The sequence below is a fragment of the Pseudoliparis swirei genome, chromosome 23 (assembly GCF_029220125.1).
Source record: "Pseudoliparis swirei isolate HS2019 ecotype Mariana Trench chromosome 23, NWPU_hadal_v1, whole genome shotgun sequence".
In the NCBI taxonomy this organism is placed as follows: Eukaryota; Metazoa; Chordata; class Actinopteri; order Perciformes; family Liparidae; genus Pseudoliparis; species Pseudoliparis swirei.
Window position 1 is genome coordinate 16,153,892 of NC_079410.1, and position 60,948 is coordinate 16,214,839.

General features: G+C 44.9%; 4 protein-coding genes across 4 annotated transcripts; all 4 read right to left on the reverse strand.

The window, feature by feature from the left end:
* Positions 1–8,563: 8,563 nt before the first annotated feature.
* Positions 8,564–12,574, reverse strand: dhx58 (DEXH (Asp-Glu-X-His) box polypeptide 58). The gene is made up of 12 exons (XM_056406693.1): positions 12,519–12,574; positions 12,218–12,394; positions 11,823–12,027; positions 11,543–11,733; positions 11,322–11,435; positions 10,998–11,130; positions 10,705–10,890; positions 10,346–10,596; positions 9,913–10,224; positions 9,637–9,824; positions 9,436–9,529; positions 8,564–9,319 (listed from the first exon to the last, which is right to left on the reverse strand). Exons 2-12 carry the CDS (start codon positions 12,392–12,394, stop codon positions 9,134–9,136), a joined length of 2,037 nt encoding a protein of 678 aa, XP_056262668.1. The 5' UTR covers positions 12,519–12,574; the 3' UTR covers positions 8,564–9,133.
* Positions 12,575–14,352: 1,778 nt separating this feature from the next.
* On the reverse strand, positions 14,353–23,278 carry kat2a (K(lysine) acetyltransferase 2A). Its single transcript, XM_056407798.1, has 18 exons — positions 23,054–23,278; positions 22,628–22,751; positions 22,354–22,499; positions 22,161–22,250; positions 21,779–21,960; positions 21,474–21,665; positions 20,569–20,675; positions 20,005–20,109; positions 19,603–19,739; positions 19,286–19,494; positions 19,085–19,211; positions 18,250–18,360; positions 18,020–18,163; positions 17,807–17,921; positions 17,690–17,726; positions 17,378–17,441; positions 17,189–17,273; positions 14,353–16,255 (listed from the first exon to the last, which is right to left on the reverse strand). Exons 1-18 carry the CDS (start codon positions 23,276–23,278, stop codon positions 16,062–16,064), a joined length of 2,394 nt encoding a protein of 797 aa, XP_056263773.1. The 3' UTR covers positions 14,353–16,061.
* Positions 23,279–27,067: 3,789 nt separating this feature from the next.
* rab5c (RAB5C, member RAS oncogene family) lies at positions 27,068–36,888 on the reverse strand. The gene is made up of 6 exons (XM_056406351.1): positions 36,796–36,888; positions 31,181–31,492; positions 29,473–29,624; positions 29,147–29,269; positions 28,952–29,045; positions 27,068–28,355 (listed from the first exon to the last, which is right to left on the reverse strand). Exons 2-6 carry the CDS (start codon positions 31,344–31,346, stop codon positions 28,228–28,230), a joined length of 663 nt encoding a protein of 220 aa, XP_056262326.1. The 5' UTR covers positions 31,347–31,492; positions 36,796–36,888; the 3' UTR covers positions 27,068–28,227.
* Positions 36,889–38,900: 2,012 nt separating this feature from the next.
* kcnh4a (potassium voltage-gated channel, subfamily H (eag-related), member 4a) lies at positions 38,901–60,641 on the reverse strand. Its single transcript, XM_056406350.1, has 16 exons — positions 60,566–60,641; positions 53,408–53,641; positions 52,661–52,797; positions 52,430–52,552; positions 49,215–49,467; positions 48,408–48,565; positions 46,863–47,070; positions 46,341–46,535; positions 46,040–46,239; positions 43,018–43,267; positions 42,720–42,934; positions 42,515–42,553; positions 41,053–41,417; positions 40,890–40,969; positions 40,149–40,225; positions 38,901–39,923 (listed from the first exon to the last, which is right to left on the reverse strand). Exons 1-16 carry the CDS (start codon positions 60,639–60,641, stop codon positions 38,931–38,933), a joined length of 3,603 nt encoding a protein of 1,200 aa, XP_056262325.1. The 3' UTR covers positions 38,901–38,930.
* Positions 60,642–60,948: the final 307 nt, after the last annotated feature.

Genomic DNA, 60,948 nt, shown 5'->3' on the forward strand with positions numbered 1-60,948 from the left:
TCAACATACTTTGCTTGTGACATTTTCACACAGTTATCAAACTGGTTGAAATCAATACCCAGAAAATGTCTGAGTCTTCCCAAATCTTTCATTTGGAACCTGGATGCAAGCATCGCTTTCACAGACTTTAGCGCATTTTCATCACTTGCAGCAATGATCAAATCGTCAACCCAGATCACCATTAACACCTTGTCGTGTTCCGTTTCTTGTGTAAACACAATTGTCTGCTTGATTTTGTACAAAATGATTCTTTGTGAGATAATCATGCAACACTTTGTTCCAATTTCTGCCCGATTGTTTTAGCCCATATAATGAGCGTTCTAGCTTGCAGACCAACTTTTCATTGGTGCTAGATTTCACCTCGTAACCCTCTGGTTGTTCCATGTAGATCTCACAGTCTATCGGTGCATTTAAGTAGGCCGTTTTGACATCCATCTGGTGCAAAATCAAGTCGTCCTGTGCTGCTTTCTGCATCAACACTCTGACACTAGTCAGGTTAGCAGTAGGAGAAAATGTCTCCTTGTAGTCAACTCCCAATTTTTGACTGTAACCCTTTGCCACATACCTGGCCTTGTATCTCTCAGACCCATCACTGTTTTTCTTTAGAGCATAAACCCATCTACCCCCCACTGCTTTCTTACTCGGAGGCAAGTTGGTTAGAGTAAATGTGTTATTTGCTTTAAGAGACTGCATTTCTTCATCCATGGCATTAACCCACTCTTTTGATTTGTCTGAGCTCATGGCTCCTTCAAAAGTTACAGGTATGTCGCAAGTGACTTTATAACAGTAATCAATGTTACTTTGGACCTGGTCCATTTTTCCAGCAGACTGAGAAACATTATCACGTAGGTAAAATGGCTTCCTTCTCACTCTAGAAGGGTAAGTTCTCGGCTCATGCTTAACTTCAACTGCTCTCGGTTGGCTACTCTCCTCAGTCACAATGACTGGAACCTCTTCAGTCTCAAGGACTGGGATTGCATTCTGCCTGAATCTATCTGCTCTGTATTCTACCATCAGATCATCATCATCAGCATCAACATTAGTCTGAGTCTGTTGCTCAACCCCAGGCTGAGAAACAAACTTGACTAATCTATTTCTCTGCACCTTCCCGCTGTCAGGAAAATAGATCAGGTATGCTGGACTGTTTTTGTCATACCCAACAAAAACACCTTTTACACCCCTTGGGTCAAGTTTTTTCTTGTCTTGAACATAAGCAAAACACTGTGTGCCAAACTTTTGCATTTTGGACAGGTTGGGTTGTCTCCCAGTCAACGCCTGTACTGGTGTTTGCTTTGTTCGTTTGTTGAAACAACGGTTTCTAATCACTGCTGCTGTCTGTACAGCATACGGCCACAGACCTTTTGGTAGGCCACTATCAATTAACATGCATCTTGCCATATCAAAAGTGTGCCAATTTCGCTCAGCCGTTCCATTTTGATGTGGAGAATACGGAGCTGAGGTCTCGTGCTAGCATTTTTAACCATTAAAGATTTGAAACTCTTAGCAGTGTACTCTGTACCATTATCTGATCGCAAACGCTCGCAAAATTTTGCCATAAGGCGCTACATCGGCCAGAAACCGCTCAGTGGCTTGCACTGTGTCACTCTTATTTTTAAGGAAATACACAAATACAGCACTGGAAAAATCATCAGTAAACGACAGTGTATACTTAAACCCCTCTCTGGACTCTGGGGATAATGGTCCTGCCAAATCTGTGTGGACCAGCCCTAGTGGCTCTGTAGCTCTAGCATCAGGCTTTCTATTTATGGTCTGCACAAATTTGCCCTGAATACATACATCACAGTGTGGAGGTTTACTGGTTGAGCTTTAATTTGCATGCCCTCGACAACAGGTGGCAACTTCAACACATCCTCATAGTTACAGTGACCCAATACTTCATGCCACGTTTGTAAATCAAGACACCCTTTAACTTGGTCATCACATTTCACATCATTATCTACCGTAAATAATAAAGCCTGTTGTGTATGTGGAATTTCGTACCATTTCTGTGAATCAGAATGTCCTCTCCTTTCTTGAAGATCACCGTCGTCACTTGCTGTAGCCGCTTACAGAAAAGATGTCTTGCGGATAGGAGGGATGTACAACGCGTCTTTCAGCGTTGTTTTCAGCTGTCGACCTGTGCTGTCCGTCAGACAGACCACTGCGCCGCCGCCGCCGCCTCTGCCGCTGCACCGGTGCCGTCGGCCAGCTCAACACAGTGTGACTCGGCCTTGAACTCGCCGTTGACACACTTGAACTTGGCGAGGTCTGTAACGATGTGCGAGGTCGCCCGCAGTCGACCATCAGGCCCCTCACGTTGACATCTTGGCTCGGCTGGACATCTGCTGCCATGTCGCTCAACCGAACGCATACTGTCCTCCTCCTCCGTCTGCTCTGAAGCTTTACGGGCGTCATCTCGGCCTCGTCGCTTCTGCTCCGACAGGTCTCGCTGCTGTGTGTGTGCCTCCCTGCAGCACCACCACTGGCGCTGACAAGCGCTGCGAGGTGTCCGTGTGTCCCACACCTGAAACACCCCAGGCTCGCCAGCTGCTGCTGCTGCTGCTCACGTTCGCCTGGACCTGCACCTCGTCTGGTGGGTCTCGCTGCTCGTCGCCCCGTGCTGTCATCACATTGTCCTCAGTGTCTGGAGCACGCATCTTCTCTGTGTCCTCATAGCCGCAGTTTCGTCTTGAATTCAGGAAACGCCACGGTCTCATCTCCTTCGTGATGTAGATAACGAACGGTTTAAACGATTCGGGAAGCCCTTTAGAACCATAGCCACTCAGCCTAAAGTAGCCCGTCACTTCTCCAACGCTGTGCTGACTGTCTCAGCACGTATCACATAGTCGGTTACACTCTCGCTGCTTGACTTCTGGAGCGAGGTGAGCTCAGTATAAAGGCTGATAATTCTTGGCTTTCCTCTGCCTTGGTAATAGTTTCTCAAAATAAGTAGTGCTGCTCTACCGTCGGGTGCTTCCCGCATCACCAGGGACAGGCTCTTATCATCCAGAAACTGGATAAGCTCAGCATATGCTTCTTCATTCTTTGCCTCATTCCGCAGCAGTTCCTCTTCGTCCTCTGTCACAGGCACTCTCAGAATGGTTTCTTTCAACCCTTGCAGACGAAGATGGCCCAAGAACTTAGTCTCCCACAATTCATAATTATTTTCATCCCCGTCAAATAACAAGCGCGACCAGCGGCTCCCACTCGGCTCTCTGCTACTAGTCATGTTTGGTGCCTACACGCACCTAGTCTTAAGTTTTAGTTTTTAAATGTTTTGCTCTATAGGTTTTCGCCATCACCTGGTCCCATAACCTCTTAGCAGAGCTAAGAGCATAGCGGATAAAACATAACACAAATAGCACCAACAATAAGACTTACTAGACGGAGGAATTAAGAAAAATGGAGACACAGGATACGTGACTTGTCTGTTACACAGCCAATACAGTACTGCCCTCACCCTCCAGTGAGGCTTTTTATTGACACTCAAATAAACAGTTCACGCCCACACACAGGTGGCTCAAATCAGGTTCATTGGTCACATCAATCAGTTCAAGTTGCCCAATGTCCAATCACACAATATGAGAGCATATCTCAACACTGTCAGATTTTTTTTCTCACTTTTAAATCATCCTTTTAATTTCTTGGAAATTGACAGACCAGGCATGTCTAGGAATGTTCTGCTTCATACTTGTCCGGTTGTCATGGCATACTCGATACCTGAGCACCAACCTCAGGGATCGTTTGTTTTACCCAAACTTAAAGCTGGAATGCTGCTTTTTAACTTGATAAATAACTTTATGGCGGAATTAAATACTAAAGTAAGGCTGCTAATAACAATTACGTTCATTATTGCTGAAACTGCCATTTTGTTTGGTCGATAAAATGTCATAAAATAATGAAAGTTATTTGTCAATTTTCCAGTCATGATCCGGAGTGTTTTTGTCTTGTTTCCTGTCTTATTTTGAAACCCCCGTCTCTCGTCTCCTCTGTTTCCCTGCATTTCCTGTCCCTGTGATTGTCTGCCTTGTTCCTGATTGTTTCCACCTGTGTGATTGCTAGCCCCGCCCTCATTGTTTCCACCTGTGTCTCGTTCCTGGTGTATTCAGTCTGTTTCTACTGCTTGTTCGTTGTCAGATCGTTTTGTTTCCATCCCGTCGGCAGAGTGCTTTTTTCCTTGGAAACAAACCTTTTTGATTCTTAACTTTAACCTTTTCTTAAAGTGCTGCTTTTGAGTCCATATCCTGTACCGCACACAACAGTTTTCATTGTTTTGTCCAACCAGAAGTCCAAAAGTATGTTGTTTAAGTTCGAAGGACTCAAAGAAGCACATTTTAAGAAAATAAGAAACTGAATCGTGGGCATGTTTTAGACTTTAAAAAGAAATAATAAAGTGATTAACTAGTTGTTAATTATTTATCTGTCGATCAACTAAAAGTTGTTGATTTAAATGTATTCAGTTAACTGTCACACACGCAATCACCCACCGACATCAGCGCAGAGAAGAGTAAATGAAAAACTGCGGCCTGTCATAGCAGCCCCCAATAATCCCCTCCAGCCTGAATGACTCAACATGGATTAATAACAGGGATTAGAGTGACACAAACTACTGTCAATAGCAGCGACAGAGGAGGGAGGACAGGAAGGCCCATTTATTTTAGTGCAGCAGACCAAACCAGCCACACACACACACACACACATCTATGCCCACGGACACACGCTTACAATAAATATCTGAAGCCCTATGATTACTTAAGATCATGACTGTCAACAGCGCTACTTCTCCCAGATATTTGGATGTTAGCGCTAATATTTATACTGCCGCCATGTCATCATGTTTTATTGACTGAAACACGGAGAACTGCACTTGTTTGGGGTTCGGAGGGAATCATTTTGATATAATAAAAGAGCTGAACAATCGGCGGGGCAGTAAAGGATCCTGATGAATAACTTATTGGGAGTGCATCCTTGAGTATCTAAACAAATAACTCTAGCGGGCAGTTCTGTCAAAAGAAGGGACAGAAGAAAGGGACGAGACAGTGGGCAGAAGACTGAAGCCCAGTCACTAAGTGGCAGACAGCAAAGACAAGTCTTTTTGTATCTGCTCCATAGAAAAGCATGAAATAGGCTATAACGCTTGACTCTGGCACCGACACCCGAGATCTAGTCCACTTCAGAGGAGCGGCATCCTCACTCAAAGGAGACGTGTGATAACAAAGATGCCCCCTTCTGCGTGCTTTGACTTCTTCATGTTGCCCGGAGCATTCACACAAACATGTTTTTCAAGCATCTTTCAAGCAAACAAAGAAGCGTACCGTGAAATTATAATGGAGAAAAGGAATGTTTTGTGTCAGATTCAAACACCGTCTTGAATTCCACCCTTTCTGGTGGCGGGCCAGAAACAACTGCACCAAAAGTGGTCATTACACAGCAGAGATGTCAGAGATACCCACTCTTCACACGGGACTCCAAACAGGCCGTACAGTATTCATCCACGCAGACTGGGTGGCATCCTTTGCAGGTGATAGACGTAACAACAACATACAGCGGGACACGGTAAACGTCTTCATCCATCTTGTCCCTGAGAGTAGCCTGAGCCACCGCTGCTGCCGCATGAGAATAGAGGCTGTGAAGTCCTCTCGCCTCGACAAAGGGCCCGACAAGCGGCCCCGAGAGCCCTCTGACAGCAGCCGGCTAACAAACACACCGGTCCCAGAGGAGATGCCCGTCCTGGTGACTGGCTCCCTGCACCGTATGAGGTATTTGTGGCTGTCATTTTGTCCGTATGCATCCTGGAGAGAGAGAGAGAGAGAGAGAGTGTGCATGTATATTATATATATATATAACTGGAGGTTGAGGGACCTCCCGAGGTATACAAAGGGACGGTTCAGCCCACTATTCTAAATACACTGTTCCTCTCACCTGTGTCGTGCTACTTATAGATCTAGGCGGTGGCGGTGCGGCCTAGTTTTGAATAGATCGGATGTCGAGATGTCGGCCTTCTCTCGGCTGCAATGGGACTTCGTGGCACTCGGGTTGTGTTTCTCCACGACTATGTCTCATTCCTGACATTTTGACCCAGTTAATCAAGATAATGCACATACTTTGTTGTGAGCATGCATGAACTAGTTTAACAACCTTTGGCATCTAAAAACTTTCTACCTGTTCCGGCATGAAACTTTACAACGAGGGCTCCAAATGAAGGCTCGCCCGCATTAATGTTTCATACTTGCCCGGGACAAGTAGACTCTGTTTGGCCAGGTGGAAAGCCTCATGCTGTGGAAAATGAAAAGTCAATGTGTTCTTTATTAGGGGCCGTTATTCAGTAGATTGACGTTAATATTTCTAGTCGCCGATCCCTAATCATGCTACACTGTGGACAACAAAAACAATGAATTGGGCAAGAGGGGAGCTAGTTAGCGTTAGCTGTTAGCAGCCAGCATGGTCACATCTGGTAGGCTACAGCTATCTAAATCAGACATGTAGGTCTAATATATTGTAATTCATTCACATGCATCCTGATTATGATTATGGTGAGTTCAAGCTCCAAACAGCACACACTTTTATTGGGTGACGGTCAATTAAAACTTTTTCATGATGTGTCATTTTATAAATTCCTTTTTTGGGGCGAGAAACTTGAATGCAGTTTGAAGTCGATAGATTCACAGCAACATCAAAGATCAGAGACGAAATTATGACCTGTCGAAACTTCTAAAAACTATCTCTCAGCGGTTAATAATATAATTAAAACTACTAATGCTCTGTGAGGATAGCTTTTAGCAATCGTATACAATGTAACAATGACCAGTTATCAGTTCTGATTAGTTTAAAACTGGAACATAGGACCCTGGAACATATGGGTGACGGCGTATTGTTCTTTGTCAATTAATCTGCAAATTATTTCAAATACTTAGAACTCAAATACATTAATTGTACTTGTTTCTGACAAAAAAGAGCAGCGAGGACTCACATGTGGTAACAAGCAAGGGTTTTGCCTTTTTTGGTTTAAAAAAATGACAATCGATAATCAAAACAGTTAATTTTCTATTATCGATTACACACTAATACTTACAGCTCTAATTGACAATTTCTGCACCATTAGCGTAGCTTTAGAACGCAGATCCCTGACATGATTCAGAAAGTTCTCTCATGTATTGGACATTTTAGATATTGTGTCCAATAGATTAGTAAAATCCTACATGACTTTATTCCCTCAGCTGTAGCACGAGCTTCCCCTCACCACCTCAGGAGTTTAGAAACACACTGCAGTGCTCATTAAATAAGACATATCCAGGAGACAGACAGTCGTGTGTGGGCTGGACACCTATGACAAGGGCCCCACTATAAATGTGAGTCGGCGTTGCTTACATCCACACACACACCTACACAAAACCCCAGGTTATCATCTTTTTGCTCAACTCCTCCAAGCTGCTTTAATTTCAGAAGAAAGCTAATTGCAATTAAGATGCATGGGGTGTTGAGCCGAGGAGTAAAAGGAAGTAATCAGCGTTGATTATGGAGCCTGAGCCTGATCACAGTAAATCACACGCTGTACGGCTCCACTCAGAAGCGTGAATCAGAATCAGGAATGACACCGGAACAGAGCCTGTCCTTAGCCTGATTACATCCATGGCAGCGCCGCTGACTCCAGCTCTCTGACACATTTGAAAGGATTACGGCCCATGTGACACAGGGAGGTTGACCTCACCGTGTCTTGCCCAGAGACACAAATAAAGACTGTGTGTGTCGCGTGGGTCAAACGTGAATCTACCCAAATGAATGGCTTCCTCGCCAGTTGTATTCATTTTCATCATCTGGGGTTTGTTTTTGAAACTGCTCATTGCAGCCGAAGCTGTGCTGCTGCATATCGAGCTTGATTCATGTAAACGTAAACACAGAATTGAGCTGTAAATAGCTACAGCAGAGACTGTTTTACGCGATTAGCAGACTAAATCTGTCTTTTGGGGTTTGCTTAAATCAAGCTGAGGATGCCAGGTATGCAGTAAAATATATGTTTGAAGCCAGTGTGTGAAAGGATCATTTACACGTCTGATATAACCGTTCCTCTATGTGCACTGTGTGGATGGTGTTAAATGGTCCGAGCTGGAATACATAAGCCTGCATTGATCCATCGATGCAGAAGGAGCAGAGTGAGCTGCGGCAGTCAAAATATTTCACTCACTCTATAAAGCTCTCGCAGACAATGTGGTTTAAGGCATCTAAACACACATAAATTAAACATTACAATAAAGCAGTTTGTATTAGAACTAATGTGTGAAAATATTCCCTTTCCTGTCAGGTAAGTACATCGATTTTATTTTCCAGATCCCACATCCGGAGGTTTTAACCATCTTTTACTAAACAACAAACTGCTCTATAGAACACGTGCCTTGCTCAAGGATATGTCAGCAAAGTGTTGTGTGAGTGTGAGAGAAGAGAGTTACATGTTTATCTTCCTTAACCATAAATGTACAGCAAATCTGAAACAGACAAATGGTCCCGATTGGCTGGTCAACACTGACACCTAGTGGTGAGTAAATGCAACAATAATTTAAAAGATCTGTTTGGCATTTTAGAAGGAATGTTTAATAATATTGTCCATCACCTCTTGTTATAAAATAATATACAGCAACACAATACAATCAAAGTGTTTATATCCTGTAAAACACTTGAAAAAGTACATACATTATTTGATATTATCAGCACACACACAATATCCACACACCACACACACACACATGCATACTGCATCTACTGTGAGAATTAAGTTTCTAATTAAAACAATCTTAAAATAGCTAAAAGAGACATCTCCTTGATGACCGTCTGCATGAAGGTGGAGGTTCATGTTACACAGAGCTCACTGTGCTTGGTTTCTGTGCTTGACTTGGCGTGGAGCCGAGGAAATACGCACAAAAACATACAACGGCAGTTAGAACCGTGGGCGTGAACAAAGCCGCCACGCTAGTTTCAAGCACACTGTAATCAATGTAAGCACGAGGGGAGTGCATTTTGCATATAGAAAAGCCCGCGTTTGTATTTAAGCACCTGTACAGTGCGATGACGCTCTCTCTAAATAATGCCGACAATCGAACACCAACAGAAGATAAACAGGATAAACCCACACAGCGCTGTCTCAATCAACTAAATCAGGGAAGTTGTCTTTGCAGTACTCTTCAAAGTTGAAGTCCTCGACAGTGAAAGGGACATCCTTCCACTGCTTCACAGTTATCCTGCCACCGGGGGTGTTCAGGGCCAACTCTTTAATGGCTAGATTGGGCAGCAGGGCAATCTCCTTATACTTCATCTCAAATCCCCACTTCTGTGAATTTAAAGAAGAATTCAAATGAAGCCCCATCAGCGCTGCTGATGACCCGCCTTGAGCAGGACAGAGTCTCTTTCTGAGTTTTAAACGAACTGTGATTGGAAACACTGTACCTGGTTGCACTTGCTGCAATGGATCCTCCGCCCCGGCTCCCAGTCCTCAAAACTCTTTCCGAGCGCCACTTCCCCACCGACGCTGTAGTGTCTCCTGAGAGCAAAGATAAGCCATGATGAGAGCAGGTAAGACATGTTGGCAGGAGTCCAGCCTGCCGATGGTTCTGGATATACTCTGACGCCACAAAGAGTTCAACTCACGCAAAGTCAGGATTGACGTTGACATAATGGCCTTCAAGAAGTTTAATATCACTGCCCGAGGCCACCGGCGTAAAGCATTTCCGGCACAACAGCTTGACGCTATCGGCAGTGTTGCAACTCCTCTTCTTTATTCTGCGTGTCTCTGCAATTTTTCTGCAAATTACCGCATTGGTTTGTAGCTCCGTGATCTGGAAGACGAAGATGAAGAAAAGGTGAAGGCAGGAACACTCGGTAAGAGAGTAGAGGATGAAGAGGTCCAGAGTACCGCGGCCTCACCTTTCTGCGAAACTCTCGGGGGCTCATCTTTTGGATCTCAGCAATGGCTTTCCCAGTCAGCTCTTCCAGGTATTCATTGGTGAGCTCCCGCTTCACTTCCCGCCCCCCTGCCTCGGCCACCACCGAGTAATGGCTGTCGGTGGTTCTGGCACGGCCGCTAGCCTGCTGCTGGGCGATCTCGTTCGTCAGCAGGCCATAGCGTACCACCAGGTTGCACTCAGGGATGTCGAGGCCTTCTTCAGCCACGCTGGTGGAGATCAGGAGGTTGACGATACCCTGACGGAATTTGTTGATCGTGTCCGCTTGCTCGTTCTGCGAGGAAAGCACGAGAGGACTGAGTCACGGGAAATAAAAAGGCCTCTACAGATGAGTCGTGACTGAGTCACGCGAAACAGAAAGGCGTCTACAGATTGCATTGCGTGTGTGAACCCACCTGCGTCATGTAAGTGGTCCCATTGCCAGCCCCGGTGAGGATGGCCGCCTTGACGCCAGCTTCCTGCAAGTCTTTATTGTTCCGAACCCAGTCATACAGGCAATGGATGCTTTTACGTGTTTTACTGAAGAGGATTCCCTTTGACGCCTCGCTGGGACCAAACTGGTTGAGCAGAGTGCTCTCAAGTTTGCCCATCTTCGGGTTCTCAAAGAGAGAATCTCCCGCCAGTTTCCGCAGCTCCGTCTGGTTCTCTGTGTTTCAGGACAGTGATATTAATTGTTGCTTGTATGAAGATTAAAATGAATATAAGTCATGTGCTTGCTATTAGACATGCAAATATAGTTTTTTTGGATTCCTACCTTGGAAGAGTCCCACCAGGAAGAAGTCTGTTCTATCGATGGCTGTGCTCCACCTGTTGGTGTAAAACTCCTCCAGGGAGCGGTAGGCGTCCATCATTCGCAGGGTGCCGTTGATGATCAGGGCGTCGTTGTACTGCCTGAGGTGGAGAGCACATTGTGCCAGCAGTATGTTGTCCTCGCTTACTCCTGATCCAAATATATACAAATTATGTACCAGCACCCGCAGAGCAGTGCTTTCCACACACATTGTATTTGCATGTAATCGGCCTCGCTCGCATAAAATGTGTTCTCACCTCGCTTCTCGAGTTTCACCACATCTTCCTCGTACTCTTGTGTGCCACACTGTCTCAGGTTGAAGTCTGGAGGAACCGTCATGAACTCGTGGATCATCTGCATCATGCACTTAAGATGATCCCCGAATGGATCCTAGAAGAACGAATGTGATGTGATGAGATTAGAACATCTTTCCCACGGATTTGTTCGTTAAAATAGGAGCCGATGCTGATTTTAAAAGGATTTGTTTTATTATATCAGGGTGGATTATTGTCTACGCACAGCGTATGATTTTATCTGGAAACACAAGTTGTTTTAAAGAGCAAAAAACTAATGTAGTTTACCTGAAGCCTTCTCTCCACAATGTCAAAACTCTTGATGGGTCTGGGTACCTTCTTCTTCAGCTCGGAGACATGGACTTTAGTTGAAACGATGGCCGAGTCCAGGTTGGCACAGATCTGAGAAGGAAATGATGATGATGATGATGATAGTTGTGGAAGATCAGACTCCCTCATCTTAGAGACACTTTCAGTCAAAAAAACAAGATGAATAGGTAAACCCTGACCTCCAGTACATGATCAACCGCCTTCTGCAGGTTCTTTGCGCCCCCTGCTCCCGGTGAGGCAGTGAGACCCAAGATCTGTGGCAATGGTAGATCGTTGTTCAGCTTCTTCTCCACGTAGCACGCCATCAACTTGTTGTAGACTGAGTCCTTGTTGGTGTCGTGACACTCGTCGATTATAAGCAGAGTGATATCTGTCAGGAAGCGTGGGTACAATCTTTATTTATGAATCAATGAGAAAAAAACTACTGGACATTACAAACGTGAGCTCCGTGTTACTGACCTGAGAGCTCCACATGTTTGGTCTCCTCCGTGGACGTCAGCGCATTGTACAAGATCTGTGCGGTGCAGATGACCACGTCTGATCTCCTCACCTCCGGCCCAAAGAAGTCCTTCCCTGTACTCTCCCCAGTGACCTTCAGCAGGGTGTAGTCGCGGCCCAGGTGAGGTTGGAACTCATTGGTGTAATGTTGGTCCACAAGGTGAATCTACAACATTGAATACGTCAAAATAGAAGAGGAGGAAAATCTCATTGTATTTTGGGCCACACTGGAAGTCTTTTTTTATTATTGGTATTATTATAATTATCATCATTATTATTATCATATTATTATTATAACCTCATTATAATTCTGAACATTATGATTACTCTTATGACATGTCTGCTGTGGGCATTACCTTGTTGACCAGGACCACCACCTTAGCCGGTGACGTCGTCTCCAGGTGTCTCTTGGCCACATACACGGCCGCGCGCGTCTTTCCGCCTCCGGTCGGCAGCCAGATGATGATGTTTTCTCCCCGAAGAGCCCTTTCCACCACTTCCTTCTGGTATTCTCGGAGCTGGAAGTCTGACATCTTTGTTGACAACCGGGTCAAAAGTATCGTAGAAAGGACTTTCAGCACAACACACTGTCGTAGAGTCGCTTGTTGAGTCGTGGATCGTTTTAAGGGGTTACAAAGTCCACTTTAATGAACTCACCGCTCAGCTGCGTGGCGTCCCCGGCTTCTCCTCGTCCACTGACATCACACCGTGTCGGTGGTGGGGTTTTAAAGTCTGTTGTGACCTGGAGACGGAAAACGAAAGTAAAAGCCAGAAGAATGGCCCTCCCGAGGGGGGCTCTGGAGGAACGACAGATACTTCTCTACGCAGTGACAGGGGACGCCTGTTACAGTATTAAACAGTTACATCACAACCCTTAAACCAACAGCATCTCTCCCTATATTTAATGTATGCCTTATCTATCTATATATGTATTTAATAGTGGTTTACAGCTAAGTGTGTTTGTAGGGTGTTGAAAACGTCCTGCGCGTGCGCACACGCCCTTAATGGGCCCTCATTGTTCTTTATCAGGAAACCGAAACTTACTGAAAGAAAAGTCATAACTGTAACTTATGTTATTGTGTCTTTTCTGCCTGCAGTCATTTAATACACTTTTTGATTTCGGTTGCAAGGTATTTTGGGTAAAGTACACTTGAATGTACTACCATAATACCACCTTTTCAGCTCGAGTCATTTAGAATAACATCTTGTAAACGGCTTCTGGAGCAACCAGATGCACATTTAATATCAATAACCTGTATCCAATTTCAGAAATTCTATATTTATAAATGACAAATAATATTACAATATTACCATCCCTATATTAGCAAGAATAATACATGCTTTACAACACATTCTGGGCTTGTCTACTACACCTTTATAAAAAACCTAGTCAGAAGGAGATTCACAGGTTCAATGCAAAAGTAGAAAATAAGTAAGAAAATAAGCAAAATGAAATGGATGAATTATCTACATGTATATAGAAGAATGGCTGAACGAAATATCACAACAAAATTAGGAAAATGGATAATAAATGTATACTTTATTCACAACCATACACATACGACTGGGGTTATTTTCTTCTTAAATGTATTCCACATACAATATTATAACCATAATGTGCTTGTTCAAGTGATTCACATGCAGACAGCACTCAACATTCACCAAGTGGCTCCATATCCGGGAGCAGATGTGAGAGAAACAAAACTAAAACCTGCAAAGTGTCCACAGTCGCCCTGAGGGAGTTTCCGGAGCAGCAGCAGCTCGTCTTCCTTTGGCAGTGACAGCAGAAGCTTCAACAGCACTGTGAATAAGTCACAAACCCTTTATGATCCAACCATATGTAATATTAAATCATTTAATAGAGGCCATCGGCTAGTTCCGAACTAACTAACAGTTATTGTAGCCATTGTAGTGATAGTAAAAGTAAAAGGTATGGACGCATTCAAAAAGTAAACAAGCAAACGCAAAGGAAGTACATAATAAAGGCTCGGAGGGCAGGAGTGATGAGTCACCGTCGGTCAGGTGCGCTCCAAGAGGTAAAGGGAACCGGTGCAACGAGGCCGGCATCATTTCATTGGTCAGCACCACACATGGCATTTAATCGGTCGGGGAATCTTGGCATGGCTAGTGCACAACATCCAAAAGCAGAGAAGACGTCTGAGAACAGAAAAGAGGGCGAGCTACAACATCTCAGAGTGTAGGCGGTTTAAAAGGTCTGAAGGACAGCAGGGTGTCAAGTTCTCAAAGTGAATAAACATGCTTTTGAATAACTTCTTTTTTTCTTTTCAAAGTGCTATACCTGTGGAAGTACTGCAGGAGCACAGGGTACAATGGTCCACGTTACGATCCAACGCCTCTGGCAACTGGCACATTTACAATAACTGTTGAACTATAATTGACATGACATTATATCTAATAATTCCTCAGTTATACTTCTTTGACATCCATCACCTTTGATATTGTGGCAGCATCACCAGCGGTCACAAAGGAAAAGGTTTTCTTGCAGGTCTTTTATTTTGACAGGTCGGATATCCTCAGAAAGTTGATTCAGTTCTGACTTCAGCTTCAAGTGACTGAAGTTCGTTTCTATATCTATTTTTTTTTTTTAAAGAACTTTATTGTCATGAAACAGGTTTACAGTTACAGTAAATAGCGACTGGACAGCAGCCATCCTTAAACAGGCGGACACTTCACTGACTTTAAGAAAATCTGAAATGCAGCATAACAGGATTGAGGGACAAGTACGGCATTGACAACCCTGAAGAATGCAACGCTGACATCACTTTAGTAATTCAAAGCTAGTCATGATTCAAGTAAAAAAATAAACCCACTCGCACACACACACACACACGTCAATGAAACATTCAACAAGCAGGCCTAAGCTTAGAGAAGTGACTGCGAACGCCGGCCAAACATTAAAATCTCACTGAAAAAAAAAAAAAACATAACCTGCAACAACAATGGCTAAAAGTTTGACGTTTGTTTTTTTATTTATTCAAATGGTGACCCGTCCACCTAGCTTTAAAACACAGTTGTGTGTCGTGCGATAAATAAACCAGTTATCTTCGTTCCAAAAGCCCAGAACCACCATGTTTAGATCTCGTCAACATAAACAATCCAGTAAACCTGTGAGGCTGAACACTAAATACTCTACTTAGCGGGTGTGTGTGTGGAAGTGACCCAACTACAGAACGGAACCATCAAGAACACCTGCAAGCACGGAAAGAGCTAAACTAATGTGACCTCATCTAAATGGAATAGAACCCCGCCAGTGGAAAATGATGTGTAAACAGTGTGTATTATATTAACTGTATAAATAACGCATCCACAACGTTGTTGTCCACGTGAAAACAAGTTTTCCTGAAGGCAGCGATCGGGGGAATGGTTTGATCAATATTTGATGCCCAGTCCATCGTTGGCAGCGTCTCTAACTACTCAGAGTAGGGATGCAACAAACGCTTTTAATCGGGTATCAATACATTTTCTTCTTGAAAATAATGTTGCTAAATGATAAATAATTAGACCAAGTCTAAAAAATATTTAATATACACTAGAGCTATAACCATTAAATGTTTGGTGTTTTGCACTTCAACAATTTACAACGGTTTCAGATTAATTATTCACCAACCGACCAATCAAATCGTTTCCAGACTACTCGAGAGTCAAAGTGGCGTGTTTTAAGGACTTCACCCTTCAAAGAACGGTCGTCTTTGCACCCGCGGAGAAGGCGGCGATGTTCAAGTGTCTGTCAGCAACGAAAGGCAACATGGCTTTAGGTCCCGAGGTCCAGTTCTCTGTGAAAGAACTCTACACTACATAAACCTCCGCTTGAGCTCGAAGCAAACTGGAATCAACAAATGTCATTTAAATGCGACAAAACCAAATCAATCATACTTATAAATAATGGTGGAAAGTGTGACATCGTTATAACTTGGACCTATAACTTTGGTACACTTCATGAAACGTGTGTGTGCAGAGTCTTGACCCGCTGCCAGTTCTGGGAAAGGGAAATGACAGAAGCGAACTCAAAGGTAATGCCGGTCTGACTCTGATCAACTCCATCCGACATCACCAAACCGTCACGTCTGTCCGACGCGTCCAGTCGTGTACGAACCCTTTTATTAACTCAGATATGACCGTCTGGGTGAGCGAACGTTGCCCCACGTCCGCTTTAGAAATGTGTAAATAACTCCGCGGGCTTCACTTCTCGATGAGTCCTCCGTCTTTTAGTTTGAAGTAGAAGAACTTCTCCAAGGTGTTGGCGCTCTTGCAGTACTCGCTATCCGGAGGGTTGTACTCGCGGCAGTTGGTGATGATTCGCTGCAGGTCGGCAATGAAAAGCTTCTTGGTCACATAGTATCTATTCTTAAGTCTCTCCGTCATGGTCTTCAGGTCTGCGCGCAGAAATTGAAAGAAGACGACAAAATGTCAATTCATAATTAAATGTGTGTGACATTAAATATTCTACAGTATATATATACACACACACACACATATATATATATACACACTATATATATATATATATATAGGGTGACCAGACGTCCTGTTTTTGAGACCTAAAAATGCGTCCGGCAGGGATTCCAAAAACGTCCGGGATTTTGCTTCGTCGGATATTTGTGTTTCTCTGGGTTTTTCACAAACTAGAATTTACCCCTTACAAGTTTTGGAAACGGTATCTCCCTTATGTTCCACTTTCTTGCGTGAGCTCTGACGGTATAGAGAACAGTCATTGGTCGACCGATCTCACGGTTGCCAGATACACGATAATTATCCTCCAAATACAACCATTTTGAGCCTTTGGTACGATACTTCACCATCTCCAATGTGGCAACACGGAGCACCTTGCCACCTCCACTAGTTGCATTGTTGTTTGTGCTGTAAACTACGACCAGCGCCGCCGCTCCCATAACGCGTCTAGAAATATTAGGCACCTTTTAGGCATGTAGGCGGTATAAAGCTAATTTGCGATGGGCCGATAATTACAGAAATCGGGGGAGCCAATATGAGGCATGGCTGACCACGAGGAGGTAACGTATAGATCTTCTAGAACCTTTTTATTTAGTAAGTGATTGGTGTAACATAGTTCATCATGTTCTTTGCTTTACAGTTAAGTAATTGTAATACCTCTCTGTGTGTTACGACACGTCATCAGAACATACGTATACAAACGCATCTGTGCCGGGCCGGTCTAGTGCGCGTGATCAGAACTGTTGTTGCCGCTTGTGCTGCCGTGTGACGGTAATAGATGAGCTCTGAACTTCGTATTGAGCTCGTTTAACCAAATGTAATCTGAGAAGAAAAACCGCATTATAAATAAAGCTCACCGATGGGAAAGCGGATGATCTCGTAGTAATCTGGAGCCTCCGATTTCTTCACTGGTTCCATGAAGGGCCAGGCATCAGGATGAGTCTGAGGGGATAAAGCCTGGTTAGTCTCTTCTTGTTACCCCCTGTAGAGGTGTGTGTGTGTGTGTGTGTGTGTGTTCCTGTCTTGTGTAAACAGTTTCCTCGTACCTTTATCTGGGCCAGGAGGTTCTTTAACATGTTGTATAACATGTCAGGGTCCTTCATCTCTTTTCTGTAAGTCATGTGGAGAAATACGTGAGTACGATATTGACCCAGAAGAAAAATGCAAAAGTCTTTCTGGTTTTTAATCATCTCCTTGTGTTTGGGAGGAATTTTGCTTTTTGTTATAGTTATATTTCGAAGTCTTCTGTTATTTCCCAGTAACAAAATAGACAGACATTGGCAGGAAGACCTGACGCCGACAACAACACTGATTAATATACGCTTCATGTTTATCATATTATATTCATGCTTCATTACCCTTTGTCCTTGTTACTGGGTTTCCATCCCGTCTCTCCTGGAAGAAAAAATAAATTTAAGTAATGTGATAACACAGATTATTTGTTTTATTTAATTTGACACAAACCAAACACTCACTTATGCCTGGAATGCTCTCCACCGGGATCTGCCGCACGCCCTCTTTGAAGCAGGTGAGACCGGGGTAAACCTTCCGGATCTGGATCTGTTTCCTCTCTATCAGCTTTTTAATAATCTGTTACAACATTTCAGACATAGTTGATATTAAAAACTCAAAAGATTCACAGAACACACGTGATGGCTTAAATGAGAGGAGCTCGCAGCCTCACATACCTCCTTCTGTCTTTTAATGATATGAGAGAGCTCGGTGTAGGGGATCCTCGGGTTCAGCTCACACTCCATGAGGGTCGCTCCCTCGTAGTCTTTGATGTATCCCAGGTATCGACTCTTGGGCACTTTGATATCTTTGGAAAAGCCCTGCGAGGAAAGAATAGATTACTTTTAAAGACGAGGTTGAGGGAGAGGACCGGAGCAGAGCTCACGCACAGGGCGTGAAGCAGTACCTGCTTCTTGAAGTAGCCGATGGCGTACTCGTCAGCGTAAGTGAGGAAATAGAGGATGTTGTGTTTGATGTGGTACTCCTTCAGGTGGTTCATCAGGTGGGTACCGTAGCCCTGACATTAAAAAAAACAGAGAACAACAGTCAAAAATGTGTTCTTACCAAAGGTATCCCTATACTATGAATAAAAAGACACTGTGGAATCAAGTAGTGTGAAAGACGAATCAATACTAATAGGTTTAAGAAAGGCTATTAGTATTAAAGTATTAAACTATTAAACTTTAGACTCCTTTACAAATGCTGCAAAACTCTGTCCGGCTGCTGCTACTGTACAGACGCAGAGTCGTTTTTTGTAGTTCTTAATTTGTCAAATGTTCTTTGTTGTTGTTAACTGTTGACTGTTTGAAATGTATTTATTACTTTATCACTATTATTTCACTTTATGTCGGACAAAAAAGAGACACACGTATTTTTTGATTTTCTGTATGTTCAACATTGGAAAATTGATAATAAACATAACTTAGAATTTTTGAACTTTGATAGGAGACAGGAAATTTCAAAGCAGAAGAGGTGGAGTTTTATAAATTGATAATTACATTAAAGCAGAATTCATGATAAAGAATTTTTAAAACACTAAAGGAAAAGTTGGTGGTTGTTATTAATGTTAGAGACTTTTGAGACATTTAAGGAATCTCTGAATAATATTTTTTGCCAAATTCTGAAATGTTAAAGAGTTTTTTAATTTAACACATAATATGATTTTAAAACTACAACAGATGAAAACATTTTTGACGAGCGCCTTGTTAAGGGTTGAGACCACCATCACTGTCATCGTGTACCTTAACTTGCTCATTGGATGTGACGGCACAGAAGACGATCTCCGTGAAGCCCTGAGTGGGAAACATCCGAAAGCAGATGCCGCCGATGACGCGGCCATCTTTGATGAGGGCGAGGGTCTTGTGCTTCCTGTGAAAACTGCCGAAATCAGAGCCGTGTGCAGCTATTCGACGGCGACATGTGGCGAGAGAACGTCTACTCACGGGTCGAACACCAGGCGGGTGATGTACTCTTTGGGCATGCGAGGTAATTGATGAGAGAAGACATTCTGCAGGCCGACCAGCCACATCAGGATCTTCTTGTTGGACTTCTGAGAGAGCGAGTTTCCAATCACGTGGAACTCGATGATCCCCCGCCTCTCCTCCAGCCTGGCAGTCTCGTCACGGGCGGCGTTTGGAGTCAGAAGATTTGTCTATATATATATATATATAAAAAAGAAAGAGTACTACAGTCAATATGTGTATAAAATAAGACCGTGGGCCTTCATCTTCAACACATCAACTGAGATGCAACGACTGACCTCTGGTCCGAGCATCGCAGCCGGGTCAGTGATCGTCATCATGACTTCATTGACCAGCTCCATTGGAATGTCTCCCATCACACGGATCCGCTTGGCATCCTCCAGGGTCAACGCCTCCGGAAGTTTGCGTTTCTCTCCTGAACATACGGCGACATTGCTTGGATAATGATCTCAGAGCCATCAGCGTGTTCTGTTAGCCACGACACCACGCGGGGTGATAACCCTCCGTGTTGTGTGTGTGGGGATAATACCATCATCGACCCCTAACGCGTGTAGTGCCCAGTGTGTATGTGCTTCAGTGGCTTTCAATATTACACAATACTCATATCATCTTTGAACTACGTGAGACATTTGTGATCTCCACAGCTAGAGGTGAGAATCAAAGAAGCAGCGCTGACCGACCTGTGATGGGCTCGGCAGCTCCAGTGTCCGTGCTGCCCAGAGAGGAGATGCTGCCCAGACCCTTGGGCAGCGCGGGGGAGCCGGACACCGCAGAGGGACTGATCACTGCAATGAGAGGCGCCAATGTACAGGTTAATAATTACTAACCATACAACAGGAACTGTGGCAACAGCAAAAAACAGCTGTGATGTTTTCATAGATTTTTAAATATGTTATTTATTTTCATACCTATGCGAGATTCATATACAATACATAGACTGTCTATTGTGTGACTCTTAACAAGTTAAAATACCACTCCAATAAGGCTTTTGTCGCAACACTACACTATAGTTGCACTCTGCACTAATGATGTGTACGTTAGATAGATTCAGTCATTGTTTTTTATTTTTTATTTACCCTGTTTTTTGCATTTTGTAACATGTGAATATCTCCTCTGGGGATCAGCACATGTGAAACCTCTGTGTTCATCAGTCAAAGGTTTATTTATATAGAATTGTCGGGTCTCAACCCAATACAAATGTCATAGTTAATTGACTAATTATGACTATTATACACCTGCCTCACCTGTCTGATGGCCCAGCGGTGTGCCCTCGGAGGCCGGCATGGTAAAGTCAGCCTCCCAGATCGGGGAACCGTCCCCATAGATTTCCTCCTCCAGCATGGACAAGAACCTGATGACATTCAAAGAAAAAGGTTATTTCAAAAGGTACATATTAAAAAGGCAGCTATAGCATTACGTGAAAATAACTAATCACTATAGATTGTTTTTATGGATGTATGGTTGTCATTAGACCTTCATAAATTGTATTATGAAAACAGACAATCAATATGTGCACACTGTGATTGGTTCTTTAAAACCTGAATCAAACCTCTCAAATAATATATTGTCAATGAAAACACGTGATCTTACAAATAACATCTTTTATGTTTAGGTCTCTCTCAAATTTAGTTGTTTCCTACTTGTAATCCGTTGTCTCATCTTTCAAAATATCTACTAACTGAGCCAGCGTGCTGTGCTTGTGTAAACATAGCAGTGGTGGACGAGAGAGCGGACAGAGCAGATTGAAATATCGCCTTATCTACATGTTTATGCTTTTTGAACAGCTTTAATGATAAAGTATTTTTTGTATCATTTAAAGTAGCGAGCATTGTTATCGTCATGAGTCTAAAGGAGAGCTGTTACAGTGGAGTAAAGTTTAATTATTAATTTAAATAATCAGACACCCTGTGCAGCTCCAATATTAGAATAAGTTGCGGTTCAACAAACTTTTTTTCTTTTAAAGACTTTTTGTTACTTTTCTATGCGTGGAATTTCTTGACTTTCCACGGATCTTCATGACTGTAAAAACCCTGATATGCAATTTCTGCACCAGCCTCTCCACAAATACCACAATTTGAAACTAGTAACTAAAAATAAATGATTGAAAAAGGATGCTCTATATCACACACACGTATGCACGCAAGCTTACTTGGGAAAGTGTGTGAGGATGAGTGTGCGTTTCTCTGGGAGCAGCTTGTCCTTCTCCACTCTGAACTTCTCCAGGAGCTGGCGTCGGGTCACAGTGAAGATGGACTTGAGCAGGCTGCGTCCGAACACCTGAGTGGTTTCATAGCGCGGGAGGCTGTCGTTACTCTGGGGGACGTGGCAGTAGCACAGCCACCTGAAGGGGAAATACTGTTATCTTACAAGATATCAGCATCTGCAACGATATCTTAAATGTAAAAGCATTGGCGTCCTTTCTTTAACGACAACAACAACAACACACCAACACACCTCGTGTAGTCCACTTTGTATGCTGTCCCATCATCTTTCTGGATACGCTGGCGATACTGCGTTGGCGTCTCCAGCTTCCAGTAATTCAGACACAAGAGGAACATCTTTGACAGCTCAAACATGGTTTGCCTTTCCTTTGGTGCCAGGTGGCTGAACTTGTACTGGACAAAATTCAAAACCCCCTTTGGAGGAAAAGATAAAGAAAAGACGATGAAGGTTGTTATTTTGACATTTAACAAAACTATAGGATGCGTAACAAGAACAAAAAGCACAATAAACATATGGGAAACATGCCTGTTGCTAGAGAAAGGCAGTATGATGCTGTTGTTTTATCAGCTATTCTTAAGAAACGACCGGGAGAATCTTCTAGCGTCCTGTTTACCTGCTCAATGTTGGGCTTTTCAAAGGGTGGACTTCCAAGGGATCCCTCTACGACTGGCTGGCTCATCTGGAGAATGCATTTCCTCAGTAGCTAAGGAGAACAGGGAGGATCATAACTGTGCGGATTGAAGACACGAGGGCAAAACAAATGACGCACACGGACTTAGTTATTTAGTGAGATACACTGTGCTTACCTTGAAAAGGTAAAAGTAGACCTGTTTGGTGTCAGTGTCCTCCTCTTTGTGCACAGACATAAACAGGTTCTCCACATCCACCACCATCCCCAGCAGCCTGTTAATCTCATCCTCAGACACATTCTCCAGGTGGGACACATGGTCAGCTGCATCAAAAACAAATGACAGATCCAACGCATACAAAGTCAAGACATATGTGAAGAGGCCCCTGAGATGTATATGCTATACAAAGGGGAACGGGCAGGTGTATGCGTGCAGGTCGGTGAGTTCGTACCCAGAGCATGTCCACAGCTGCGGCACGGCTCGCTCAGGCTGGCCGCTTGCTGCTGCAGGTCCAGACGTGTGGCTGATGGGGGGTTTGGGTTTTTCCATCCATTGCACTTGCATGTGTCACTAGTCTGCAAAGAAGCAACGGGAAACACAAGGGCTCACACTGTAACGTGGTGTTGTTGTTCGTCATTGAATGACTACGCGGTTAGGTTTCGATAACGCAAAGAACTACCGTTAGTGTGAATAACAGGACGTCTGCCGAGCTAGCTAGTTAGCTACAAAAGTTAACAATTACAAGTCATGACTGTGGTTCGTGTTTCTGTTCGCGGGCCCGGGACTGCGCTACAGTTTGCTAGCCCTCACAATAGAAGGCTGAGGCTGCCCGAGGAGTGCTTTGTTGTGGTGAACTTTGGCTAGCTCAGCTAGCTACCTTGCATGCGGAGAATACGCCAAGTTTCTCGAGCTTTTTCGCCCGTGGGAAAGCTCGGACTTGGGCTTTCTTCTGGCTCGCACGTTGCTGTTGGCTGAGTCCCGGTCTTGCCGGGTCGCTGTTCCCTGACCCGGAGCCTGTCGCGGCGGTACTGGACCCAGCTGACCCAGCAGTCTGGGCTTGGAGAAGCCGGGGTTGCAAGGCCTGCGTCGCCGGGTCCGACATGTCCACGCTGCGAGACTCGTCCTCTGCTCCGGTTTACCTCATATGCTGCGTTCACGCGCTGTCGTCAAAATCAGATTTAAGAGAACCGCAGCAATGTTTTGAAAATGGAAAATCCTTTTGGAGATCTCGGTATTGAAACAGAGGCGTTAAGAACACACATAAATAATACACACTTTATTTCAATAACCTTTCAAAGTATAAATATATAAAGATATGTCGATCAAACACAGTGACGTGAACAATCCGAAGGAGGCCTCTGACACGTACTCAAGAGCAATTATCCATATTCAACAGTATTACAGTAATCACTGATCGTATGTATTATTCTGAATGTCTTCTTTATGTCCGATTTTATCCTAATCTAGTTAATGTTAATTTGACTGTTCAGTGCCCTGCAGTGATCATAGTGCTTCACTACATCTCTGGCCTTTTTAAAAGTCGCCGCTAGGTGAGATTACATACATTTAAAATTATGAGCGCTTACTGCCCTCTAGTGGTCGATGTCATGAACTACATTATAGATTGTATTTATCCATCTTCCGGTTGTATGCTTTTATGATAAGGTAATAAACCAGTGGCGGGCCGTGCATTTTCTACCTAGGCCTTCAATGCCGTCTTACTACAGCTGAACAACCTAATGTAAGATTAGTTCACCATGTATTTATGTATGTACATGTGTATAAATCAGAGAACCCCCCACCCCCCCACCCATCACCCCCACCCCCCGGTGCTTGAGCCTGCTCTATCCCCTCCCAGTCTACGAGTAACCAGGGTACACATCCTGGTTACCATGGTTCCCAGGACTCTCCCAGATCCTCAAGTAGACCTCCGAACAGTGCTTGAGTCTGCTCTCTATTTACGCACTCTGGATCAAAGCTCCGTGACGTCACTAGCGAGTATCGACGTCACAGCACAGAACCAGAACGCTGCGTTGTGAGAGCCAATCAGCGCTGAGCTGCTCCGCTGTTGGATCTAATTGGCTGCTGCTGCTCTCGAGGCGCTGGATGCGGAAGTCATTCACACCGGGGCGGTAGATGTTACGACGTGTGTGGCATTTCCACAAGAAGTATAACGTAGAAAAATTGGTTAATTATTCCGTGGCGGATGGCGGAAAATATTTTTCCACGGAGCAAAGTAGAGAGAGGGCGAGTGCAATCACTGGCACCGACAACTCACCGACAACTCACTGGCAACTCACTGGCACCTCAGTGGCAAGTCTGTGGCAAGTGCCACAGACTTGCATAGATAATGTATTTTTTTAGACTTACTTACAATATGCAATACGATATTGCTGTACAATACTGCTGTACTATATTGAATATTGTTTTGCTACTACTACGTTTCACTTCGTAATATATTGTAGCGACCCTGTGAAGTGGCTGTCAATCACAGTGTGGCAGCGTGCGTGCTGGTCGAGGGGGCGTGCCTGTGATTGGCGGAGTAGAGGGGAGGCGGGGTTAACCTGTCGGAAAACGGGAGTTAAGGGTGGTTGACGGGAACCGTTGTTGTTGACTTTCGACCTGCTAAGCTGAGAGGAACACGCTGTATGTGTTGGTGGATGCCCAATAAAGGGAGGATTAATAACGTCGTCCCGTCTCCGTGTCATCAGTGCCATAACGTCCGAGACGTTACAATATCATGGTATATAAGTGTAATAGATTACGAAGTGAAACGTAGTAGTAGCAAAACAATATTAAATATAGTACAGCAGTAATGTACAGCACTATCTTATTGCATATTGTCAGTAAGTGTCTACAAAGACACTAATTAATATATATATATATATTAATTAGTGTCTTTTATATATATACACACACATCCATCTGTGTATCTAGCTATTTTAGCTATCTATCTATCTAGCTAAACCGCAGCTCCTCCATTCTGTGATCATGAAAGTGAATTCTTCCGCTGTCCGGGCACTTCAGTGAAGCTTGTCACTAAATCGTCGCAGACTCGTCACTGCGGCCGACCCTCCGTCTGCTGGCACTTTTTAACTAGTAGTGGCACTTTTTAACTAGTAGTGGCACTTTTTGACTAGTAGTGGCATCTGCTGGCAACTGCTGGCAAGTGCCGGCAAGTGCCACTGAGTAGCTGCGGCACCTGCTGGCAAGTGCTGGCAAGTGCCACTGAGTAGCTGTGGCAACTACTGGCAAGTGCCACTGAGTGCCAGCGTCGCTAGGGGGATCTCGCCCCTACTGGCAAAGTAACGGAGATACGCCACGCCCCCTCAACGACGCGTATGACGGGGTTAAGCCACAAACAGTCGGGCTAGTAAACTCACGCGAGTGAGCGCTGTCAGTTCTGTTTGTGACGGGTTCACACATGCTGACCAATGGATCTCCAGGACCTTTACAGGACTTTAAACCAAATGTCCATGATTAAAAATTTTGTGAAAACTCTGTGTATACATGAAAAAGTGAGAAGATATAGTGTGTATGTACCTCTTTCCCGCCTGTGACGGGCTTTGTAGCGTCGGCGTCGGTCTTAAAGTTCGTCTTGAGAATGGCGTTATAATTATATCCTCGACCAAATCGATATCTTCTTCTCCTTCCGCCATTCTGGGTTGAAAAAACAGCTTAGTAGTACGCGAATTAATTCGTTTATCAAATTCAGTTTCCTAGTTCTGAAGTTCTGCATATACCTGCCCATAGGACCCGCCTCTCAATATTGGTAATCCAATCAAAAGACGTGCACGCACTACGCCTGCTAGCTGGCTCCTGTATAACACTGGAGCCAGCTAGCTGGCCTACAATAGCCAACTCTAAAGCTGATTGGTTGACCCTAAATTTTAATTTCCATTCACTTTAAGCTACCTGCGCCCGCAATGTTGATTCTGAAGGCCTGAGGGCAGATTTTAGACCCCTGGCAACACATGATGGCTGAATATGATTGGATAAAAGATCTAACATAAAGACCAGCCCTCCAAATCTCAACCTGGGGCTGGAAGCGCAACCAAGAGGAACGCTATGAAATAAAGAGTATAACTCTTACTCTGGGGAATAATTGAATACATATTTGTGCGGAAATATATTTTTTAAAAAATTATATTCTGATGATGTTTAGGCCAGCAGAGAAGGTCTTGCTGGCCCCGACAGCCCACCACTGTAATAAACTAACATATTTTGAAAAGCATCCTGTGTATTAATTTAGTAGTTGTCTCAGTAAGATTATTAATAATTATCTGTATCAATATTGTTTTGCGTTTCTAAGGGTGGTTAGTACAGTAAATCAACAATAAGTTTTGATGTTAAATATGAAGCTCTACTAAATTCAGTAGATGTCAACAAACAGCCTTACTGCAATAACAATTGCATTTCTATTTACTAATAGAGAAAATATTAGGAATACTGCAGTCTCCCGCTATATATTCTAATTATTTTGTGTCTGTACATCTGGCTTAGACTTGGCTGAGTAGGTTGTTGCACTTGAAAGCAACACGATTTGTGATTACGGCTAAATAATAAATAAACATTTCACTGGTAGTCATCATTAGTAAAACATTAAATGAAAAAAAAAAATCAGTCATCTATATTTGAACATTCCAAAAAAAGATTAAACAAGCATTCAGAAAGCATACCATCCCCTTGTTTATTGGTAAAATTACATTTTTGCTTCTTCTTCTTCATCATCTCCCCATGACCCCACCCTCCCCATTACCCCCCCACCCCACAGCAGTGGTTGCTGTGCAGGTCTGTTGTGCTCGTGGTGGATGACATTACAGTTGAAAGCATTCCCCTCTGATATGAAGAGTAAAAACCGAGAGAGAAAAGAAAAGCCGACGATAACATCTCAAGTCACGAAGATGGTGAGACAGAACCAGTGCATTTAATACCATAGAGCTTCAGAAGAAAAGAAATTAACACGTAAAAAAAAAAAAAAAAATTCCATCAAAAATAATTAAGGTCGACAAAACATGTAGAGATTGGGAAGATATTGTTTGACAATAACTAATGATTGATTATGAACTTCAAAAGTCTGATAGGAATACAGCAAGGTTGTCAACACGCAGCTGTGATTTTGGTCAAGAAAAACAAATCTGGTTTTATGAATTTGTCTTTGTACAATGAGGATTCAAAAACATGACATTAACACTAAAATTACTTACGAGTGACTATGTTAATAAAGTCCTATTTACTGTATATGGTTTGGTAACATGGATGAGTCATTGTAAAACCGTAAAGGCTTTATAATCCTATTAAACGGCCGGTGTCAAAAGAAGTTGAATTAATAATAGTGACAACAATGTAATATTTCATTCTACACAGATCTATCAAGAAGGAAAGATCTGTTCATTGCTGTTACAAACCTTCTCTCTCTCTCCATCTTTTCCAAGAAGCTGACCAGGAACCAGCCAGAGAAGCGAAGGACTGCTGCATGCACCTGGAGTTTAAACGGTTGTTGACGCGACCATGATGGACATACTAATAACTTGATGGTGCATGAGGACGCAGGGGGCAGAGGAGGAAGGACATCGAGCCTGCTGAGAGCAATTCCTGTTAATTTCATTTTTTCCCCCCTCTTCTACACAAATACAGAAAAGAAACGATGAGCAAAGCGGCCCTTTTAAGTGCCGTTGATAATGACGGATCTTTTGTTTTCTTTCCTTCATCCATGAATGGGACGATTTATTCCCCCCCCTGAGGTGACGTCAAGTGTCCATCATCAAGAGAGAGGTCGTGGATTGGCAAGTCCTGGGGTTGAAATGGGATTCTTCAATAAGCCTGTGGGTGGATTTCGTGGTGGCGGTTGGTTCAGCCGTCAGAGGGCCGGGCGGTTGACGGGCCCGTGGACTCGTTTGCCAAACAGTTAATTGGTGCCGTGTTGCTCATTGGGTGGTTGGTCCGACCATGGTTGTGTTTGACCAATGGGACATTGTTTGACAGCCGGCTAATATCTGGTCTGGTCGATCAACCCGAGGATCGGTTGGATCAGCTGACTCGGCGTGTTCGTTAGTTCCCGCCGCCACAGCAATGGCCGCTTCTGCCCTGCGGCGCCGCCTCCTGCAGGTCCACGCCGCCTCGGGTTCGGCCGGCAGCGCCATGTCCACCCTGAGGCTCGTTCTTAGGAAGCTTCTTGGCTGTTTTGGGGGTTTGGAACACAACAAGTTAATTACCGCACGACGGCAACAATTGATTATTTTCATGATTGATTATCAGGACAGGCGATAGTTTTGTTAATAAAACATCAGGAAATGGTGAAACTATTTTTCTCAAGTTCGAGGTGACGTCATCGAATGATCTGTATTACATTTATTGTAATGCTGGACAAGAAATACAAAAAAACAAAGTTAAAGATAATATGTTGGAGGAATAATAACTATAGAAATAGCCGATAGTCTCCCCGATGGTCTCGTTTACATGCATGTAGGTCACATGAAGGCACCAGTGTTAAATTGTCTTTGATTGTCTTTAAGTAAACAACAATCTGAAATGTGACAATTTTCCATGTTTCCTCGTCTTGCATTGCAAGCACATTCTCCGAGATTTGAACAGATGGTCACATAAAATAAGACATTTGAAAATTCTATCTTGAACTCTAGGAAATTATATTCCCAATTTTTTTTTATTGCTTCATTAAAAAAATGGCAGATAAATTTAACACCGACTATCAAGACAGTTGCAGATTCTTCTGATCCATCGATTGGCAGAACGGTTCAACGTGTGGAGCACTTACCGATAGCCATAAAAATCTCGTTGACATTCATCGCCGTCTTGGCGGAGGTCTCCATGAACAGCAAGCTGTTGTCGTCGGCGTACGCCTGGGCCTCCTAAAGACGGAGGGGAAACGGACAAATTGACGACTTCATCGTATTAAAAAAAAATCACAAAAGACTTGAAGACTTTGACGTCCGACAGGACAGATCTTTACCTGGAAATCTATGGCTCTCTTGTTGGCCAGGTCAGCTTTGTTTCCTGCCAGTGCGATAACAATATTTGGGCTGGCTTGTCGCTGGAGCTCCTTTACCCAGTTCTTAGCACGTGTGAATGTATCCTTTAGAAAAAAGAAAAACATGCAGAAACATGAGACTCTGTGCTTTTACACTTTAAATCCCTGATGCAACTTTCATGTGCGAGTGAAAAGACCAAAGGTCTGCAGCCGTCTCTTGAATCAAGCAATCAACCCAAACTGGCAGAACGAGGGCTCAGCCCACAAATGACACGCGGCCGGCTGACGTCACGGCCCATGTGACTCACTGTGTTGGTGATGTCGTAGACCACGATGGCGGCCTGCGCTCCTCTGTAGTACATGGGCGCCAAGCTGTGATACCGTTCCTGTCCTGCGGTGTCCCAGATTTCAAACTTGACTGTTGTGTCATCCAAACATACCGTCTGGGTGAGGAAGGCAGCTGGAGAAACAAAAGAAAACACGCAGAAAATCAAAGACTTGTTATTTGCAAGGCGGAAGTTGAATTTCTAAACCTAAAAACAGGACCGTAGTCCAGAGCAAATAGTCTTCCCACTGCATTAGGAACACAAATAATCTCATCTAGAAACAAGATGGATCTATTTTTATAACGCCACACGACCGCACAGAACTCGGGTTTGAGGACCATCACAGGCTTCTACTGGTATAATAATGCCATGTGTATAAATACACGTGATTATACAGCGTTAATGGAAAGTGAAAGTATTTCTGATGGCTCGTGAAAGCACGTTTGCATTTGCTCGACGCATTGCAATCGGACACTAGCGCATGTCTTTTTGTCAGCTTTGTAACGCAGGCGCACAAAACGGCACCGAGACGAGAACAAAGTGGTGACGACGAGACCGGAGGACTTCAGACCCGCTCAAAGAAAAGCAGAGATCAAGACCAGGATGGGACGAGGAGGAATATTCACTCACTGGAATTGTAAGGAGACAAGGAAAGGACATTCAGATGGAGTTTGTGGTGCTCGATCGGCCGCGTATAGAGAAGGGGGAACATAGAACCGTACTGCGGCCCAGAAGCAGGAGGCACAGCTGCATTCAATCCGCTTAATCAGCCGGCCGTCACATGACCGAGGAAACCGAGCACTCACTTGCACATACTTTAAAGCTTTGTAATCTTTGACCAGGCATTCTGCTGACCACGAGGTTCAGTAGTGGAGAGAACATGCTGACTCGGCGAGTGCGAGCGCCGAGCATCCTGTCCACACATCCTACCGCCACATTACTCAGAAGACGTAGGAAACATGGGACGGTTCATGTCGGCTCAACGTTCTTTTTTATTTTTTTGGTGCAAAATGTCAAACGCTACAGCCGTAATGTTCTCGCTTTATATTCAACGACACGATTGCACAAGCGCCACAGATCTGCAGGAGGGCCAGGAAATCCCCATTGTTGGCTCAATACCTTCCTGTTTCAAGTAACCTCACTCCTCTGCTACCGAAGCACCGCCGAGTATCAGCAGAGGACGAGCGAGGAAATGTCGGTACTTTCTCAGCTCTTTGTTGTTAAAATATATTTAGAAAGGGAACGTTTCTGCAAAATCAGAATACATGCGAGGCTCAGTGAGGCGTAAAGAACTGGTTCCGCCACTCCCTCCCCTGCACAGGCGGCGACAACCGACACGCGAGTAATCAGTTCCTCTGGACCGGCAGAGACGGGTTTATCCTTTCAACTGACATGCCGAACATGTTTTTCAGAGGGAGCACCACATGGGAAGAAAATGGAGGTTCTCTACGGCCCCATTATCCACTCATGACAACGGGTCAAACAATGAGATGAAAACGCTCGACTCATTTTGCCATCATTGTTTAGGTATGAAAAGTCACAAGTGACACATTGTCATCTACGTTTTGAAGCACTTCATTGAGTGAGTGAGTATGTATATATATATATATATATACACACACATCTGAGCTGGAAAGACATACAGCCGCGAGGCCATGAGAGTTATGCGACTAAACACACAGGTCCTCACCTCCGATGGTGCTCTCCTGGTACTCGTGGAACTGGCCTTTGACAAAGCGCAGCACCAAGCTGGACTTTCCCACCGCTGACTCCCCCAGCAGCACGAGCTTAAACTGGCAGATCTTGTTGCTTGCTGCGGTGCCGTTGGTCCGCGCTGGTCCGCCTCGCCCTGCCATGGTGGAGAAATTCGGGAGAGAAGAAGGAGCTGGGAGAAGAGGGAGGACGTCCGGTTGACTTTAGGCTCGGTGCGGGGGTCGGGAGGGGGGGGTTGAGTTCAGGCAGGTAGATGAGCCAGAGGAACAGGAGACCTCGCCAGTGGGAGCTGGAAAACACAACATGTTGTTCAGAATGGGAAGCTGCTTTTCAAACTCAGGCTTTCCTTTAAAACAACTAGCAGAGTAGAATATTGATGTTCTAAATTAGTAAAGGTGTTTCATAAAAAAACAAGATGAATTCCTTGATTCTAGCTGGCACCTGACTGAAGAGTAAAGAGTCGTGTTAACTACAGTGCTTCTGCAAAACATATATGCACTACAACTTACACACAACTTAGACTTCAAGTTGTTGACACAGAAACATCCCACTGGGCCTGCAGGAGTTTGTAATGTAACCATGTTTAGTGTAAACAAGGGCTGAGAACTGATGGGTACTTTTACCTCATCAGAGCATAACAATGCAAACAGTTATAATGCACAAACAAAACGCTGTGGACCGGGTGCAAATCTACAGGATAATGATAATGAAGTATTAACATTAAGTTAAGGAAGTGAAACATGGTTCACAGCTTCCAGTGGCCATGTGGTGTTCAGAGCTACAATGAACCTGGAGCACAGACATCGGCGCTAAAGTTTCGTAAGTATTTCCTCCAGCCTAACTTCGCCAAATCATCCACAAACATGAGCCGACAAAGATGTAAGAAACTAGCCAGCGATCCATTCATCTCTACCTCAGTCTGCTTTATATGAAGCTTTGCCTAATCCTTGTTCAGTGGGCTGATGCACATGAGGTCAGCCAGCTTCTGCTTGGTCAAAGGACAGGAAATACAACTCAGCTCAAAGCAGGAAGTGAAGATTGCAGAAGACATTTTACTGCTGAGCACATTAAAAACATGGGATTAAAACACAGCCTCAGTTTGGTCACCGGGGCGACCGACTGCAGAAACAACGCCGATGAAGACGAGGAGGTTAGACTGTTGGGAAAGGCCGGTGAAGGAAACATGTCACCGCCGACAGTCTTTAGAGTTCATTAACACTTTAATTATTGCAGTTTGCTTGTGCTGGGCTCGTTGCTGAGCCGGCCTGAAGCTCGAGCATGTGACTAGAGACCCCGTCTCAGGCCACGAGGTATCCAGAACATCCTTCAGCTGACGGCGGATCAACCAAACATGCTGAATATGAATATGTGCAGCTCTATGTCGACCATGGTGTTTTGCTTAAGCTTCATTTTATAAATCCGTCAGCGTTGAGGCTAAATCATTTGTGTCCAAACTTCAGCCTGTTACCACATCGGGTTTCTTTTGGTATAGATTTTAACTTAAGAAAACAGCAGACATCAGCAGCAGTGCACCGACTTCAGGTCTCACTGGACTCCAACTAGCAGACACCCACCATCACACGGCTTCAACCAGCAGAGGGAGAGCGTCACAGCGGAGGCAGAAGCCGGATAAAGGGCACTCTGTTCACAGAGTCAACCAGACATGAGGGCTGGACTCATTTGATGAGCTGTCACCTGTTCACATTCCTCAGAAGACGAGCAGACGGAGGGATGGACTGGGTTCATGGGAACGGACCTAGAAAACACCTGAAGACTAGAAAACACCTAAAGACTAGAAAACACCTGAAGACTAGAAAACACCTAAAGACTAGAACACCTGAAGACTAGAACACCTGAAGACTAGAACACCTGAAGACTAGAACACCTGAAGACTAGAACACCTAAAGACTAGAACACCTGAAGACTAGAAAACACCTGAAGACTAGAAAACACCTGAAGTTTAGCGTGACTGTTTCTCATGAACTGAAGCTGTAGAAGGTTGATATTTAGCAAACTGTTGGCCATCATTCAAGTCAGACATGAACATTTACTTTTCTTGTAAAAGAAAACATGCATTAGCGCATTTCCAATTTGACACGATACACTTTCTGCTGGCTCAGTGAAACCAGCAATGAGAGGTTTGCATCAGACAGGTGCGCCATAGACATGTACCAACAACATCCCTCAGGAAAAGCTTTTGTTAAACGGCCAACTTCCATGCAAGTTGTTCTGTGCTGCTGCCGTTCACACGAGGAATGCAGTGAAATAAGCCTTCAAAAGACACGCGCAAAGCCTCCCATGCAAAGCAGATTATCAGCCCTGGGCCGATGATTTGTTTTTGCTTCCAACAGACACTGTAGAATACACGTATAAATAGTAAAATAACTTGGATGAGTTCCAAAGCAGTTAAGTCAAGAATGAGCATCCCATTTAAAAAGGAGGAAGACGTGTCCGTCGAGCAATCGGAGGCTTTTTTGTCGTTGCGCCGAGACGGAGCCGCACACATCTCGAGCGGCCTGCGTCGGACGCTTTGATGGCGCCCCTCACGGTCTCTGAAGACCTCCACGGGGAAGTGGGTCACAGAGAGACGGCGGCTCACGGAGAGGGGGAGGAGAACCGGCAGGAGCGAACGAGAGGAGCGCCTGTGAAATATTCATCGTGGCCTCCTGCATGCTCTGCTGCCAGCATCGTATCCAAGCACTTAGCAGGGGCCGCATTCAACACCTAAACACGAGAACACCCGTTCAAATTAAACGCAGATTAAACCTTCGCATCGATACACGGCAGTGGTATTTTCAAATTCAAAACCGGGATATAAATAAATGACACAATATTCTGACGTTTATTTGCCCGCTCGCGATGAAATCGTACGGCGAGGCGTGTGTTGTTTCACAGTAGATTTGGTGAAAGGTGCGCCGGCATGTCATGAGAAAATCTGAACTCACTCACATTCCATTTAAATATTAGTCAAACAACCTTTGCAGCTCGCATCACTATACCAGTTCCAAGAACACGAGCAGGGACTTGTGCTGCCGACTGCGTCCGAAGGGTGGGGTCCTCGGAGACCAGCTGGCGTCTGATACGAGGGGCTGCGTCGGCATCCTCCTCGTGTCTAGCGTGTCAAATGTTCAGCCTTTAACCCGAAAAGTAGCAAACTTCCACGCAGTGAAGCCATGAACTCGAGAGCTACGCATCATTGACGGAAAGCTCTCACGCGTAACACTTTGGTCCGAGAGACAAATGCAGAAGAATCCTCGAGAGCTCGAAAGAAACAGGAAGCCGAGGTAAGCCGTTCAACAGATCAGGTTTCTAATGAAGGCTTTGGGAACATTGACAGGGAAACTGGGGACATCACAGGAAAAGCAAACATGATGCTCATCACTAGCAATTAGCAAGGCCAGGAGGAAAGCTCAGGCACTTCCTCTTCTCAGGAGTGATGTTTAACACGCGCTGCCCCCAAAACAGGAATATAGTGAGCAGTCGGCCCCTTTAAAACCAGCACCTCATTGTGAAATCACACAAAAAAGACTGGGAAAAAAACAGACACATTAAATAACAGCAGTTAATTATTAAGGAAAGACCTTCTCTTACAAATGATTCCTTCATGCATTAAAATGAGAGCGAATAGTAGTTGAAATTCAAATGAAATCTCATCTGCATGACTGCAGTCCAAGAAACGTCCTTAAAAGTTCTTCTAGTAATCTAAATGATCCCTCGGCCTCTTTCAACGTAGTTTTAGTGAACAATGAAAACAGGTGCTTCATGATGTGCTCCTTCCTGGGGCCTTGTTGACGGCCTAAATGCACATAAAATAAATCTAATTACTCGGAAGTAGTAAATTCAACAGTACTGATCTGCAACTTAACATGCTGAAACATAGCCTGAGTAAAAAAAGAAAAGAGGTGTCCTTACATAAACCAATTATTATTATTATTAAGGAGTAGTGCTGCTTTGACAAGATGCGTCACCACTTCAGAAGGACAAGGTCCACACGTCATAAAACTTACAAGAGCTCAAACAAGTAACAGTCATTCCTCTCCTCAGACTCAAAGGTCCATGCTCGGTTCCCCTGAGTCAGGCTTTAAAAAAAAGCAGCCAAGATAATACAAACGTGTGAAATTGCTCTTGCAAAAAGTCACACCTTCACACACACAATATAATAGCAACCATGCTAAATGGTATAATTACAAGACAAACGCGGGGAGCACTAATGACAACGTTACTTAAGGTGTGAAAGTACAACCGTGCTGGCAGCGAATGGCCCTGTGAGAAACTGTGAAGTCTGCAAGTTAAAGCTTCAAGGCAAACGTGTGAAGTGATGTCTGCGATAATCGGACGATCACAACCATGACAGCAATTACAACAAGTATGCTTACAGCAACAAACCTTTGAGTTTTAACTCCTACATCTCCGACAAAATCAAGACCGTTTGCTGTCCTGGCTCCTCAGAGGTGGAACGAGCTCCTCTGACATCGGAAGTCTCTACATCTTCCGCAGGAAACTAAAAACACATCTTTACCGACTAGACCTTGAATAAAAACAGATTAGCACTAAAGTGGCTCTTCAATGGCACATGCTTGTGGTATTTTTTGTAGTTTAGCTTTCTTGAAGAAATTATACTTTCTTGATTCTTGTTGTTCTGAGTTTGTACTCATGGTTAAATGCACTTATTGAATTGTCACTTTGAATAAAAGTGTCTGCTAAAGGACATGTAATGATCGAGGGAAACCAGTTGCTTGGCGGTTATCTGTGACTTCAGGCTCACAACAGTTACGAGCCACTTGACTGAAGCTAGTGCAAGCTACCGATGGTGTTCCGTATGGTTACAAATAATAAAAGTTAGTGAGATAAACACGTGTACCCTGTCAGTCAGACAGGCGTCAGGCAGGTTCACCAACGGCTGAGCAGCGAACCCCGGCGAGGACGACGGTGACGCTCCACAACGTCAGTGGACGTGAGCTATGAAAAAGCCGGTCAGAATAAAGCGACCGCCATCGATAACTTTCGCAGCTCACCGTTGACCGTTAACGTCGCTCGTGCTGAGCAACTGGTCGACTTAACGTCGCTAACTGACGTCGCTAACTGACGTATTGATAACAGTTTGCTTAACGGTTAGCGCGAGCTCGGTGACGTCAGCTGTCGACAGAGAAACAGACTAGCTACAAAAAAAAAAAACCGTTGAGATAACAACCTGCCTCCCGGTGGCGTTGGGTTTGCTAGGTTAGCAGCGATAGCGTCACTCGGCAACTTTCCTTATTTCCCCCTCTCGGCCACACGTAGTCAGCTGTTTCACGGACTCGGGGACTCGAACTCGCGGTCGTGTCCGCCACAGCTTACGTTCGGCTCTGCCGGGTGTGCGCGAGGGCTTTCTGGACGAGCTATGGAGGTCCTCGCGGGGCTATAAACTCGGAGCCTCTCTCTGCCTCCTGTCTGGTGGACATTTCGACTGAACCCGGACTTGATCGGTGGACCAAAATGTGGCGGAGCGCGTCTAAATACAGGCAACAGCTCGCCGACAACCACAACGTCCCGCGTGGGGTCACGTGGGGATCTTTACCGCAGTCCCCAGTCGTCTCAAGTTGTTTAACTTACAGTACTTTGTTCTGCTTCCGTCGGTCTCATCGGCGGCGGCTGTCTTCTTCTTCTGAGGTTCTGGCCTTCCCTTCCGGTTAGCGATTTTTCCGGGAACGTCCCACTTGTTTGTCAGAGGCTGTTTGACCAATTACAACCGCTGTGTGCACGAGACGCCGCTTGCTGCACCACGGGGCCTTCTCCACTTCTAATTGACACATATAAGCACCGAGGCAATCAGTGTGTTCAAGTCCGACTCAATAATGTGTCTGATTTATGTTTAGGGTCAAACCTGAACACTGAAAACAGCCTTTTAAAGCGACAGATACGGTCAAGTTTAATACGAGTATTGTTGGAATTAAACAAAGTAGGTTTATTCAAATACTTTACTAAAATGTTAGTATTTCCTTGTTATGCTACTTTTACTCTCATTTGACAACAGTAGTTACCTGTTACATTGCATATTTAGATGATTAAAACAAATAATAAATTAGCTCGTCACATATTACTTCAAAAAATAAGCTATTGTCTTTGGTGAGGCTGGCCACAAGTACGGGGGAGGGGGTTTAGCGTGTTTGAGTGTCTCCTTATGCCTTAAACATCCTAAAAGGTGCAGTCAACTGTTAATCGTCATTAACATGCACACTAATATAATATAATATAGTATAACAAATGTTGAATGATGAGGTCAGTGCTTTAATAATTAAGCGGCACATGGCCTAATGAACTTATCTTGCTTTCATTCTGGTTCAGTGAAATCAAATATATTTATATATATATATATATATATATATTTAGGTGACTGAGGTATATTGCCAGCCTCCAATTTGTTGATAGCTGTACTCACGATGATGGTACTTGCCACGTAAGGTGTACTATAAGACAAATGCAAGCAACAGTCTGCATGACTGTTTCATCCTTAAATCAATTTTTAAAAAAAGTTGTATCACAATCAGGCGACCGATGAAACTATATCAAAATTAAATTAATCAGAGTGTGGCAATGCCCACAGGGGGACTCTGGTCGAGTCTTTTTTCTTGTATAATAGAATATACACTTTTATTAATCCCAAGGGGAAATTAGTTGGCTGAAATATAACGTAGAAAACATGGAATCAAAAATATTCCTAAATGTAAAAATATACAATGCAAAATATCCATCAACTGTACAGTTGTACTCTCTTTTTAAAGAAAATGAGGATCATAATGCTGTGCGGGAGGAAACGTCTGCCTTTTGTAGTAACCACCTGTCACCACTAAGCGGCGCTGCGCACCCGTACAGCTGCACATAACAAGATACACTGAATCGGTACTTGCTGTGATCTCCCTTGTGCTATTGCTTTTCGGTGAGCATAATAACTTGCTTTTATAAATATCTAAATAATCATGTGTTGAATGTTAAAGAGAGAAAGAGAGTGGTGCACATCGTGTCATAATAAACAGGAATACAACATAAGTTACAGAATGCTTTATTCTGTTGTGGCAGTACAGTTTCATGTTGTTTTCCGCATTTGGACAGGGATCGTTACTCAATGGAAGTCGTAAAGTTGCAGATTTCAGTTTTTGGGGTTTGGATTTTCTATTTGAGTGAAAATTATGAAATTGTGTTTTGAGTCTGGAGTCTTTGCTAATAAAAAAGCTAAATGTTTTCAAGATGTTGTGCATTTTTGTGTTGGTGTGGAGAAAAACTGCAATAGAGTTTTTGTAATGTCGCCACGGACGCATCGTTTTTTGCAAATATATAACAAATGCCATTTTTCCATTAGTGGGCATAGGCCTCATCACCAAATGTGTTACTTCCTTCAGCGATAGATAGGGACTTAACAGACGGTGAAGGTACAATTAGGTCATTATTATCATACATTACTACACAGCTTTGTTGATTAGCCACTTGATTCTGATTGGCAAGTTACGTAACTATATTATCTGGTATTTCTTTGTAGGAGACCGCTGCTATGAATAACATAATGTTGCTATGGATGAAATCAGTTTTAAATCAATATGTTTTGTCAAATTATGTATTCCTGTAATAATGAGCGGGTTAATATACAGTGAGCAGGTGATTCGCCTAACCTGCTAAGCCTGTCGTGGTTTATTTCACAATAATGACCGGCCCGCTGTGCATTATCCCTTATCATTTTACAACAACTGACGTCTTCAGTGTGGGCTTTGCATTCCCTCCACATCCGAGCGAGGTGATTGAGCTTCTGCAGTTGGAGCACTGCTGCTCGTAGCCTCTGATTCAAAACTGTCTGTCCTCTCTTGATCCAGTGAAGCTCTGGAGTCTCTACCTGTCACCTGGCTCAGCAGTGAACATGCACGGTCCTGTGTGTGGACAGGGCTGGATCCTACGAGGTCATTTTGCCTTGAGGCACTGCTAGAGCCCTGCTGGCTCTGGTTGTGCCCCATGCATGTTGACGTGTGGACTGCTGAAGGAGTGATGGGGCTGAATGCAGTGTGATACTGCGGCTGGCCAGAGAAGGTGATGGAGGAATGGATGGGTGTCTGGGAGGTGGTGTGATTATGTGTGGGATCAGAGTTGATTTGAACACTCAGAGACGGATGAGAGCAGCCAGAGTTGACTGGGGGACATTCGGGGTGAGAGTCGCTCATTGTGGGAATAGAGGTGTTGTACGGCACATGTGGGGCTTGACAAATCCCTTGGGAGCTGCTGAAGGTAGAACTGAGGCCCAGGAGGGATGCACCTCCCTGGACATGGGGGTGAGTCATGTAAGGGGAGTTTGGAGTTGTTCTCGATGCTTGAAAGGGGCCACGCTGGCTCTGTAACCTATGTGTCGCGGCCCCTTCTCGCTCAGAGCAGCACAGGTGTAAACAGGACGACGCAGGGCTCGAAGGGTGGAGCGAGGTGGGACTTCTGCCCTGGGTGGACATCCCACTGCAGCCCCACACGTTTCTGGCAGGATGGCTAATTGCTTCATGATGGAGGTGCAGCCCCGCGGCAATATTGGAAGGGACATGGGGCTGCCAGTTGCTGGACGTAGACACACTAGGACTGGGAACCATCGGTATGCCATAGGAGTATGAGGGGACGGGAGGGGTGTGGAGCATGGCCATGTGAGATTGTAGGAAATGCATTATGTCGTGGAGCTCCTTGGCCAGGTTGGATAGTTCTTGGTTCAAGTTGCTCACCTGAGAGGGAAAAAAAAATAAAAGTTGTCTGTTGGGCATATCTGTCTATTAAGCATATTATGTAACTCCCAAATAAAAGAGAAAAAAATCAGTGAGTAAATTGTTTTATAGAAGTAAAACATTGTACAGTATATCTAACATTATTTTGTAAACCAAATCTGAATAGATTGAAATCATTTGAATTTCCCTTTTTCGTATTATTGCGTTGGGTCTAATATGACATGCCTCTTTGTTCAGTTTGCTGATGTTCTGGCTCACTTCCTCCGTCTCCAGAAGCAGTTTCGCATTCACATGGAACCGGTCTGAAAAGGGATGAAAAGAAAAGAGCTGATCTGAGATAACCCTCTATACGCACTACATCATATATGCCACATAAATATGATTATAGTTGCTGCTTGAATATAAACCAATAAAATGAGCCACAAAGTGTTACAATCGGATTTGTCTTGATATGTATTCGATCATAGAAAATATAAAGTTAAGAATTATTTTCTGAAGTGTTTTTAATTCATATTTGTAAGGTCCTGTTCTGTGTTTACTCGGTGTCTACTCGGTGTCTACTGTGTCTTCTTTGTCTCCTGTCTCCTTGATTGTTTAATTCCCTGCACCTGCCCTCAGCCACTCGTCTCGTTACTGTCTCATGTCGTACACCTGTTTCCATGTCGTACACCTGTTTTCCCCCCTATATATTGTGCCACTCTTTCCCTTGTTTGTTGCTGGATTGTTGTCTTTTTTCCGTCGTCCTGTCTTTCGTGTATACTCCTGATTTTGCCTGATTCGACCCTGCCTGCCTACCCCTTTTTGGATTATTTATTTTTATTTTTATTGTTTGCCTCATTAAAGAGCGCCTTTTGTTATTCACGTTGAGCCCTGCCTTTTTCGCTGCGCATGAGCGTGACAATATTTGTGCTGCCCCAATCCCACATATGTCATGTTTCATACACTGTGCAGCCCGAGAGTCTTTACCTGTTACATTAGACTTTGTCTCGCTCTGCTCTACATTAAATTGAAAAGTGTGACCATCGTCCTCAATGCCATCCACGACCCTAGCGGAGACACACATCAGTGTTACGTCGTTGTTAACGGATGCAAACTGAAGACTGAGTCATGCGGGGGGGAACTGGATTACCTGGGGCTCAGGTCCAATGGACTAACACAAGACATGGATGGCATGAGAAGATTGGCAGGCCGATGGCTGAAGTCCGGGTCACTGGTGCGACCGGGCACAGGAGAAGGTGAGAGCTCCTGATTGGCTAATGGCTGAGGAGGGTGGCCTTGACCGCCCTGAACAGGTGCCCGGCAGATGTGGAGCGCGTTGATGTGGCGCAGCTCCTCTCCTAACAGGGTTCTGAGGCAGGGCTGAGGAACGGGGTTTCCTATTCCTTGTAACAGAGGCACTCTCCTCTGCTGAGAGTGTCTCGCGTCTTCTCCACGTTCGGCCTCTTCATCCGCCTCCACAATATAAGGTAGTTTATGACCCGTGGAAGCTCGGCCCTGAGGAGACGACGGAGGGAAGGTTAGATGTGTTCTCCTTACCTGCGGTCATGAACTGAAGCTGCAATCTTATATATGGTTCGCTTTAACAACACACCCATCATGTCAGTGTACATGTAGGGATTAAATATACAATAGTGTCACCTCCCAGGTGACGCAAGAAATCCCCAAAATTTAGCAACGCCTTCTTTGCCGCTTGTTCATTTAAAAGTGTTGTCTTATTTATGTTTAAAGTATCATCACAGCTTATTTTAGGCTCATCTTGTAGAATCCTTCAGTTGTACACTTAATTTAAGCTTAAAGTTTACCCCTTGATTACCTAATTGGTCTGATCCATGTAGTCCATACATATAATTTGTTTCCATCACTATACTGAACTGCATCCATCTTTATCTCAGCTATGTATATACACTACCGTTCAAAAGTTTGGGGTCACTTAGAAATGTCTTTATTTTTCAAAGAAAAGCACTGTTTTTTCAATAAAGATAACATTAATCAAAAATACACACTATACATTGTTAATGTGGTAAATGACTATTCTAGGTGGAAACGTCTGGTTTCTAATGAAATATCTCCATCGGTGTATAGAGGCCCATTTCCATCAACTATCACTCCAGTGTTCTAATGGTACATTGTGTTTGCTAATCGCCTTAGAAGACTAATGTCTGATTAGAAAACCCTTGTGCAATTATGTTAGCACAGCTGAAAACAGTTATGCTGGTGATATAAACTATGCAACTGGCCTTCCTTTGAGCTTGAAGTTTGAAGAACAAAATTAATACTTCAAATATTAATCATTATTTCTAACCTTGTCAATGTCTTGACTATATTTTCTATTCAATTTTCAATTAATTTGATAAATATAAGTGAGTATTCATGGAAGACACAAAATTGTCTGGATGATCTCAAACTTTTGAACGGTAGTGTACATGAAGGCAGTTAATGTGCCATTTTAACCACAACAATTCAAAGTTTCCAGTAAAGCCCATTAATGCCGCATGATGTAAACACAGATTGTGTGTATGTATATGTAACTGATTGCCAGATGTATGAAGCAGATAAAGGCTGGAGCAATTACCTCAGTGAGGCACACATACCTGAGGCAGCCTGGAAGACCATGGAAACCTCGTTACTCCCTGGAGATATTCAAGTCAAAATTAACAAGCTATTACACACACATCCTTTATTTGGTGTCAAAGTATGTATGTTGTTGTTAATGAGAAATGAAACACTGGTACACTGGAGTTTCTGTCTGTCTCTGCCATGTTCTCTACTCTTTAAATGTGATGGCAAAAGCCTTACGTCAAATTCGCTGCCCTCCCTCAGGTTGTAGGTGAGGTTGTGATGGATGTCCGAGCTGAAGCGGCTGCCGTACTCCGGGTACAGCCCGAGGACCTCCCTCAAAGCCCGAATGCTGATGTACTGCAAGTCGCAGTAGGTCAGCGCCTTCACATCTGCATTGGTCTTGATCACCCGGTCATGCTCCGGGAGATCAGCCCCAATAAGGTCACCTTTGCCTGTCAGGGATTGTCAATAGAAACGATCTAAAAGGTGCAGAAGGAGTGAGAGAGGACATGTTTGACACTCAGTGCACACTGACCCAGGATGGCCAGGACCACGCCATCTTTCAGAACCTCCAGGGAGCCAGAGCAGACAAAGTAGTTGGCTTGGAGAGCATCTCCGTGGCGTATGAGGTATTCCCCGGGTGCACAGAAAGAGGTCTTGATGTTCAGGGAGAGGGAGCGCAGACACCCTCTGCTGGCGTGCTCGAACACAGGCAGCTGCAGGATGTCTTTGTTCAGGTGCATGGCGATGTCCGCTCGCAGCTCATCTGGGAAGTCATGCAGCAGCTAAGAAATAAGACAGGAACGCTTCTACATTTCTTCAGGACTTACAAAATGCTGTCACCGTTTCTCTATTTATCCGTGTGCTTCCCTACAATGCAGGCTTTTAGTCAAAACTACCACAAACATCCATGAAAAGAATGAAAAGCAGCACTTCAAAAACTCGGAAAAGCAACAAACTGTGTAGGATCTATTCATCTAGTTTTAATTGGTTGTGTTTTTAAACAATGCAAGAGTGTAGTAGCTCAATTGGGGAAACATTTATTTTAACACTGAATCAAATGACTTCATTGAATGTGTCACTAGCTGACTCAAACACTAACTTCTTGTCTGCGCTGGCCGCTATAGCGAAAGCACCGCGTCAGCAAGTTAACGGCCACCGCCGGGGCACGGCGACGGCACAGGGCCCACGAGGGGTGTGGGAGTTACAGGGAGAGGAACAAAAAAGGTTTGACTTTGTGTTGGTTGGAGGGGGCAATAGCTGAGTAATGACAGTGGAGGAGGGCCTTGAAAAAGTAGTACAACTGGGGCTCTTGGGACTTTAATGACAGCAGCAGCTAGGCTCCTCAGTATTACTGGATCTGTTCAAGTATTCAGCCAGACAGCACTTATAGCCTATTATACGATCTTTTTAGTTGCCTGTAAATTGTAAAATATGTAGTTTAAGTCGGAAACAACGGAAAACATGAATGGAAGTTCTCTGTTGTAGAGAGGGTGCATGAACGAACACCCAGCTCTGCAGCTGTATGCAGACTTTAGCCACTTTCAAGTCACTCAGTCCTCACTTCAACTGTAGGATTGAATCTCAAGGTCAGCTGAGGTTGTTCTCTGCAAGCTGAACACACATATATTATCGTCATATATTGTAAGGGCCAAACCGGAGTTACTGTAAAAAGCATGTGACTACAGTGGGATACTCATGTTGCTCTATTTCAGGAGTCTCTCTTTGGCCCTGTGGTTAAAAATCTCTCGGTGCAGCTCAAAAGGGGACATTCTGAAATGACACCTTGAGGTACGTGAAACTGCATCATTGAAGATGTGCATACTTCTGCTAAATGATCGGGCAAAAAAAATAAAAATAAAAAAAGGCTCCGATTGTGGTCGGTTGATACACACACGACGAGCCGAGCTGCTCAGTAGAATCAGACACGCAGTGTTAAAGCCGGCGTGCTCTCAGAATTCAGCGGCTCTGTCTGCTACCTTCAACAGTGAATTAATCACGTACAGATGGTGTCTGGGAGGGTGTTAATGAGTATTCTCTTTATTCCACCCACGACTCCTATAATTACAGGGAACTTCTCCTCGATCGGTTCTGGCATCATTACTGAAGTGCTATTTCTATTGGCAAGTGTCGTCTACTAAAGGAAATGCAATGAGACAGCAGAGGACATAAGGATGACCCACATTTTAAGGATGACGTTTCTGAATCTGAAATCGAGCACCTTCTTCAAGGAAAAGATATTTCTGCAGCCCAAAGATTCAACAGCTCACATAATGTTAAAGTTTACGCACTTTAAAGTCGGGCTCATGAACACAGCCCGGGTCCCCCACTGACTGACTCTGTCATCCCCAGGACAATTTCCTTCCGGTCACTCCCCTGCACACCACTCAATTCACTTAAATACACTTAAATACACGTAACGCTTCATTTTAAATATACGTGTCACTTCAAACTGACCTACACTGGTTAAAGTTCTGAAACCTGCCTCTCTGTGCACTTTATCTTATATTTATATTCTTAATTATCGCACTGCTGTTGATTGTTGTTCATGTTATTGTCTATCTGTTATTGTCACCCGCCATGCCAAATTCCTTGTATGTGAAAACATAAATGCCAATAAAAGGTTCTGATTCTGATTCTGATTGAAGCTACCACAAGGAGCCCTTGTTTTGTGTTGATTTTGGCTGCCCCTGTGGACAGAAGCGGTAGTGGAGGTAGCGACAAGGAAGACGGATCGGAGTCGGTCTGTGGGAGGGAATATCTGTTGAACCTGCTTGATGTCGACCGCTTTCACCCGAATGCAACCCGGTGGCACCGAAGACAAGCATTAAGAATGACTTTCTAGAACTGTATCCTTTATCCCCTCCTGATGGTCTTGTTTCCTTATGTCGATCATATAGATGCACTATAGCCATGGACGGATTAAGAAACCACGGGCCCCTGGGCCTGGACGTGTCAAGGGCCCCCCCCCCCACACCCGAAAAAACAGTCCGTATGGAACAACGATACCGGAGCTGAGCAGACAACATAACGCGAATTATATGACCATGACATGAATGACTTAAGCCTAGCATATACCGGCTATGGCGCATCGTGTCATATCATATCAATACAAAGTTAATAACAGCTACTTCACGCAGAGGCTCTGAATTAGGGGCCCCCTGAGCTCATGGGCCCCTGGTGCCGGTAGGCTCGTTCGGTAATCCATCCCTCAGTAGGACTATTGGGGCCTTGTTACTGACATGAATGACTTAAGCCTAGCATATACCGGCATACGGCGCATCGTGTCATATCATCATATTCATATCAATACAATGTTAATCACAGTGACGTCACGCGCGGAGGCTCAGGCCCAGGGGCCCCCTGAGCTCATGGGCCCCTGGGCCTGGGCCTGGTAGGCCCGTTGGTTAATCCATCCCTGACTATAGCATTAGGAGTATGAGACTTTGTCGTCACATTTTTTCACAGTAACTTTAACAGAAACACATCTTACTAAGGGCTAAACTGTTTGAAGATATCACAAGCAAATGGTTGCTGACGTGTGATTCCTCACCCACCTCATTGGCGTTGATGCCATTGTTAACGGACCAGGTGGCCTGAAAGTACTCCAACATCCTCTGCTTCAGCAGCTGAGGCAGCCGATGCACACGGATGAAGTCCTTCAGATCCTTCATCCGGGTGTGGTAGAGAGAGCGCCGCGAGTACATGCGCTGGATGATGGCCGTCACGTTGCCGAAGACCACGGCGTGCATCAGGGCTGGAGGCGGGAGAGGGGAGGGGTGTGCAACATTGTGATGTTCTCGCAGCCGTGTATTCATACTTCCGGGGTTATTTTCTGTGGTCACAAGAAAAACTCACCGCCAATGAGCATGATGCAGATGGAGAAGATCTTCTCGGCATCTGTATTGGCGCACACGTTGCCAAAACCGACGCTGGTGAGGCTACTGAGGGTGAAGTAGAGAGAGGCGATGTAGGCGCTCGGGATGGAGGGGCCACCCATGGTGCGGTTGATGTACGGGGTCTCCAGACGCTTTCCCAACTCATGAAGCCATCCTGGTGGAAGAGGGCGGATGATGGTTGTGTAAGATTAATGTGGTCTGCTTCAGTGGAGGACCCTTTCTACTTCGTAGGTGGTGCAATGGGTGATATAATAAAATGATATAACGTATTACTGGTGATATCATGGAATTAGTCCGTGACCTGAACTTCCTCTGTGCTGAGAGGAGACAAGAGGTTGAAATGATGCTGAGGCGGTCGGGCATTCAAGCATGACTCGAGACGTGCAGTCCTGGCCCTTTGTTCTCAGCGAAGCTTAATGAGCAAGGACGAACACGATACTCTTGATTTAGTGGAGCTGTCGAACACACACAATGTGCTCACCTATGTCCCAGGTAACCAGGTCACTGCTTTCTATCTCCTTGCGTCCGATGACGTACCAGACACAAGCCATCCAGTGAGCCAGCAGAGCGAACACAGACATGAGCAGGGTCAGGACCACAGCGCTGTACTGGGAGTAGCGGTCCAGCTTCTGCAACAGGCGCAGCAGACGCAGCAGACGAACGGTCTTCAACAAGTGCATCAGCGAGGTCTGAGGGAAGGGAGCAAAAAAATGCAAGCTGGATCATTTTGGATCACTTTCACTTGTTGTTTCACTTTTATAAATCAGAGTCTAGGTTAAAGTTGGAAGAATGCCTGCAGCTTTTGCCTCTGGGGCGGAGTTGCAAAAGCTGTTTTTGTTCTTTCTGCATCCAGAAACACGACAGTGACGTCGTTGAAGGCGATGAAGAACTACACAACTCTGGAAGCATAGACTCTACACACAACGTGTGCGGAGCCACCACGGCGTCATCTTTTGGTTTGGGGACGACAATTTTAAAGCGCCATATTTTTGGCATTTTAGCCTTTAAAATCTTGGAATTTTGCAACCAGAAGTCCCAGGAGAGAAAGCGTCCTTGTTCTTTACGCTTGTATTAAGAACTATATTACGTTTCCAACAGCAAAAACGGCATTCCTTAAATATATGTGTGCAAAGGACAGGGAGGTTGCAGATGCAATGTCAGCGCGGGAAGATTCGTCACTGACGAGAACTGAGAAAAACGAGCAATGTGTTTTTCACTATTCATGAAAGAACACAATGCGTCCTGTTTCATAGGCCCAGCAGGTCAATACAACACACAGGGGATTCTTTATTTCTTAAATTGACTACATTTACCATCAGCACTGATAAGACCTCTACTTAAAAGGTGGCAATTTTTGCCATTGATATCTAATTCTACGCATCGCTTTCGTCCTCCCTTGTTCTATTAGATATATTTGCAAGTATAACCTTTGACCCATCCTCTAGTCACTTCATCCAGTAGTCCCTTTTGTCAAGCACTTGCTCTGAAAGTAATGTTACAATGAGCAGGAAAGTTGTGACGCAGAGCCAATATCCACATAAACCAGGCTGTAGTTAGAGGCAAGGCAAGTTACATTAGAAAAGATAAGAAAGACACACAAGGGCAACATAAAAAGACACACATGAATAGGATTAAAAAAATTATTCAAACCAAATATAATAGAAGATAAAAATACAACAAGAAGATCAAAAGTTAAACTTGGTCAAATTCAGTGTCATAAGTGATAAGTTGAAAGTCTGATAGAGAGAAGTCTTTGTGAGTCAGCTGCGGCCTGCAGCAGAGTAAGACTAATGCGTGAGGAGTACTAGTGTGTATCTGCCGGATGAAACGGAGGCGAGCAGACAAACGACAATGCTCAGTGAAGTGGTTGAATGTCGGGGGATGATCATCTCCAGTCCAGTGCTCTGCGGGAACAACACCACGAAGACATTGGTGCCCGTTGTCCTGAAGTTGGAGCGCTCAAAGACACGGGAACGTATCAAACCTTGGGCCGCGCTGTACTCGGAGCTACGTGACGCCATCTCACCACTGTGATGTTGAAGGCATAGAGGAGATCAAAGGGCAGCGCTGCGATCAGATCCACAAAGAACCAAGTGGTGCAGTAGTGGAGGTAGATGGAGCGGGCGTCGTACACCACCTGACCCGACTGACTCACGTATGTGGTACGGAAATTCAAGATGATATCTGGTAAAGGAGAGAAGCAAAGGAAATGCTTCAGAAAACAGAATTAAAACATTTTAAAAAACATTCATTCGTGATTGTATTATATGTTTAGGTGTCAGATTGGCAGTTTGGGAGTTCACTAAGGTAAATACGCAATAATACAAGTTGATTCATTAATAATAAATACTTCAGAATGATACATGAAGAAGTTATTTACTTTCACCAAAAGTAAAGACAAAACGACAACGTGGGAGACCAGGTGAGCTAAGTGTTGTCCCCGGACAAACTCACAGAGTCACAGAGTATCATGACAGATATCGCACTTCGTTTGCAGGAAAAGTGGAACGAAGTGAGAGAAATCTAATTTTGAATCGTAACCGGGGGCAACAGAGACACCTTGAGTGGGCGACGAAAAAGGTAGGCGCTGGAGTCGTACGTGTTCGCCATCGCCAGGGAAACAAACCGCTGCAGCCGCACTGAGAAATAAATATACTTCTTAATTCAAAGTGAACATTTTCGTCTCCTCGGGACTCTGAGAGGTCAACAGAAAGGTCAGCTGGTACAAGCTGCCTGTCGTAGACTAAATATAGACTTCTGGAGAACGAGTTGACCGACGTGACTGAATAATATATGAGAACAAGAATGTTTGAATGAAATAAGTGCATCACACCAAGTATGAAGAGCATCTCCACCACGATGTCACTGCCCAGGGTGCTGCGGGCGACGCGCGACGGATAGTCGCCGCCCTGCTCGTGGCTGACGAAGCAGATGTCGTAAGGCACGGCGACCGCGACGTAGAAGGTCGCCAGCAGAATCAGCCAATCCCACAAGGCCTTGGAGATGCTGTAGTGGAGCAGGATGAAGCGGGACTTCTTCACGGCCGCCACCTTGTACTCGGGCGGAGACGGCTTCTGAAACACACTCTGAAAGACAACAACAAATCCTCACAGGAAACTGAACTCCGATTTTTTTCCCCGCCCGGCGCTGAGTCGACACAGTTGGAGAGAGACAAACAAATCTCGCCCTGTGTTTGCATCCACCTTCAACCCTGGTGTGCAATGACGTCTTTGGATCAATGAAAAAGATACAAATGATGATGAGCATCGTCTTCAGGAAGCGCTGGCAGTAATGAGCTCAGCATGAAACCCTCCTGCTCTTCATCATCCATCTCCTTCATCGTCTCCGTCACATTTTGACGTTTAGACTTCAGTAAACTATTTATTTCCATAGGCTTGCTGTGTGGCTTTTATTTTTAGGAAAAGAGCCAAACATCATGAATGCGTGTCATAAATATTGAGACTCATAATGACAGGCACGTTCACAGACATGTTGGGGGGCAGGTGCTCAAACCCCAATAAAGGGCACCCATCGCCAAAATCATTTATCTATTGATCACTGTAACTTGAAGTTAGCAAGTAATTGGTTGCTACGCAACACCTGAAACACATTGTGTCGTGAGAAGACAAAATGACATGTTTTCAATTACAATTTATTTTTAATTTACAACTCCCACCTCCGGATGAACTTCTCACACATCCCGAGGGAGGTTGGGGACATGCAATCCGAGTGGACCATGTTCAAAGACTCTATTGTGGAAGCGGCCGACAGGAGCTGTGGTCGGAAGGTCATCGGTGCCTGTCGCGGCGGCAACCCAAGAACCCGGTGGTGGACACCGGGGGTCAGGGAAGCCGTCAAGCTGAAGAAGGAGGCCTACCGGGCCTGGCTGGCCCAGGGGTATCCTGGAGTAGCTGACAGGTACCGGCAGGCCAGAAGGGCTGCAGCTGCGGTGGTCGCGGAAGCAAAAACTCGGGCATGGGAGGAGTTCGGGGAGGCCATGGAGAAGGACTTTCGGTCGGCCTCAAAGAGGTTCTGGCAAACCGTCCGACGGCTCAGGAAGGGAAAGCAGGGTCTACCCCAGGCTGTTCTCAGCGTGGGGGGGGAGCTGCTGACCCGGATGGGGGACATCGTCGGACGGTGGAAAGAACACTTTGAGGAACTCCTAAATCCGGCCAACATGTCCCCTCTAGAGGGGGCAGTGCCTGTAGACTTGGGGGGGGTCGCACCAATATCCCTGGCAGAGGCCGCTAAGGTTGTTAAAAAGCTCCTTGGTGGCAAGGCGCCGGGTGTGGATGAGATCCACCTGAGAGGCTGAAGGCGCTGGACATTGTTGGAATGTCTTGGCTGACACGCCTCTTCAATGTCGCATGGGGGTCAGGAACAGTACCCTTGGACTGGCAGACCGGGGTGGTGGTTCCCATTTTCAAAAAGGGGGACCGGAGAGTATGCTTGAACTATTGTGGAATCACACTTCTCAGCCTCCCTGGGAAAGTTTATGCCAGGGTACTGGAAAGGAGGCTCCGACCGCTGGTCGAACCTCGGATTCAAGACCAGCAGTGCGGATTCCGTCCCGGTCGTGGAACTGTGGACCAGCTCTTCACCCTCGCAAGGGTCCTCGAGGGGTCCTGGGAGTTTGCCCAACCAGTCTTCATGTGTTTTGTGGACTTGGAGAAGGCTTTCGACCGGGTCCCTGGGGAGTTGTTGTGGGGGGTGCTGCGGGGGTATGGGGTTCCGGACCTGTTGCTACGGGCTATCCGGTCTCTGTACGCCTGCAGTAGGAACTGTGTTCGCATCCTCGGCAGTAAGTCAGACACGTTCCCGGTGGGTGTTGGTCTCCGCCAGGGCTGCCCTTCATCACCGGTCCTGTTTGTGATTTTCATGGACAGGATATCTAGGCGCAGCCTGGGGGTGGAGCAGGTCAGGTTTGGGGGTCTTGGGATCGCCTCTCTTCTGTTTGCAGATGATGTGGTCCTGTTAGCATCCTCAGACCATGACCTCCGGCACTCACTGGGGCGTTTTGCTGCCGAGTGTGAAGTGGCAGGGATGAGAGTCAGCACCGCCAAATCTGAGGCCATGGTGCTCTGTCGGAAACCGGTGGATTGCTCCCTCCAGGTGGGGACAGAGTGCCTGCCCCAAGCGAAGGAGTTCAAGTATCTCGGGGTCTTGTTCACGAGTGAGGGTAAGATGGAGCGGGAGATCGACAGGCGGATCGGTGCAGCTGCAGCAGTAAAACAGGCGCTGTACCGGTCCGTCTTGGTGAAGAGAGAGCTGAGCCGAAAGGCGAAGCTTTCAATTTACTGGTCGGTCTACGTTCCAATCCTCACCTATGGTCACGAACTTTGGGAGTGACCGAAAGAACGAGGTCGCGAATACAAGCGGCCGAAATGAGTTTCCTCCGTAGGGTGGCCGGGCTCAGCCTTAGAGATAGGGTAAGGAGCTCGGACATCAGGAGGGAGCTTGGAGTCGAGCCGCTACTCCTTCGCATCGAAAGGAGTCAGCTGAGGTGGTTCGGGCATCTGATTCGGATGCCTCCTGGACACCTCCCGTTAGAGGTTTTCCAGGCACGTCCTACTGGGAGGAGACCCCGGGGAAGACCCAGGACACGCTGGAGAGATTATATCTCCCGGCTGGCCTGGGAACGCCTCGGGATCCCCCAGAATGAGCTGGAAAGTCTGGGTCAACCTGCTGGGTCTGCTGCCCCCGCGACCCGACCCCGGAATAAGCGGATGAGAATGGATGGATGGATGGAGGAGCGAAAAATGCCATATATTAAACATGAGAGGAGGAGGAGGGAGGGGCTTGTGAGTGCCGCCAAGCATGTCTGGGCGAAATTCTCACAAGAACTCAAATAAATGCCCCGTCAGATATCAAAACACATTTGGGGGGGAATTGATGACAGAGAGTATTTTTATTCTTAAATACTTATTCATGAAGAAAAAATGTGGCTCCAGCAGAAAGGGCACTTTTCTCCTCCAGGGTAAAAGGGCCATTGCTTGAGCACCACTGGGGTGTGTGTGTGTGTGTGTGTGTGTGTTATGATCCACTCACATCGGTCAGTTTCCTCTTGCCCCTCTTGGTGAACACGTTGGTCAGGTGGTGCAGGATGGTCCTCCCCCTCTCTCGAGCTCGGGGAAAGTGGGAGCGATTGGTTTTCCTGCTTTGGTGAGCGGCCTCTTGACGCACAGAATCCAGACACTCACAGAATGAATGCCGATGCCTTTAAACCGTATCAATGAAGGTGACATCATGACATTTTGAAGATGAAATGAATAATTGGGCCTCACCATCTGCTTGGCTGGCGAGCGGGCTTTTCCCGTATGATTCGCTCACGTCTTTGAAGGACAAGAGGAACAGCACCACCTCACCTTTCTCATTTTTAATTGGCACGATATCCAGGAGGCACCAAAATTGATTTCCTGAGGATATTAAAAAAGGTTATCGCACTGAGATTACCCAACCATACGGCGAGACCGCTCTAAAATAATAAATTTACCGTAACAATGTAATAACAATGTTTTTTTTAACTTGTAGCTCACCTCACCTCAGCTGACCTTTCTTTAAAAGGCAATGCGTTGCATTCAGAACGTTATCACACATTCTCAATGTACACATACATTTGAGTTCAGGTGTAAAAACAATATTAAAACGTGTGCGTAAGAGAAAAATGTGATAAATACATGTGTGTCCTCTCTATATACACCTTGGTGGCGCTGTTCTGGGGTCCTAAGCACACCTTTATCAATCAGGTGAATAATTAGTGACGGCAGGTGTTGGACCCCGGAAAGGGAAAGGGTTTTGACCGCTTTCGCGGTGGAGTTTGCTGCTTGTTTAACCCGGATGCAAATGAATAAACATATATTCATAGAGGGTCATGTCAGCGATTAAAGGGGAAAACAACAAAAACAGCTGTTGAGACAAGAGCGCGTGAAAAAGATCTGTAAGGAGACTAACGCCTCAGTAGAAGTGATGGACCGGGCTCCTCTAACAGTGTGTCGGCCAACTCAACATCTGCATAACGATCCTCACTATTTTTCCGGTAGAAGCCGACTTCTCCCTGGTACTCCTGCTGGCCCTCCAGGGCCTTGTCGAGCTGCTGGATGACACTCTCGTTGGTCTCCGGTCCGTGGAGGAAGCTGCAGGTGCAAGTTTTCTGCATCACTTCAGTCCGCGCGAAGCCGGTCAGCTCACAAAACCCATCGGAGCAGTACACAATGGGGTAGCCATGGCGACCCTGAGCATTCCCCAGAAGGAAGTTACTATCTGCAAAAGGAGACACAGGTTGGAGGGAAAGTAACATTCAGACATGTTGACCAGGTTCTCGTCTCGCTCATAACTTCCTCTCCTGACTGCTCTCCAGATTTGTGTTGTTTGTTGTTGCAAACAAATACTTTTTTTTCCCTTTTCTATTTCTGAGTCATCCAGTCTGCCTTCGGCTGAGTGCCCTGGTATAGTCCAGTGTTTATCAGAGAGAGCTTTGAAGTAAGCTAGTGGTGTGTATTCAGTCTCTATATGCAGGGCTCCAGCTGGATCCATGGGGGATGAGTGCCTCGGTGAGAATTTGGCCCCTTAATTAGCATGCAGAGCATGTTTTCATCCAGCCACTGGTGGTGTAATGGATTTCATGAACACATAGACACGCACACACACCCTTTAAAATATCCATCCATCCATTTTCTAATGCTTATTTGAGGCATTGTCGCCAGATGTCCCTCAACCTTTATATTAGCTCATTTCTGCAGCCGGCTCTGGGCGTTCTCCGGGTCTCTGACCTGTTGGACGTGACCCGAAAAACTCCAAATGAAGACGCCGTGGCAGCATCCCGGTGAGATCAACGCGGTCTTGTTTATTCAGGGAAAGAGATTCACTCCCACCCTGTTTTAGTGAGTTTGTGGTGCTGTTGATGTGTATTGGTGGTTTTAATCATTTTGTCCATTTACATCGATGTGTGTGGGCTGAATATGAAGTAATAATGCACCAGAAAATGACATCCTCCAAATTGGCCATGAAGTTGAATCAACACCTCTCGAAAGCCCAAATTGAACATGAGAAAATGCTTTCGGTCTAACTCTGCTGGGAAGCATATATTAACGTTATATATTACATAACAATAACAAGAGAGATACTACTTCTGTGTCCAAGAGATTCTTTTATGCCCGAGAAATAGTGTTTGAGAAGGCAGGCTTAGTCAATTCAGACTCTGCAATCCATGGTTCAGAGAGACACTTGAAAATGAAAGCCTTATTTGTGCTAAGTGCTGGAACATTGAAGAGTCATCTCAGGGCAGAGGGGGAAGGTGGCGGAGCTGAAGAGCACGATAACGAAGCTGCTACTCAACACATCACTGAATTTAGAAAGCAAAATGCTCTATGTCGAATAAAACGTGAAATACTTCCATACCAGAGAGTTTCTTCACATTAGTCTATGAGGAGGGCTGCGACGGGTGGAACTCAGAATTCAGTAGGTCAAGCACGAAGCCATTATTAATGTAGTGTAAGAACCATGAACGTTCACACACACGGACACCAGACCAAAGATAGCTTTTTGGGGAACGTTGTATGAAAAATCTCCTCCTTGACAAGCTATCATCCGCAAAAAAATTTGAATCCACTCTTTATAAACTACAGAATGATTGGTAGGAATGGATTATATGTCATATGACTAATGCATGTCTGCTTCCACTCGTCCGCATATAACCCTGAATATCCCTTTAGTGTTTAGACAGATGGAGCGAGTCCACTGAGTCTTGTCTTCTTTCCTTTATTTGTTCAGTTGCTCTCTGAATGCAAGTTGATTCAAATTCAAACATCTTTGTTCGACGATGCTGCAAAAAACTCTAGTTATGATATCGCTGCAGAGACAACCCTGAACACATGTAGGCCACCACAGCTACTTTGAAAAAGAATACTGAGGCAAACCCCGATAACACCTGATCCACTTCTTTATGAGTATTTTTTTTAAACAGAAATAATTGAGGTGGTGTTAAATGTTAGTTCCAGAGGAAAAGACAAGTGATAAGCAGTTTGACTCACGGGAAATAATGAAATAAGTTAGGATATTTCCGCTCTCGTGTTGCCTTAGCAACCTGTGTCGAGAAAAATAAAACATATGGCAATGCTGCAATTTGCATCGAGGGGGTCACCAAGACTCTGCCCTCTGAAACAGATGGAGCCAAAGAAGGATCCCAAACATCAACATATTCAACAGATAATTGCCTTAAAGTCGTTATGCAACAAGGATTCACCAAGATATAAAACTGATATAAAATGAAATCCCTTTGAGCAGATTTCTTTCAATCACCTTATCATTTATAGATTGCTGCCTCAACCGCGATCTTCCCGAGCAGAGCTACGTCTCGCCATCAACGCCTGACTGCAAACATAAAAGTTAATCTGTGAAACTTAACCACACATTTTTCTCTGGTTTAGGAAATCAGTGCTTGTTGTGAACCCGTGTCATAAAAAACTAATTGTATTTCATTGCCACATCTTCAATTCCACTTGGCATTCATCGAATGCATTCACTTCTTTCACTTAAAGTGCAGTCGCTCACACACACAGGGTTTCTATAACTGCTAATTATCCAGGACGGCACTTATAGGGACGAGAAAGATGTCATTTCAATATCTACTGCAGGCGTTTAGCAAAGGAGACGACGAGGAGGGAGAAAAAAAAGAAAAGATATATATGGCTTTCTATGACTGGTATTGTACTGTTATATCACTGAATGATTGAGGATGCAGATGTATGGTACTCTTAAGACACATAAACACAATTTTCCATTTAAATGGCTATGGATTACTTATTTGATCCTGCTTTGAAAGAGGTTGTCTGAGCAAGGCCAGTGGTATAATTATTTTTAATTAATTTCCCTGCAACTATCAGGGCCACGTGAACACCCCCTCCATTCCCCTGAACTCAGCCTCAATTCACAGTCACACTGCGAGTATTTGTAACATTTCTCCAGCATTGAGATATACACGAGTTGAAATAGTTGGCCCTTTGTTTCCGAAGCGATATCATCACACAGAAATGTAATTAATTTAAACCGAGACAGATTCAAGGGATTTAATGGTGCTCCGCTCTGAAGCCATGTTTTGTCAGTTGGCCCTTTCACAGCCAATCCGCCCCCGTCTGATGCAGAGGTATCGTGGCAGCTAGGACTGAGAAGATCTCTGCAGCGCTAATGTGCGGGAATATATGTGTGTGTGTGTGTGTGTGTGTGTGTCTGTGAGCAAGGGCGAGACGACGTGAAGAAGCGTTGGAAGACTATCAAGTGTGTGACGGAGGTAGTGTCATCACACCGAATCTGTGATGTTGTAAAGGACATGAACAGTCTGCCCCGTACACGCCGTGCCACACCGCGCATCGTGTTCTGGAAGCAGCTGAGAAGTGCTGATGACGAAGCAGACGAGAACCGGGAGGGCAGGACAGGAACACACACACACACACACACACACACACACACACACAGAACTACAAAATGAATGAAGGGTGGGTGAACATCATTTGCTGTCGAAGCAGGAAAATAAACAAGCGTTGTCTGAAACGCTGTAAAACAAGGAGCGTGGCTTTTCCAAATAGTGGGAACACGAGAGCAGAACCAATTGAAATGTTTACATTTGTGGAGGTATTAAAACTGATGTATAATGTTTTTTTTGACACAATAACTGTAAAAACAATGTTCAAAATAAAATAAGAAAAGCAAGTTTTAACCCTAACCCTTCTGAAAAGTATTGTCGTTAGTGTTAAATGTTTTAGTTTCCAGTTATAGCATTTGCTGTAATTTCGTAATAATTTCTGAACAATTCCTCTAAATATGGAATTTGCATGAAGGCAGAATCCCAAAGCCTGATTAATGGATGAGTGAAACAGATCTGGGCCTGATTTATTTTCCTTTTCCCTCGTCACTGACGCCGTGGACCCGACGCATGGCACAACAATCACAACAACAACAACAAAATAACGTGATAAACAGGTTGAGCCTCCTGCAGCTCTGCAGCCTTTAATAATGTTGTTGACAGATTAATTAACACCTCTTTGTTTTTTTTATTCAAGGAAATGTCCTTGTGAATTAATGCTGCCGCTCAACAAGTGGCTCTTCAGCTCCAATCCATCATCCTCGATGCCGCTGTCCGTCTCCATTTCCAACTTCACTGTCTCCTCTTGCAGTCTCCTGATTGGATCTCACTATATCGTTGGACACATTTGTCGACAGCAGCGTTTTTCAGTGCTGGACCCAATCCTAAAGTAGGTGACACAAATGTCGAAGGCTAAACTCCTAAAAGCCCAAAAGCTGAGTTGGAGGATAGAGGTGATACAGTCTGGAGGATAGAGGTGATACAGTATGGAGGATAGAGGTGATACAGTGTGGAGGATAGAGGTGATACAGTATGGAGGATAGAGGTGATACAGTGTGGAGGATACAGTATGGAGGATAGAGGTGATACAGTGTGGAGGATAGAGGTGATACAGTCTGGAGGATAGAGGTGATACAGTCTGGAGGATAGAGGTGATACAGTGTGGAGGATAGAGGTGATACAGTCTGGAGGATAGAGGTGATACAGTGTGGAGGATAGAGGTGATACAGTGTGGAGGATAGAGGTGATACAGTCTGGAGGATAGAGGTGATACAGTGTGGAGGATAGAGGTGATACAGTGTGGAGGATAGAGGTGATACAGTATGGAGGATAGAGGTGATACAGTGTGGAGGATAGAGGTGATACAGTGTGGAGGTGATACAGTGTGGAGGATAGAGGTGATACAGTCTGGAGGATAGAGGTGATACAGTGTGGAGGATAGAGGTGATACAGTGTGGAGGATAGAGGTGATACAGTGTGGAGGATAGAGGTGATACAGTATGGAGGATAGAGGTGATACAGTCTGGAGGATAGAGGTGATACAGTGTGGAGGATAGAGGTGATACAGTGTGGAGGATAGAGGTGATACAGTCTGGAGGATAGAGGTGATACAGTGTGGAGGATAGAGGTGATACAGTCTGGAGGATAGAGGTGATACAGTCTGGAGGATAGAGGTGATACAGTGTGGAGGATAGAGGTGATACAGTGTGGAGGATAGAGGTGATACAGTATGGAGGATAGAGGTGATACAGTATGGATGATAGAGGTGATACAGTCTGGAGGATAGAGGTGATACAGTGTGGAGGATAGAGGTGATACAGTGTGGAGGATAGAGGTGATACAGTATGGAGGATAGAGGTGATACAGTGTGGAGGATAGAGGTGATACAGTGTGAAGGATAGAGGTGATACAGTGTGGAGGATAGAGGTGATACAGTATGGAGGATAGAGGTGATACAGTATGGATGATAGAGGTGATACAGTCTGGAGGATAGAGGTGATACAGTGTGGAGGATAGAGGTGATACAGTATGGAGGATAGAGGTGATACAGTGTGGAGGATAGAGGTGATACAGTGTGGAGGATAGAGGTGATACAGTATGGAGGATAGAGGTGATACAGTATGGATGATAGAGGTGATACAGTCTGGAGGATAGAGGTGATACAGTGTGGAGGATAGAGGTGATACAGTATGGAGGATAGAGGTGATACAGTGTGGAGGATAGAGGTGATACAGTGTGGAGGATAGAGGTGATACAGTGTGGAGGATAGAGGTGATACAGTGTGGAGGATAGAGGTGATACAGTGTGGAGGATAGAGGTGATACAGTGTGGAGGATAGAGGTGATACAGTGTGGAGGATAGAGGTGATACAGTGTGGAGGATAGAGGTGATACAGTATGGAGGATAGAGGTGATACAGTATGGATGATAGAGGTGATACAGTCTGGAGGATAGAGGTGATACAGTGTGGAGGATAGAGGTGATACAGTCTGGAGGATAGAGGTGATACAGTGTGGAGGATAGAGGTGATACAGTGTGAAGGATAGAGGTGATACAGTGTGGAGGATAGAGGTGATACAGTATGGAGGATAGAGGTGATACAGTCTGGAGGATAGAGGTGATACAGTGTGGAGGATAGAGGTGATACAGTATGGAGGATAGAGGTGATACAGTATGGAGGATAGAGGTGATACAGTGTGGAGGATAGAGGTGATACAGTGTGAAGGATAGAGGTGATACAGTATGGAGGATAGAGGTGATACAGTATGGATGATAGAGGTGATACAGTCTGGAGGATAGAGGTGATACAGTGTGGAGGATAGAGGTGATACAGTCTGGAGGATAGAGGTGATACAGTGTGGAGGATAGAGGTGATACAGTCTGGAGGATAGAGGTGATACAGTGTGGAGGATAGAGGTGATACAGTGTGGAGGATAGAGGTGATACAGTATGGATGATAGAGGTGATACAATCTGGAGGATAGAGGTGATACAGTATGGAGGATAGAGGTGATACAGTGTGGAGGATAGAGGTGATACAGTGTGGAGGATAGAGGTGATACAGTCTGGAGGATAGAGGTGATACAGTGTGGAGGATAGAGGTGATACAGTATGGATGATAGAGGTGATACAATCTGGAGGATAGAGGTGATACAGTATGGAGGATAGAGGTGATACAGTGTGGAGGATAGAGGTGATACAGTGGAGGATAGAGGTGATACAGTATGGAGGATAGAGGTGATACAGTCTGGAGGATAGAGGTGATACAGTGTGGAGGATAGAGGTGATACAGTGTGGAGGATAGAGGTGATACAGTCTGGAGGATAGAGGTGATACAGTCTGGAGGATAGAGGTGATACAGTGTGGAGGATAGAGGTGATACAGTGTGGAGGATAGAGGTGATACAGTATGGAGGATAGAGGTACAGTCTGGAGGATAGAGGTGATACAGTGTGGAGGATAGAGGTGATACAGTCTGGAGGATAGAGGTGATACAGTCTGGAGGATAGAGGTGATACAGTGTGGAGGATAGAGGTGATACAGTGTGGAGGATAGAGGTGATACAGTATGGAGGATAGAGGTACAGTCTGGAGGATAGAGGTGATACAGTCTGGAGGATAGAGGTGATACAGTACGCCCAAAGAACCGTCACAGCTAATCCAAAGATGCACTGAATGTTTTGTTTGTCCCACAAATTACATTTAAACTGCAGACTTAAAAAAAAATCATCATGAGTTCCCTCGAAGTCATAAAGTAATTCATATTGACATTAGGTTTAGCAGGGACAGCTCTAAAGTATTAGTGAGATCTTTTCTACGAAATATACTTACGAGTGCCATCAAAGTGTTTTGCAATGGTGTCCAAGAAGGTGTTCTGCGGCGCCAGGAGGCCCTTCATCACAGGCATCTCGTCCTGGACTCTGCAGGCTCTCACACAGCGCTGTCCAGGAGCTCCTCAACATTCCCTCAAGGAGGACCTGAAGGAAAACCTGAAGCCTCTCCTCGGGCTCACTCCTCCTCCCCGATGCTCTGAAAGGACCTTTAGATGTTTAGATTATCGATGCCGCCAAGGTGGAACTACTGACTTCTGCAGGAAAAGAGCTCAGAAGTGTTGTGGCTCCCAGAAGCTTCTCCCTCAGTCTCGAGTCGTCGGCAGCATTCCGGCTTCAGTCGTGCGTCCCCCGGCTCTCAGCACCACTCCAGCATCACAGAGA

Coding starts and splice junctions, on each gene's coding strand:
- dhx58 (XM_056406693.1), bottom strand. CDS start 12,394: ATGTCAGACTTCCAGCTCCGAGAATACCAGAAGGAAGTGGTGGAAAGG. Junction 12,028..12,217: donor TGGTGGTCCTGGTCAACAAG/GTAATGCCCACA, acceptor TCAATGTTGTAG/ATTCACCTTGTGGACCAACA. Junction 11,436..11,542: donor CGGTTGATCATGTACTGGAG/GTCAGGGTTTAC, acceptor TTTCCTTCTCAG/ATCTGTGCCAACCTGGACTC.
- kat2a (XM_056407798.1), bottom strand. CDS start 23,278: ATGTCGGACCCGGCGACGCAGGCCTTGCAACCCCGGCTTCTCCAAGCC. Junction 21,961..22,160: donor AAAAGCCCAACATTGAGCAG/GTAAACAGGACG, acceptor TTTCCTCCAAAG/GGGGTTTTGAATTTTGTCCA. Junction 16,256..17,188: donor GATCATCCGCTTTCCCATCG/GTGAGCTTTATT, acceptor TTCTGCGCGCAG/ACCTGAAGACCATGACGGAG.
- rab5c (XM_056406351.1), bottom strand. CDS start 31,346: ATGGCAGGGCGAGGCGGACCAGCGCGGACCAACGGCACCGCAGCAAGC. Junction 29,270..29,472: donor TCTACGACATCACCAACACA/GTGAGTCACATG, acceptor TTTTTTCTAAAG/GATACATTCACACGTGCTAA. Junction 28,356..28,951: donor CGAGATTTTTATGGCTATCG/GTAAGTGCTCCA, acceptor CCCCCAAAACAG/CCAAGAAGCTTCCTAAGAAC.
- kcnh4a (XM_056406350.1), bottom strand. CDS start 60,641: ATGCCTGTGATGAAGGGCCTCCTGGCGCCGCAGAACACCTTCTTGGAC. Junction 47,071..48,407: donor ATGCCTTCAACATCACAGTG/GTGAGATGGCGT, acceptor CCCTTCCCTCAG/ACCTCGCTGATGCACTTGTT. Junction 42,935..43,017: donor CGTGGTCCTGGCCATCCTGG/GTCAGTGTGCAC, acceptor AATCCCTGACAG/GCAAAGGTGACCTTATTGGG.